At 37.0% G+C, this 57,500-nt stretch overlaps 1 protein-coding gene across 3 annotated transcripts; it reads right to left on the bottom strand.

Moving 5' to 3' along the window:
* Window positions 1-7,116: 7,116 nt before the first annotated feature.
* On the bottom strand, window positions 7,117-54,140 carry LNPK (lunapark, ER junction formation factor). Of its 3 annotated transcripts, XR_001862412.1 has the most exons (13): window positions 54,041-54,140; window positions 52,762-52,806; window positions 51,440-51,627; window positions 48,083-48,141; window positions 44,819-44,859; window positions 38,581-38,661; window positions 38,443-38,494; window positions 31,241-31,459; window positions 24,913-25,018; window positions 24,140-24,210; window positions 22,697-22,867; window positions 14,260-14,516; window positions 7,117-7,856 (listed from the first exon to the last, which is right to left on the bottom strand). XR_001862412.1 is itself a non-coding variant. In XM_017735762.1 (12 exons), exons 1-12 carry the CDS (start codon window positions 54,065-54,067, stop codon window positions 14,323-14,325), a joined length of 1,254 nt encoding a protein of 417 aa, XP_017591251.1. In that variant the 5' UTR covers window positions 54,068-54,140; the 3' UTR covers window positions 13,121-14,322. The 3 variants fall into 3 exon arrangements, 2 of the variants coding, with proteins under 2 accessions (XP_017591251.1, XP_008632961.1); XM_017735762.1 differs by lacking the exon at window positions 7,117-7,856 and having other exon boundaries at window positions 13,121-14,516; XM_008634739.2 differs by lacking the exon at window positions 7,117-7,856 and having other exon boundaries at window positions 13,121-14,516; window positions 52,762-52,803.
* Window positions 54,141-57,500: the final 3,360 nt, after the last annotated feature.

Genomic DNA, 57,500 nt, shown 5'->3' with positions numbered 1-57,500 from the left:
AGCTGATTTCACTCCCAATACATTTGCTACTCAGGGTTGAGGTGAGCAGAAGGGACATGTCAATTTGTTTAGGCACTTTCATTGTTTAAGCCCAAACCAAGAGAAACCTAAGGGAACAAGCCTTTGGAGTTAACAGAAAGGGCACTACCCAGCACCAAGCTTAGCCACTTGCTCCTGAAAAGCAGAGGATTCCCAGATGGTAGGGGTGGGGGCTCGCTCTGCTGCAAACAGAGCACACATACTGTGTGTGACAGGAAGGTCTGTGTGTGTCCTGATAGCTCCCAGCTGTCCACTCTTAAGAGCTAAAGACAGCTCCTGCCATTTCAAGGCACTATTTATAAGCATCCCTGCAAAGTACCAGAAGGAGCAGAGACATCATAGCCAGGAACTGGGCACTGGCTGCCATCAGGAGTCAAAACTGGCACAACTTTCTCCTGGGGGTCTTCCATTTCATGCTACTGAGGTGACACTGCCACCAGTAACTGCTGTTTACCCCTGTCCTCCTCAGTCCTGTCCCACCTTGTGGAGATCGGCATTGGAGGTCTCCACGTGCAGAGAAGCCCAAGCCTGGCACAGCACTGGCTTTGCTGTTAAGTCTTCAGAGATTTTCTTGCTCATTTGTTTTTGTTTAAATGTTCTCAACAAAAGAATTTAGTTTGTGGAGGGCAAAACAAGAGCCAAGGCCTGCATTTTCCCACTGCAAGATAAGTAAGAAACTTACACATTCTCATACCAGAATAGCCACCACAAATACCATATAATTGTTGATATGAGAGCTTCTTTCTCCAGTAACTGCATTTCCCAGAGCTTCCAGTGATTTCTTGGCTAAGAATACTTTCTCATTCAGTGAAAACAGACTCTTTCTCTAGAGACATGCCTTAGAACTCCAGTAAATAATAATTTTAAAATAATTTACTTGCAGTCCTAGCATACTTTCAGCATAAAAGACAGTAAGCTAACATCTGAACAGTTCCTTTTCTCTCTAACATCTCCTGGCCTCTCACCTCACATGGAAAATGACACACATTGCACACAACTAAGGAATTTTCAACTAAGCATTACAGAAACCATCAACTCTCTATCAAAAATACCAAACTAATATTTCAATTCATAATTACTTGGACAAACACCACATTAGAATAAGATTTCTGAGGAAATCATTGATGCAACAAAGTCAGGTTCAATAAAAACATGGTGATTCCCTTTAGACCTATACACACTGTCCTTGTCATTAAAAATGAAAGATACGGATAGACAAATCATGCCGTATGATCTGAGGCACTTGAGCTTTTTGCTAAAGAAAAACCTGAAATGAATCTTGGGTGGATCAGAAGTGCTTGAATTTAGAACTTAGTATTACCATTCCTTCTTATACCTGCTGTACAGAAGCAAAATATTCAGTTTATTTCAGTGTGTCAGTTATCACCACTATAATTATATACAATAGTGAACACATACAAATAGAACACAAAAATTAACTTTTCTAGAATTCTAGCCCTGATCCTTAAAAAAACTCCCTACCTAAGCCTTTCTTTCATTCAATGAAGGGAGAATCACTCCATTAAATGTTATTAGTCTGGTAAACCCCATCTTTTGTTCAGGTATTAGAATACCAGATAATATTACAGCCTTATATAAGCTCAGAGAGAAGAGTTTATTAAATCATTATTTTTTAAAGACTGGAAAATAAAAAAAAAAAAGGGGGGGGGAGGTCACTATTAAACACATATATATTTTAAAAATACAGGCATCTTGTATCTGTAGATGTATCACAGAATTTAGATGGAGTCCATTGACTGAGAATCCTTGCAAAAACAAAATTAAAGCTGGTTTTAACCAACTCTTCAGAGCACAGAAGTCCAAAGCATAACAACAGTCTTGAAGACATAATTCCTCAAATGTGGCTGAAAATGCACTCCCCCAGTGAGCCATGTTTTGGAAGATGTAGAGACACACCTGGATGTAGAGCCAGTCCCGGGTAACCAGGCATTGTAGAGCTCTGACATCATGTTTCTCAGTCCTGCTGCCCAAGGAATGTTTTTTCCATCTCAGCTATTATGTCAGTGACGGAAATTAAGAGTGGCAGTGATGCCTTAGGTTTTAACTTTTATATTTTTCAAATCCTGTACTGCCTAGTGTAACTCTGAAGTTCCTTGTAGCCTGTTAATTTCTGCTCTCTCGTGCTAGGTAGACATAACAAAGCCTCTCCAGGCCTGCTCTTCAAGGACACCCAGACCATCCTAGGCCCCAAAAGTATAAACCAAAAGTCTTTGAGAGGGGGGCAAGCTGAGGGGAATTACATAATTAAACTGAAGCTTTAATTGGAGAATTAACCCTGCTATGCAAATGAACCAAACCTATAAAAGAGTGAAGAACTCATGACCTGTTGTCCATCTTGGGGTCCATCCTGGCAGTAGCCTCTGGCTCCCCAGGGGGGACCTTTGGAGGCCTTTCAAAGAAACACCTGCCCTATTCCCTTACTCCTGTCTAGTCTCTGTTTCTCGGAGGCCACTCAAGGCATCAGCAGCAGCATCCTTAAACTGAAGAGTGCATTTCTGAAAGCCACAATATTTGAAGGAACTTCCCTTCAGACTCAGTGTGGCAGCCTATGGCACAACCTGAAGAAAGCAACAGCCAGACAAGACATGTCTGTCCTTTACACACCCTGACCAGAGGTCCAGCACCAGTGGAAGGATCTTACAACCACAAAGCCAAGTTTTCAGTGCAGCAGTACTGGCTCAGGGGGAAACCTCAGAGCTTTAACCAAACAAAATACACTATTCCAAATAAGTAGCTGGATGCTCCACTATAAACATGAACTCGCAGCCATTTAACGCTTTATAAACGTGTGTTTAGCCACTGAGCTTTTTGATATTTTGTATCTTTAACAAGCTACCTTCTGAGCCCAAAAGCAAAGATAATGGAGAATCAGCATTAGTTTCTCTGAGGGAAGGCAAAAGGAGAACGAGATATATCCTTGTACATTTGGTATGCATATTTTTGGGAGTTATACAACTTCAGTTTTGCAAAGCAATTTTCTAAACTTTCACTGACAAACAAATCTGATCTGAAAAATCTTACATCAGCAGGGTTGGTTTGCAGATGTTATTTGTGCCATTTATTTATCAAAAATAACTAGAAAATGTTTTTAAAACATCATTCCAGACTGTACAAATAGGAATGTGACATGGGCTGTCTATTTTACTTATACTGTTTTACTGCTTCATATTCTGAGCAAACAGAGAGGCTATTTTCCCCAGGGGTTCAGGAGGGCATACTATTTCATTTCTTCAGAAAATTGTTTCTCTGGATTTCAATCTTTTTAGCTAGATATGACAAAATATAATATCAAGAACACTTATGCTTTTTATCAGCTCTATTTTCAAAGCATAAATAATAGATCAGTATATATTTAAGTCAGGTGACCAAGTCTTATTTCTGAAATCAAATAAGCATTTTGCAATTTTTAAACGATGCTGTACATTTTCACTACAGTATCATTATATCTTTAAAATGCTTTCAAAAGACTAATTTATAAGCACAAAGTGATTTTGAAGATATTTCACTAGTGTTAATAATACCTCACTCAGGTAGCATTCAATTTTCTGAATCCTTGGGTTAATGAGGCAAATAAATCAAAATTGAATAGGCCTAGGCAAAAAAAAAAAATCAAACAAAACTCGAAACTACATCTATTACATTATACATCCTGAGACTCCTTCACTACTGTTGACAATGGCAAACAATATTCTAGCTCTCAGAATCATTACACTTACTCAGAAACTGAGATTAATCTCACAATCTGAGATTTTAAAATCAAATAGATCAGACTTCATGACTACACAAACATAACACCTTATTATGATATATCAGGAGTATTCACAGGATGTTGTGCACAGTCTTAGTCAAGTAATTTCCATTAAGTGTCCATAATTTCAGCTGCCTACCGTTTCTTTAATAATCCAACAAAGTCCTTCCAGGATTTTACCATTGCAAACTGCTAAGTCTTTTCTTTTAAGATAAGCCTTTAAAAGAAAATACCTTCTGTATCCAGGCTGTTATTCACCATTTTTTAAAAAGCTCCAAAATCACACAGATGTAGGCAAATAGCTGAAACAAACAAAAATCCTAGCATTTCTGAAAAATAAATACTTCTAGTCATACTGCTACAGTAGGAATCGTGGAAAAAATATTACCTTCATCCCTTTCTCTAAAATATGAGAGAAAGGAAATATTTTATAGATACTATAAAAAGGATCCTACTGTTGGGGCATATCAGTGTTGTCAGCTCTTTTTAAAAAATGGTTACTAATATACAATACAGAGAACTAAAGAGGCCTAAGTTGTTACCAGAAGTAATAAACTCAGCATGAGCAAATAATCAACAAATACTGACAGGCAATGAGCAGTTGCCATTGCATTCCTCTTATTATTGTAGTCAAGTAACAAATGCACTTCCCTACCCAGAGTCACCTACCTGCACAAGGGCAGCCTTTCAGCCTAAGGAACTTTACTATGGCCATAGAGCCCCAGTTGAAAAACAAACTTCCTCGCTGAGCTGTCGTAACCATCATCCCCTGCTAAGTCAGCAGCACAGACTTAAGATTTCCATACACACAATATGTACATTTTCTAATGGAAAACTGCAGAAAAGTAGGTTGGGTGTTTTTTTCCAAAGTAAGTTACTACTGGCTATTACCATCTAAAAATTAATGACAGTAAAACAACCCAACACCTCTACTTTTTTGTGTATTGTAAAGGAGTTAAGGGCCCAAATGCTCTCAAGTGGCACAGGCCAAAAGCAACAAGAAACAACACATGAAACAGAAATGTTTGCACCTTGTCCCCAGGTAGCACCTTCCTTGTGGCTTTGCAAAACAATTTGTATGGTCAAGAGCTTGCTTAGGAGCAATTTCTATGATGATCTAATATATTTGTTTTGTATTTCCCCCCTGAGGACAAACACCACCACAATAATTAAGAATTTTCTCTTGCTAGAAAATAATGAGCAAATCTGTTAAAGACACCTTTCCATTGCATTAGAAAAGTTTTTAGTTTTATCAAGCTGTAACAAGTGCATATGTACAACAAGAGAGCAACCTCCACAGGCAGGAATTCAATGACAAACCCAGCCTAGCAAAAGCACCCTTCTGCTCATGGTAGGTTTGCAAGGGACTGGCTCAATTCAGTCCCTATTCCACATCAGCCACTGGGGTCAGCTGCCTCCTGTGCCCCAGAATGGCCAAATGGTACTGGGGACTAGGAGTTTAGATTTTTGACAGTTTAAAAAAAGACATTGCAAAAGGTGCTGATTTCGTCTCAATACAGAACAAAATAAACATTTCCACAGCTCCTGAATTAAAGTTCAGTGCCTAACTCCAGCACACCAACACTGCTCAGCGCTTGGCTACTGAGGAGGCAGGCATTTCAGAAGAACATGAACTTCTACTTCAAATTATTCCTTTGAGTCCAGGTTGTGGTAGACAACAGTGACAGAAAGTCACCATTCAATGGTTACTCAATTGCTTGCTCAGAATGACACAGTAATTTTATTCTGACTCTTAGTCCACAGAACAGAAACCACAACTGCTATCAGTCCTCTCAAGGCCTTATGCTCTTTGGCAAGGAGTATTGATTTGTGTTTTTATAGCACTACCAGGTAGTAGTTGTGCACTATCATTGTACAAATAGTTTATAACAAGCGAGAAAGAACATCTGGAAATAAACCAAATGTATCTTGATCTGCTCAATGAAACATTGCTGGGGTACCTAAAAACAGCCTCTTAAATCAGTATGTGATGCACATCTGAGATGCTCTGATGTTCTGAAAGGCACTTAAAAGCATGTAAACTTGCATTATTACCATGCACATAACCAACTCACGAGTATTATCATGGGAGCAACATGAACACAGTGACATGCCAACTGCCTGCAGGATCAGGCTTTAGCCATAAATTAGAATATGAAACTTAGATTACATTAGAACACAACAAAAATCGTTAAAGAAACTCTCCCAGAAAAAAAGTACGGTAAAAGCCAATGGCACCAGACTCCTTTCTACCACTAAAACAATGTTAATTTGAAAGCCAAGATTCATTTGAAAACGTTCACCTGTAAATCAGAAAGTCCCCAGAGATTAATTTCTGCACTTATGCTATTTGCAAAAAATATTTAACTTAAAGGCATCCCTCTTTTCCTGAAATAATTGCTTGCAAGATGAGAACTAAAACACAATCTGAAGTGTAGTAAAGGTAATTGCTGCACTTACTGTTCATGTCATGTTGATGTATTACTACGTATCAAAGGTCACAGTTCTGTACTCATACATTATCAAATTTGAAAGAGCAATATTCGAATCCGACCAACCTTTAAACTGCCCAGAATATGTGCAAAAATGGATGTGGGCTAACGTGGGTTTAGAAAAAAAAAGAACCCATGTTTTGGAAGCTGAGGGGTCAATCAAGCCAGACTGACAGGGTTACGTGTCACTTCTGTGCATCTAATACCCTCTTAGATTATCAATGAGGTGCAGTACACTGATCTCAAGCTAAAGCAGCTGTGCTAATGAAAATGAAACAGTCTGAAAAAATTAGGTGATACCGGCCTGTGACACAGGGCAGTACTTTGTGGACAATAATGGAGGAATAAGGACATAAATCACCATTTAGATACAATAAAACCTGTAACACCCACCCTGAAAAGTCTATGGAATCGTGGGTCAAAGTCAGCATCTTTGCAACTCCACAATTCCCTCTGAAGCTGCCACATACTTTCAATCCTGAGTCAAGGCAGGTTTTCCTTGCCTCTACTTCAGCGCACACAACATTTTGCAGTCCTGTGCCAGCCTGACCTCTGAGGGTGGAGAGCTGGCTGCTCATGCCATGAGCCAGGAGTTCTCCCAATTGGTTGTAGCACAGATAAATGGGTCTTATCAGAAACTACTCAGCCTTGAACAACTTTCTTCTCCTACATATGCCAGTCCAACTGGGGGGCAGGGACTGCACTAAAGAGGCAGGGGCACCCTCATTCTTTTTTTGTAACATGCAGTCCTTAAAAAAAGCCAAATAACTACGAAATTCAAGTTGATTGAGTACAGCCAGCACAGACAGAACTGTTAAACAGAATTATCACTTTAAATCATAAATTAAGCTCAGGTAAATAAATAGCTTTTTCATAATCAATTTTTTTCTTGAGAAGTTACATACACAGCAAAGACAGCATATATTCAAATAAGCTATGCAATTTAATTTCATATGCTTTAAAATCTGCTTCATTTGGTAAAATAGTAAATTTCAAAAGGGGAGAGCACAAGCTCAAATGTTTTCTCAGTTACAAGCAGAAAAGCTAAGACAGACATTTCATGAAGTCTACTAGAGCCTAAGAACTCACACTAATGAATGTTTTTGCCATTGATTTTAATGGAATTTGAACTGCAGGTGATGTATTAGTGAAGGCCACAGCTAGGATTAAAATGATACTTCTGATTAAAGATACTATTTATAGTACAAAAACACACATACCCTTTACTAATGCAACAAGGCTATTACAACAATAGCATCTATAAATATACAGGATCTCCTGTTTAAATAAAAGCTCAACATACAAAAAATACAAGTACAAACATTCCTAAAGAAATAACAACTTTCACATTTCCTTTAAAACATCATTCAAAACAGTTTGCTTAAAATGAATTTTCCTGGTGGTTTTGTAAAATGTTTTTGAGTGCTGAACAAGTCAAAACTAAGTTTCGTCAACTGAGCAGAAGTCCTTGAAGTGATGCAAGGAATTAGAGGGCAGACCACTTGAGAAGAGCTGGAAGGTCTTTGTTGCTTGAGTTTTCTACAAATTCAGCTTCTCTATTTTCATTGAGGCAGGAAAATGGAGAAAGAAAGAGAGAAAGAATTATTATTTCAACATAAGTTACAAATTTAGAGATGACTTTGAATTTACAAATTGAATACCCAAAATTGTCAGCTCTCCAGTATCTGCACCCCTTGTTTTCTCCTATATCTGATTATCTCAGGATTTTGCTGCATGTATTCCTCCCTGGCAGTTGCAATCTCCCTTTTGCAAATTATTTTTGTCACACAACAAAAGGAGAATACATGATTTCACAGTGGCAGAGGCTTATGAAGCCCTCCTGAAAAACATTAGTAATTGTTCACTGAAAATACTAGCAGTACAATGTGAGGCATATACAGTGGCAGTCTTGAAATAGGTTTATTCCCACGGTGACTACTATGAAAAATAACCAGTATTATGAGACTTGGTCAGGACACCCCCTTCTAACCAAAAATTTAAGTCAGGATCAAATTGATTTTATGCAACCTTGAAAGTTATATTATGATACAGTGCTTTAGATTTTTCACTGTTCCAAAGTTAAATAATCTATCGAGAATCTTTGAAGTGTTTGCTTTAATCTCAAAACCCTATGGTTTGGGAACAAATTATTGTATAATCAATACATTTCATTTTAAAGCCCTTCTCACTATCCTGCCTATCATATACCTCTCTCGGTCTTATTCTTCATAGAATCACAGAATCGTTATTCTTTCAGAGAAAAGATTGAATGTGACCTGACAAGACCCCAGAAAGTTCCACAAATCAAAAGCAATGGTGAAGTCAAATTCCTTGAGAATCGTGATCTTAAGGGACAACTCAATTTCTTTTTTTTTTTTAATGCTTGAGGGTAGCAGCTCCTATTGCTAAACACTATTAGAGCTTATTCTATTTGTTGTGTAAACAAACCTCTAGTAAAAACCTAGTGCTAAGAAATTCCCACCTACTCAGGATGCCATCCTTTTCCTCCAAACACCCAGAATCCAAAGCATGAAGTACACTGAAGTTCAGACTATCAGACAAACTCAACTAGGACACGTTTCTGATGGAAGTTTACAGTTTGACAGACACTTTGGTGCATTACCACACACCAGGGCCTGGAGCCAACCACTCTATGCCAGTCAACCCAATCAGCTGTAATTCCTTGCCTTCATCACCCTCCACAAACCTGAGATATATAAATTCCACCTAAAGGCCACACCATGGAAGAGAGGAGCACTGCCAAAGACCAGTAAGCATTTCACGCACGTTTTCCTATCAGTGAATCAAAACTTTCTGACAACCGCCAAAAATCTCTGCCATCCACATATTGCCATTAAATACACTCTTAATAATAAGAAAGCACATGTCATCAATCAAACACAATCCACTGGTCATGGAGCAATCTTTTATTGCCCTCTCATTCTCCAATGTCATTTTAAATCTAATGCCTTCTGCAAGGCTATTTGTCCAAATTATTAGGAATTTTCAAACTTCCAGTTTTAATTCCTAAAAAACTTACTCTCCACCAATGTTTATGCACTTGATGTACTGCAGCCTTTTTTTAAATTAGCCTGTATTAGGCATACATGTTTTCTGTACAGTCTCCTTCAGAGCCTTACTACACCAGAAATCTGGACAGGGTTGCATTTACCAATTCTAGAAGGGAACTGAAACATGAGATGCTGACATCTGAGGCATTAACTTTTAACCATGTGATTGGACAGGAAAGAACCTCTTAGAGAGATTAGGGGAAAAAAAACAACAAACCAAAACAAAAAACAGTCTGTAAGACATGGAAGGAAATGAAGGCCTAAAGATTTTGCATGAGACACTCAGTGAACTGGTCAAATGATTATTTGCCAAAGACACAAAATGGATCTTCAAGGTTACTGTTCTAGTGCAACATTCCCATACAGGACATTCCTTACTCCCTGAACAGCCTTCCTCATTGTAGAAGACCTAACAAAACCTCATTCCAGAAGCAGAATAAATAAGGAGAAGCAGCTTACTCTAAACTTTCTTTACATCCACTACTCTTGTACTGAATGTGTTCAGACTTTATAGAGATTAAGACTTTTAAAATTTTTAATAGCAGACTTAGCTATTGAATAATGGAAGTTTCCTCTAGCCTACTCACTCCTCCAAGCACCACAAATCCACAAGTGCACAAACGTTGCTAAGTTCAGAACCATGTACCAACAGAAATGTTTCTCCTAGCCTTTGAAGGTTAAAAAGGTTATAAATCTCTCATAATAGCGAGACAGCTTCTTTCTACCAAGTGATTGTCATACGCTTATTCTGGAATTAATTCTAAAAAGCAAACAAACCTCTCCAATATGATTCCTTGTCAATTGCATCCCTATTATTTCTGACATAAGAACATGATATTAACCTGAGTTATGTACTGCCATGTGGTAACAGCCAAACCCTACTATGTTTTCTGAAAAAAATCTCTTCAAGCACGTATTTTTTATTTCTTGATTAAGACTTTGTTCTAAAATAAAAAAAACATTATATCTTCCCTCCCCCCTATATGTTTCCCTCATGAATGACTCTGTCATTCTTTTAAGTCTTCCACTGCCTTGGGGTTCAATCTTCTTGACTTCAAGGCAACCATACCCAACTCTAGTTACTTGCTTTTGATAATCTCTAACCATTCCTAAACCATCAGCTTCTACATTTGCCATTCCTTGGGAGCTTCTTTTTCCTGCATGGAGGCTAAACAGATGTTTTGAGAAATCGTCATTTAGATTCCACTAAAAGTTTTAATTATGTCAGAATGTCGAAGGGCAATCAATTGTGTTCTCCTTTAGAAGAAGTACTAGAATTTAAAATACTATTGCCTTTTTTAACCCTGTTCTGCTCACTTCTAAGTAAAATTTAAATTTGACTGCCCCATTTCAATTTATTTTGAACTAGAATACTCATTTGTCTTTTGTGCCAGAGTTTTTAAGCAGCCGAGATAGCTCCTCCCTAATTTATAAACTATATTTAAATGCAAGGAGATCTCTGCAGTTATTCACAATATTCCACAGTCAATAAAAACACTGCACCAACAAGCTTGCTAAGTATTACTTCACTACCCAACTTAATTTTGCTTTTCATCCCAGCCACAGAAAGAAATGGGGCTCCTATGACATCTTAGAAGTCTGGTCCTGTGAGAAGTCTCAGTACTTTTGAAAAAATTGAGATTCAAGTACATGCCAAGAAGTCAGAAGACAACAAAACATGGAACCACAGTATTTATTTTTTTCCCTCTACTTTCTTCCATCCTTAAGAGTGAAACTGCAACTGGATTAAACATGACTGACAATTACTGTACTTTTTTTGCCTACATACTCCTACTTCCAAGGTTTTTCTGGAGTTACAAAGACATGACTAAGTGTGGCTACAGCAGTTCATTTACAGGTATTTTTGGATTTCGATTCAACTCCTGTTGGACAGGTACCTTTTACTATTGCCACACTTAGAGTACACAGAAGCCAAGAAGCAATTGCTGCAGAAGCAGAATCCTCTTCTCATATTCGTATCAGGACTGGGGCACCCACACTTGGCAGGAGTAACATGCAAATGCTTACTGTAAATTGAGAAAAGCTCAGTCTACAACAGTCATATGTATCATCATGAGCCTGAATTCACCCACAGATTAACCCTGTGCCCGCATTTACTAGAGCTACTTTAACACCCTGAAAACCTAGAAAGTTAAAAATAGATCTTTCTCTACCAAAATTCTAGGGCATCCTTAACATAATCTTCAAGCCTTCTGAAGCAGTTAATGGAAATGACTGCTCAGACACCTTTTTAAAGTATGAAAGTCTTTCAGAAAATTCTATCATGCACTTAAAACAGACTTCATCTTCCTGTGCTCAAAAGTTTTAGGCATTTTTAGGTCACAAAGCAGGTTTTCACATTCTAAAAAGTATTTGTTTTCACATCAGTTGACTGTCTCTACTTGATCCTTCAGTGATATATTAAACAAAAAGTGCCAATCCCTTCTGTGGGAAGTTGCTCATGTCTCATTTAAGAATCTTGGGAGAAATAACACCCCACCCCACTCAAAATACTGAGTCTCCTTTTTCAAAAAAAAAGTTCATATTCCCAAAATCCTAAGAAGCATCAGTTTCTTTGGCAAATGCAGGACATGTGAAAATATACATGTCTCAGGCTAATTAAAACATTGTTAATATATAGATCCAATATCAACAGTTTTCTCAGTCAATTCTATAGATATTACATGCATAACAGCTCAGCCACTGTTTGTCATGGAAGGGACCTAAAATTCCTCTACAAAAGACCAGACACTTCAAATGTACATTTTTAAAAGGAAGTAATATCTGTGCCTAGAGTAACCTTAAGTTCTGAACTGACAGTAATTCATGCCTTCATATCCCCTTTGATGGATTAGGATATCAAATTTTACTTGTTTTTAGAGCTTATAATGTAAGCACATCCAACAGTTAACTGTACTGATTTACTCACATGGTCTGTGATTTTTTTCTCTCCAAAGAAATAAGCCTTTAAACAGATAAATCAGTGAGGTACAAAGTGCAGTGTAGAGATTACCAACTTACAAAACAATAAATAAGCTTCGCCACCTTTCAGGCAAAATTATTTCCATTTTAAATAAATTCTGTAATCTAAAATATATTCTCTAGAAGTATTAAAAGATTAATTCCCCTATCACTTTGTACCCTGTTACTTTTCTCATACTGTCCAACATGTTTGGAAAAGAGACTGTTTTCTTTGTATTCCCAACTAAGACAGTCACACACAAAATGCTTATTTGCTAATTGTTTATGTAAGTATGGACAAGCACCTATAAGTACTCCCTTAATCATATGCCTACATTCTGTCTATTAAGAATAATTAAAATTCAGTAATTAAAATATTAATTGCAATTTACATAGGGAAGCAGAAAAAAAATTCCTCTGTAATCTAAATACAGACCAAACTTGATTCTGACTGATGCAAGGCTGAGCTTCTAAACTATCCCCAAAGAATCAGAAAATTAGGCATGTATTTGAAAAACAAAATTAAGCATTGTTGTTCATGTAACAATTATGTCTTGCATAAAGACATGGATATTAAGGTCACATTTAGAAACATGCTTTTCTTGTAGAAGACTCTTAAGATAGTAAGATTTATGGCGTTTGTTGTCTTCACAGTGTAAAAACCATTTCCATTTGGAACCAAGACAACAGATTAAAACTGGTTTTGAAATTTCCCCTCTTTCTGTAGTAAGATACACAACACTGCACAAAATAATACTTTTATCAGAAGTATTACTAAATCAACCAAGTTACATATGGTCAGTTTTTATTTCTAAAAAAAATATCTGTTTGACTTAGGTACCTCACAGACAGAAAACTTCTAATCCAGGATCCCAGCTGTTACATTTAACAGGAAATGTGTAACAAATGTCCTTATCTTAAAAAGCAATGCAATAAAAAAAAAACAAAAAAAAACCATTTTCAGTACTCCAGCAGCAAATATTCATTGCAATTGTAACATTAAATAGTAACAAGTTTTAGGTACAGTTAGAGAAGCCTTTTGACAAATGCACATGCGCTTTCCCTTTCCATCAGGGATCTATTTCTATTCTATCAGAGCCACCTTAGCTACATACAGACATGCTCCTTTTAAGGTGGCACACTCCTTCTGAACTTGCACAAAGTAATGGCAGAATAGCTGCACACAGCAGAACGAATTCTCTTCAGTTTTAGGAATCACAAAGCAAGTAATGCTGCTAGATGTCTTTATTTTCCTTTAACAAAATACACAAAGGCACAAAATTCACTTATATCTTGTAATTATTGTACAGGTATAAATAGTGCTTTGTATTCAAGTACAATCGAGTGCAGAGACTTTCTATATTTTATGTAAACACAAAATAGTTTTGCATGAAGGTGCCTCTGGTTCATCTGCAACACAAACACCAAAGGAGATGCCATTTATCCAAGTGCCATTTAACTGAATTCTGTCAAAAAGTTAGACAATGAATAATATTAACACCACTGCAATGACACTTCCATATGCTTAAGTCAAATGTCGGATGACCCTTTAGCTTGTAAACATCTGTGTATTAAACATGTACTCAATCCATTTTAACAAGGCAGCATTAAAAAGTATCTTAAGTTACTAGACCAAACTTACTAGGTCAGATGCCATCAGTAATTGCTCTATGTGTGACAGTTAAAGAGATGTCAAACTGTAAGTCACCCTTAGCAAAGCTTGTACTTCGATGTTTTTCAAGACGCAAACTAAACAAGGGCTACAACTGTTAGGCTTCAACCAACTACATGGTCTATGTGTTAACTTAAAGAGACATGCTTAGTTTACAATACCCACTTTTACACATAGCTTTGACACACTGTGGCAGTTGAGGCAGTTTAAGCCCAAGCAAGATTATTAAGTTGTACCATTAAAAAAAAAGCTCACCTGAATAGTAACAACAGGCATGAACAAAGCTAAAAACTAGCTACAGAAGGCACTTGAAGTACTTTATTCTGCTTTTATTAAAGATTCTTCACTTTGTTCAGCTGAAGCAGACTCTGAAATAGTCTCTTCAGTTGCTGAAACGTTTTCTGCTTCTTTTTCTACTTCTTCAGCTAGCTTATCATTTAGATGCTCAGAACTTGGTGCTTTATCATCTGTGTCATTTGTCTCAACGATCTGGGCCACATCATCTTCAGATTCTGTGAAAAGAAAAATTACAAAATAGCAAAATTACATTTCTAGAAATTAAGAGGCAACTAATATTCTTAAAAAGCAAATGAAACATTCTGCAATCACATACAGGTTTTGACTAGTAACTGCACGATGTTCTCAACTCGTAAAAACTTTGATTTTTCTAAGACAGTCACAGGTAAAACAATTAAAATTTAAGGAAAAAAAGAAAATACTATGGAAAAGAGCTTAGCTCCCACTAGAAAAATACTTTATTATTTGCATACATTCACCCTCAACAGAAGCTTTCTAAGCTTGTTCACTAATGTGAGATGTTAGACACATGTTAATTCAGTTTCTTTGTGCTTGGTAATGTCAGTTTCATCAACTGTTTTATTTTTTTAATAAGGGTTCAATCTGTACACAAATTAAAACATTCTACTTGATGGAAACTATTTTAAACATAAGGAGTCTGATACCCAGAAAAAAATTAAAACACCAAAAAACCCAAAAAATCCCAACCAAAAAACCCATAAAACCAACCCTAACAAACATATCAAACCAGCCAATGACAATTACTACATATTCTGTCTTCCATGGAGTAGTGCAGGAAGGTTGAACAGGAATATACTTATTCTTCATCTGGGATGGGACTTTCTTCGATAACACATTTATTTTTAAGATCAAAAACATTTATTTTAAGTACTGCCTCTAAAGTAAATTCCAGCTTCACAACAGGACTTCAGTAGCATATGAAAAGTCATATTTTGAAGTAAGCAAAAGCACGGAAAAACTGAATGTGGTTGCACTAAATGACACAAAGGTACTGTAGAATGGCATTGCTGATGGCAGTTGATTTATTGACTAGTATTAGTCAATACTATACAGTACTAATGCATACTGTGAATGCAAAAAGTTTGCAAAACTGATGCAAAGTTACAGCTCAAAAATGTTAGCCTTATCAAATGTTTCTAACTGCATAGAATCATAGAATGGTTTGGGTTAGAAGCAACCTTAAAGATCAGTCTAGTTCCAACCTTCCCCTAGACCAAGTTGCTCAAAGCCCCATCCAACTGCACCTTGAAAACTTCCAGGGATGGGGCACCCACAGCTTCTGTTGGCAGTCTGTTACAGTGTCTCATCCCTCTCCACAGTGAAAAATTTCTTCCCAATATCTAACCTAAACCTACCCTTTCAGCTCATATCCATTCTGCCTCATCCTATCACTATATGCCCTTGTATAAAGTCCCTCTCCAGCTTTCTTGAGACCCCTTTAGATCCTGGGAGGCTGCTCTATGGTCTCCCCAAAGCCTTCTCTTCTCCAGGCTGCACAGCTCCAACCCTCTCAGCCTGTCATCACAGGACAGGTGCTCCAGCCCTCTGACCAGGCTTGTGGCCCTCCTCCAAATTTGCTCCAAAAGGAGAATGTCTTTCTTATGCCAGGGGCCTGTTGTTTAACCCAGCCTGCAACTGGGTTGCAGCCCAGACACCTGCCTACTCCCCACCCACCCTCCTGCTACCCTGGTGGGATGGGGAGGAGAATCACAAAAAAAGTTAAACCCCAGGGTTAAAATTAGAACAGTTTAATAATTCAACAAATTAAGATAGTAACAACTACAACAAAAATAACTGTATCTAAGCAGGGGGGCAGGGGGAAGAGAAAGGAAAAAAAATTAAACACATGTGATGCCAAATACAATGGCTCCCTGCCTGCTGACTGAGGCCCAGCCCATGCCCCAGCAGTGTTCAGCCCCTCACATCCAAGTCCCCCAGTTTACACACTGTCCATGACATTCTGTGGTATGGAATAACTCTGGAATAACCCGTCCTGGCTATGCCCCCCAAAGCTCCTTGGGCACCTCATGCTGGTAAAGCATGAAATACCAAGAAGTCGTTGACTTAAAATAAGCACTACTTAGCAATAACCAAAACATCCATGTGTTATCAGTGTTATTCTTGTACTAAATTCAAAACCAAGTACTGTACCAGCTACTAAGAAAAAAATCAACTCTATCACAGCTGAAACCAGGTCAGTCCCCCAAAGCTGGACACAGCTCTCCAGGTGGGGTCTCACAAGAGCAGAGCAGAGGGAGAGAATCATCTCCCTCACCCTGCTGGCCACAATGCTTTTGATGCAATCCAGGACATGGCTGGCTTTCTGGGTTACAATCACACATTGCCAGGTCATGTTGAGATTCCTGCCAACCAACATCCCCACATCCTTCTCCTCATGGCTGCTCTCAATTCCTTCTCTGCTCAGCCTGTATTTGTGCTTGGGATTGCCCTGATCCAGACACAGGACCTCGGACTTGGCCTTAATGAACTTCATAAGGTTCACAGTCCCACCTCTCAAGACTCTCAAGGTCCCTCTGGATGGAATCCCTTCCCTGCACCACACAGCTCAGTGCCATCAGCAAATCTGCTGAAGGTGTGCTCAATCCCACTGTCCATGCCCTGACAAAGATATCATGCAGTGCTGGTCCCAATACCAACGTCTGAGGAAAACAGTGTCAGTCAAGTGCCACGTGTTCGTGTTCATCTAAATGTGTTGGGTGTCTGAAAGTAATCAGACTGCTTCAGGCTGATACAGAATTCAAGCAGAGACAAAAGCTTTAGAAGCACTGCTCTGGCTTCTTGGCCCATGACTGAGTGGAGGAGCTGCTGGCACACCCATGTCAAGCAGACCTTGTACAAATGCCATCTGTCACCAAGAACTTAAGACCCCTCTTCCCACACAAAGCTCCACCTAGCTAGTTCCAGGCTTCATTTCAGACTGCTCAGAGCAGCCCAGCTTCTCCATTCTTTTCTCAGACTCGATCTTTCATTTTAGCAAGTTTGCAGCTGACTCACCTCCTGGTTCCTTCCCTGCTCTCTCAACCACAAGCTGCTCAACACCTGCCCTGGCTTCTTGTTCCAAAATTTTTCAACCCTACTTCTGCCCAAGCAAAATAATGTCCCCAGTTACTTTCCAGCCCATCCCACTCTCTCTTCCTGCTCTTCAATTTCCATCTTGATCCCATCTCTGTCTGTGCTCAATCTTTATCTCCCAACTGTCAGTTTTCTGTCTCATCTCTGCATTTTTTCTTCAGCCTCAAATTCTATGAATAAGTTTGTGCATTTTCCTGCTCCAACCGTCCACACTTGAGTTACATTCCTTTATTGCTACTCTTCAGGCTAGAGTCAAAGAAAGTATGGGATGCAAGGAAGAGGCAGCTCCATGCCCTCTCAACTCATTTGTAGCATAGCCCAACCATTACCTATTTACAGAGTTTCAGTCCTGCAGTCTTCAACTGACTAATGCTTAGCACTCTGCAGCAGTGACTTGTTCTTACTCTGACAAAGGTAAAGAGACTGTTTGCTCAGTCTGATCAAAAGGATGCCAAGCATCTACAACATTTTTGATGTAAGACCTAGGGACAACCACAGCCACCAGCTTCTAATGGAAAGGAGAAAACCTGATGAAATGCATATTCTAACTATATTTAAAGGAAGAGGATGGTGCTTTCATTTTTATATTTCACTAAAAGGTATGGAGACACTGCTTATTTAAGCAAAAATTGACAGGTTTTTTATTAATTTTCCCTTCACTCTGTTCTTGATTAAACTTCTTGAAACTCTCCAGAATATACAGTAATACAAATTTACATGGAAAAATTTGGTCTTATAATTAAGTCTGAGAAAGTTACAAGAAACTAAAGAGTAGGTCCTTTAAATGAGTAGTCAGGGCATTCAGAGTAAGTGATGCTAACTCCAACCATAAACATGATCAGTCTTCATTAAAAATACATAGAGATTCCATTTTAAACACAGCAATTAATGGAAAGCTTGCCCAAAGTCAACCTGATTTAAATACTACACGATTAAAGTCATTGTGAGAGCAGTAGCCAACAAGTGAAAGCTCTGACTATAAACTTAAAAGGATGACAAAAGAAAATGTAAGTGTCCTTGAAGAGTAATACTTAATCCATGATTTTATCAAAGAATGTAGCTTCACTCACATGATCTTAACAACAAACACAGCCCTATGCTTGCTGCATATTTAAGAGCTGCAGCAATGCAACCTTAAAAAACCTGCTCCTGGCTACAGCAGTTTTCCCCCCCAACACTCCTGCTTAATGCTTAGTACTTAGAAAGCCTATGGACTTCACATTCTAAGTAGTCAGCCACCCTTCCTCTTGTTGTAGAGAGCATCTCACTGTGTAACCAGTGAAATCACAATACTGCATCACTATTAAATTAAGTAGAAAATCTCTGTTAAGTGGGAATTCATAAAAATGTTGAAATTGCTCTAAAATATAGCTGCTTGTGCTTTCAAGCAGCTTTGGGACAAGTTTTCTTTGCTACTAGAGCTCCCCTTTAAGACAGATTTCCACATAGTGCCACATGTCTGAAGTATCTTTAAAGGATGTGTGTCCCACAGTAATCTGTTATTGGCTTTGATATCAGAGAAAGCTATTTGTGAAACCTTTGAAACAATTCAGATAATAGCACAGCATTCCCTCTACCCTTTATGTCCTACCAAAAAGGCAACTTACGCTACTCAGCAAAACTGAACTGTGGTTCACTAGAAACATAATAGACTTTTAAATCAAAAAAACTTGTTTACAAGTCATTAAACTCAAGGTGAGTTGATCTGTGTCTGCTTGAGAAATCATTGAGTTCAAGCCTTATTAGTCCTTTGTCTTCCATCAGTTTTATTCCCAGAAAAAGTTTGTTTCATCTGTAACACTTGCCCAAAGCCAAGCTCCACTTGTAGAACTCACAGTGAGCAAACACTTGAAATGGCATTATTTCTGGTAGAGCATTACTGTGAACCCTTCAGTTGAACAACGAGCCAAGTTTCTGCACTTGCCTTTATAATGGAAACCCTTTCAAACATACTAGCAGCTGCTGTATTCCAAGAATCCTTACAAGTGACAGAGTATTAAATCATCATAAAAATATTTGAGCAAGATGGTCAAGGAATTGCATGCAAATCTACAGATATGACATAAAGCAGTCCATGAAGTGCTGACCACTGTGGTGAAGTCTGAAGTTCAAAGACATCTAATGAAAACCTCTGAATATCAGCACCGGATATTCAACACAGAACACTGACAGAGCAAATTTTTTTTTTCAATTTTGTTTCAAAATACTGCAAAATGCTAAACCTGAATCAAGAATACAGCATAACAGTACTAAATAAAGGTAAGGCAAAATTAATCAAGATGCTAAAAGTGGTTCCCCGTTGGCTCTGTCAATACGATCCAAACCTCAGTACATTTAAGAAAAGTACATGCGAAAACCAACTAGCCTTTGACTGGGGGGGGGATGGGGGAGAAGGGGGTGTCAAAATTGAGCCATATATGGAAAGGTATTTCATTCTTCACTCTGGTACCAAAATTTCCTACGTTAATCTGCTGAATAAGGAAGCATGATGTTTGTGCCAGTAATCTGCACCAGATTGACAGCTGATGACTCCGTATTTCCAGAGGTTTAAAAAAAAATTCCAAAGTTCAGTGCCAACAGCATGCCCCATAAGCATTCTTCAGATCTCTTATCTACAGGAGTTGCATGTAGCATGCTTGTCACTACATGAGCACACAACTGAAAAAAAGACTTAGCTTCATGCTCTACTCATTAGTCAAAGTAGCTGACTGGTAAAAAATATTTATAGCATTTCTGTATCACATCATACTGCTGTTAGCTATGGTTTAAATGAATTACAGACAAGAGTTGTACTCCCCTGCGTTGTCAACATTGTGGTGAAGTTGGTTTCCTGACGTTAATGTTTGTCTACATCAGTAAGTGAAAATATTCTCTATTCTGGCTATGACAGCAGCTATTTTACTGAGGTGAACAAAAGCCTTCCCCAGAGCTCTACCTCAATGATAGCTTTGTACCTTAAACTTACAATCAAGGGATATGTTCATTTGCTAATAAAACCCAATAGCATGTAAGCAGTTATGTTTCATATTACAGTTCTGATGGAAAAAGTGACGTACGGAAAATATTTTCTCATTCAGAAGAGATTCCTTTGTGGCAAGTCACAGCAGGCACTGGCCTCCTCTACATCAACAAGACATTTCTCAGATAACAGTTATGTAAAATACTAAGACATACTCTATGTCTGGCTGCTTAGCAATTACCAAAATAGAATGGTTTGTATCATCTTGGAGAATAAATATTCAGAAAAGATCAGCTACTTAACCCAGAAAACCAAAAGTCTGTATATCCCTTACTTATTTCTTATGCCTCTGCTGCAAAATTTCACCATATACTTCTTATCAGGAAAAGAGAACTCTGCAATGAAGCTCACAGTCGTTTCTTTTCCTGCTGTTTTTAAGTAAAACAGCACATTAATACAAGACAACATCAGAATAAAACAAGTAATTTTCATTATTAAAGGTAAATTGGTAAAATCAAATTTACCGCAATAAATCCATCCTATTTTTTCTGCTGAAATGCTTGATAAAATTCTGCTTCCAAAAAAAAGCAAGTTCTCGCAGTTTTCATTCCTACATCTGAAGTGCTTAAACAGCAATCTCACACTAATTCTCCAGATTTTACATTTTTTACAACATCTATAGACTGACTCAGCATCTCAGACCTATTATAGGCACAGTTTGATAATAATTTCTTTCAACGATAATACCAGATGAATTAGCAAGCACCTCTCCTTAACTCTCTAAAAACCTGCAATAATGGATAATACTCAGAAGCCCTTGAGGCACACAAGAGTTGAGCAGCCTTTTTTAAGGATCTCTATTTGAGTCAGAAAAAGGAAAACAAGCACACTTTTAAAGATCCCAGTAACAAAGTATGTCTTTTTCTGTAAGAATCTTCTAAATTCAAAAGTAGCCAAGAAGCTACTAACCTACCCTCCCCTCGCTTAATCATGATTCTATGATTTAAGACAAAATGAGATATTTTCATTCTCTTCATTTCATCCATTCGATTTCAGTCTTACTTTCATGTCAGTAACAGCACTTGGACTGAGGTAAGAGTGCAGTATGGCACAGGAAAAGAAACCAACCAGGTTTTCACTACAATGCACCCTCATGAGGCCATGCCCAAGGACATCCACCATTAGGTATGACTCCCCTACTGTTCTTTTGCAGCTTTCTCATGCCAGAAAGTAAAGCCCAATGTTATTTTGTACTCCCTGTTAAAAATAATCAAGCAGAAGCACTCTATTACCCTGTGAGAGTTTCCCACAGTTGCTGTGTGGTTCAGTAGCCTGAACCTCAGCGCTGCACACTATCTGATAGTTTTCCCTCAGGACCCCTGCTTAAAATAATGTGAAGTCCCATCAAGCACTCAACAGCACATCTAACTGGAGATCCTCTGGTTTGAAATCATGATTTCTGGAGTCTTTTAAAACACTGCATCTTCCTGTTGGCTGTACACCAGATGTCTACTGTATCTGCAGACTATAAAATGTCTCAAAAGGAACTATGTTAAATTAAAATGACAATTTGTCTTTGAACTACCTGAAATTAAACACGGCAGTTTTACTAGATTTTCCTGCCCTGAGGAAAAGAGCAAAAGGAACAAAGGCAGAAATTCCAACACACCTCAACCAAACGACCTGCCAAACACAGTGAAAGTTAACTACTTTGGGACATACTCCCTCCTTAACTATTTCTGTAATTTACAGTGCTATTTTCTATCTGTTTGTGAGTAACATTAGAGTGAAAAAAATTGTTATGCCATCATTTGCACAAGATAATGACCAATATGAAGAAATTTTAGGGTACAGGAAAGAAGACTCTACTATCAACGACCTAAGCTAGGAGCAGAGACAAGAACTGAAAAAATATATAAACTGCACTTACTATGAAGTCAGAATAAATGGTACTATTTCAGTTGGAATGGACCAACAACAACCATCTAGACCAACTGCCCAACATATAAACTGCACTTACTATGAAGTCAGAATAAACGGTACTATTTCAGTTGGAATGGACCAACAACAATCATCTAGACCAACTGCCCAAGCAACTGGGGGTTGATCAAAAGCTAAAGCATGTTAAGGGCATTGTCCAAATGCCTCAAACACTGACAGACTTCAGTCATCTATCATCTCACCAGGAACCCTGTTTGAGCAGTGTTTTGAGTATTTCAGCTGTTGTCATTCTTACAAGAAAACTTAGCTCAACAGAGAGAGACAATGGGGAATTTCATTAAACTTTTAAAAAAGAGCAGACTTCACGAGATTAGTACATACCTTTTGTCTGCTGAGTCTCCTGGGGCTTTCTCTCTCTAGGTTCTAGAGGCTCAGTTTCAGATCGCAATTCTGTAGATTGCTTTCTTTCAAAACTGAAGTCTGGAAGTCGTGGAGCTTGAGGTCTAGTTTTTCTTGCAGGATTCAGGAAGAAGCAGTAGGCACACCTAAATGCTACACAGAGACACCCAGTAAGCAGCCTCACTAATTAACTTCACATTTCACCTTTATTCCTACACTATCTTCTGATGGTCAAAAATACTAAAAACAGAGAGTTAACTAAGTGACTATCAGTACCAGAGAGTACCTTCATCAAATTTACATATGCTGTTCTATACAGGTCCTTCTCTAAATTGAGCAGGCATTTGCTTTTTGCAAACCTGCTTACTTTCAGCTCTGCTGCACTGTGTACTGCCCAACACTGTGAAAGATTTGACCACAATGAACAAAATAATGCAATTCAGTAGCACCAGATGTTGCCACATGGTGCTCTGTTCTTTCCTACAAAAGAATTACGTTGGCAGATGAATTTTTTTCCCTCCCCTTAAGATGCCACTTTCACCACAACCTGAGTAAGGAGATGTTAGGAATTCCACAAGGTATGTCTCGTTCTGCCTTTTGAGGAGCATTCTGCTCAAGTGACGCTTAATTAAGAAAAAGCAGTTTTGTTTTGTAGAAGTACTGGATACCATTTAATACTTAAATAACTATTTTTGTCCTCCCCACTCTCACCAAGACAAGTAGGGAAGTGGCAATTTCTGGTACAGTGGAGTTGTGAACTAAAATGACATATAGACTACATATCTTTGGTTTCATAGGAAACATTTAGCTTATTCTTACAGTGCAGTATATTTACTCACAAAATTAAACAAAACAAAATTAAATAGAAGATTTAGCTAAGAATCCATAGTTTCTTAAGCATCAGGCTTACACTTGTGGTAGAAAGCAGGCAAAATACAACATCTGTGTTCAATAAAGAGCTGCGTCTGTCTTAAGTTATTGTCAGCCATAAATTCACGTATAGGCCCCTAGGGCTTGTTCCCACTTTTTCCAATACGTCCCCAAGATCTTCTTGCCAAAGGAAAATTTAGTTTAAGTTCTGCTAAAAGAGGCACACTTTAATGTCAGATAGTTTCTCAACATGAAACTCTTCTGAGAACCATTCATAGCCAGTAGCAATGTTCAGGGATGTATTGGAGGAAGCTTATTTCTACTGAATAGTTTTCTACACATAAAATCCATGACCTGGAGGTTGCAATAAAGTACTTCTCTAAGTCTTGAAGGAAATCTTAAGATACAGAGTAATAAGTTAGCAAAAAATATCCCACATGAAGTGATACGTCACAATGTCAGTTAAGTACTTAGCTGCAACCAAAATGAAGTATGATTCATGTTTGTTATGAAACATAAGCCAAGTAATAGAGTCTAAAAAAGATTAGCTCTTACCTATATACTCAAACTCCTCCTTCAAAGCCATACCATTGTGAGAAAAACATTGCTGACATATAAGAGCATACCTAGAAAACATGAATAATACATAATTACATACCTTTAAGTAAAAACACATTGAAGGAAGATGTATTTTACCTTACATATTGACTAATACCTTAGATCTTTTCTTCTAAAAGGTGATGTCCACAATGAAATTATTACCCTTGAAAGCAAACTACATCTGTAGATTAAATAATACTTTTTGAAGTTGGTTTAACCACTGTGAAATACTCGCAGCTACACTTTAAATCACAGTTCAACATATTTTTAATATCATCAGTGTCAGAAAACAACACACAAATTAAGCTTTTGTTTCATTAGAATACAGTTAATATGAAAAGTAACCACAGTTAATGTGTTATGTTCTGATATGTCTGGATAGTTCTGAAGGCAATCTGAAAGGCATTTATAGCAGATATAAAGAAAGTGCTGAGGCAATTGATATTTTTTTATTTCAAAATAAGTCATTCACCCACTTGAGTACAGATTTTTCTTTGTATCACACGGCTAATACCACTCAGAACAGAGGTTAGTTTTGCCCAAATATTAGCAGTTTCCCTGCAAAGAGATTTCAACTGAATCATTGAGAAAGAACCATTTCTTCATTACGAAAATTTTGAACAAGTTCATTTGCAATTCTTTTAACCTTGATGTGTCTGGCTTAAACGAAAAGGTTAAGAAGCTTCCTTTCCCCAAAGTGCTTAGGTATTTCTTAAAGAACATTTTACCTGTTCTGAGGACCATCACCAACCAAATATTCAATAACTCTATCCACAACTCCTCTTTCTCGAGGAAGAACAGGTCTTGCCAATGGAGGGCCTGGAGGATGAAGACCTAGAAGACATGAATTATATCAAAATTATTTTCCACTATATTATTACAAATCGTATTTTACTGTGTGCGCTACTGTAACAAAATAATTGCATCAACTTAATATACATGGGCATATTTCTTAGTCCACTAGGAAAGCTGTAAGATTCTTCGACCCACAATAGTTGAAAATTCCTCTTCTGCTCCTTTAGCTTACAATTTTATTAAATCACTCCATTTTTACACCTTGGGCATGTAATTAAATTTCTAATTTCTCAAGAACTTAATGTATCAATAGTATTCAATGATTATTAACATATTTCTTTTTAAGAAAGAACAACTTAACTAAGTTCTCTTCATACACTCTCAACTCCGCAAATTTATACTTCTAGTTTATACCAATAAGTCTGGCAAAATCAATGACAACAGCAGAACTAGAGATGAGGGCAACCTGGTCTCCTGGAAGGTGTCCTGTCCATGGCATGAGGCTTTCAAATAGATTATCTTTAAGATCCCTTAAAATCCAAACCATTCTATGACTTTATGAAGTTGTCACCACTGAAACACCCCCTGGTTTCCGTGTAATTACTATACCACATGAGCATGCCCTCAGTGTGCATTCAGTCTTTACATTAAATCTGTCCAGCTGTTTGTCACTTCGGCAATCCCTCATTTAATGGCAAGTTGGATACTTTCAGATTTATGCTTAGTCAGAGAAGCCAGAAGGCCACTATAAAGATACTATTTCCCCCATGCATTTAACAAACTACTATCAAAACAAAACTCCTTAAAGAAAAGGTAAGAGCAATGGTTGGTACTTTTTCACCTCTACACACAGCAGTTAAATTAGAACACTGGCACAAGTTTCTCTTTCCACAAAGTTTTAAAACATCTGGTCCATTGTATAAGACCAATGCAAACTACCAATTTCCATTTATATAGCTGAGTTCTTATGTCTACTTTCTCTTGCAGCCTTAAAACAGAGTAAGCTAGGCCTAACGTAAGCAACTCAGGTCTGAATCATTCCAATGCAAGTGTAGGAACCCAGAGTGCCGAGAATATTTCTCTGCCTGTTTTTAAGGGTTCTTACCCCCCTGAACAACACTGTTTTAGCTTCAAACCTTGGAAAAAATTACCAACAGTTAGACAAGAACTAGAATACACAGTGGTGTGAATTAGGTGATAGACTACTATGTAAGATTGTCACAGGGTGAAAAATTTAGAGGTTTTGGGCTTCTCTCTGTAGTAAATAGATAAGAATAAAAAACATCAAAATGGAGGATTGTTGTTGTTCTCTAAAACTTCTCCTTCTACTACTCCATGTTCTGCAGTAAAAGTAGTTTGGAATGATTGGATAGAAAATGCCGCAGTTCCTGGCCGTGTTACTGAATAATTGTAGGGAAGTGAAAATGATGTACGTTTTTAGTAACTATTGGTTAAAATATCTTTAAAAGGCTGTGTAAATCTTGATAGAGAGCCCTCACTCCTGCTTTTGTGTGCTCTATGCTGTACCGGGGTCACGCTAGTGGCTCTGTTCCTCTGATAAGACTTAATAAACAACTATCTGGAAGCATTGAAACTCAAGGAAAAGTCTCGGTTTATCTTTGAAACTCCTTGCAAGGACTTTCAGCAAATTCTCTCCCATTCAGAAGGACTTGATTTACGGCACGGTTCAGTGTCATGCAACCATTCAAATAACTAAGTATGGAGAGGAAACATTTTACATTTAAGCACCAGAAGCATTATGTTACAGTACTTTCAACAAACAGTTCTGAGTGTAAGATAATGCAGCATTTGGGGAAAGAGAAGGGAAGACTTAAAATCTATTCCCATAAGAGCTTTATGAATTACATTCAAAGTCCACAAAACAAACAAGCAAAATAAACAGTGTTTGAGTAGAACAACGAACCAGTCTTTCAGAACTCTCAAACTGGGACAAAATGGTCAGCTTCAGCCACTTCAAGACAAAACTGTGACTCCTTGCAAATAAGACTTGGTTTAAACCAATGACAAAATTACTAGTAAAAATGCAGAAGTCCTATACAAGCTCAGGACAGCTAAGAAGGTGAGACAGGAAAAAAAACCAGCTAGTATTAGCAGGTTTTGTACTGAGATGAGCATATGGCAACCTGAAGCCCTGCAAGAACTAAGTATATGTAATTCATAGAAATTAAATAATGGAGGTGCAAAAAGTTCTGGCTTGTAGCTATTCTCACTACATCCAGTAAAAACAAATATAGAAACAGCAGGGCTTAAAAGAAAGGCCTTTAGTAACTACAGAAGTCAGCCTGCAATTCTCTTTTCAATTTGCTGTATGCTTCCAGTGTTTTTCTTGAGATATGTTTCACAGAATCCCCTGTAATGACCAATAAACAAAGAGGAAGTTAAAGGGTAAAACAAACTAAAATCACTGTCTCAATATGCAACAGAGTAAAACAGATTAAACGCACTGTCTAAAAATGCAAAATAGGATTTTTTAAAAATCCAAACAAAGGACAACTAAGAGAGCATAGTTTGTTAGTATGTTGAACTACTTCAGAAGGACATTTGATTGAAAGATACTGTGTTAAAAACAGTTGACTTCAAGCTTTTCAGGATTGTTCAGATTTAGTTTTCTTATAGCAACTCAGCCAGGGACAGCATCAGGACACGCACAATCATAGCTTCCAGCACTTTGATAAACATACAAATAGAAGTAACATGTACCTCTTAAGGAGAGTATTCATAGAATATGATGAGTTGGAAGGGACCCATCAGGATCATCGAGTCCAACTCCTGGCCCTGCAAAGGACACCCCAAAAATCACACCATGTGCCTGAGAGCGCTGTCCAAACGCTTCTTGAACTCTGTCAGGCTTGGTGCTGTGACCACTTCCCTGGGGAGCCCATGCCAGTGCTCTGGGTGAAAAACTTTACCCTGATACCCAACCTACACCTCCCCGACTCAGCTTCATGCCATTTCCTTGGGCCCTGTCACTGGTCATCAGAGTGAAGAGATCAGTGCCTGCCCCTCTCCTTCCCCCATGAGGATGTTGAAGACCACAGTGAGGTCTCCCCTCAGTCTCCTCTTCTTCAGGCTGAAAGAATCAAGTATCTCAGGCACTCCTCATAAATCTTCACCTCCAGACCAGGAGGCAGAGAAAACAGCAAGTCTTACTATTCAATAATCTGATCCAAGATGGGCTTCATGTTTAAACACAGCATTAAAAATAACTGCGAGCAAATTACCATTTCAAGCCTCCTACCTTTCAATCTTCACAGACAGAAGCAACAAAGGAAAAAGTAACTAAGGGCAGAATGTACTACATTGTGGTAAACCTCATGCTCAATGCCACATACAGATAACCTCCATCCTCTACGGCAAATGTCAAACATTGTAGGAATCAAGTACTTTCAGCAGTGCCCTCTTGCAGTGCTACACATAAAACAAGACTAATCTTGACATTAAGGCTGCATTATTTCTAACAGTCTTTCAAGATACATCTTGTCAATATTGGATATTTGACCTAAATGGACTGTCCTAATCTTTAGGAGCACAAGAAAATTTGTTCAGAAAATACTGCAATTTACAACCCATCTGTTAAGTAAAAAGATTCCATACTCAACACAAATGTTTTTAAAATTTTTTAAATTTTCACAAACAAGAGAAATGAATTCAAGAGATAACAATCAGTGAATGCATTTCCAAGTTACCCCTGTATTCTGTCCTCAAGCAGGAACCTAGACCCTCACAGCAACAAAACCCTCACAGCAGCAAAACAGAACAAATTCAGTGCAGTATAAGCTAGATTCTGCTAAAGCTGTCCAAAGTAGAGGTCAGGCAAAATTCATTTCCTAGAGCCTCATAAAAACCTAAAAGATCCAATACTTCCATCAAAAAAAGGCACTGATACAATCTGCACTAGAATTAAAGCTCTAGAACAACTTTGTGAATACCTCGTTTACACTCAAATGTTTACTTAGGAATTTATTCAAAAGACCAAGTTTTCATATGACTTGTAAATCACCAATATATGAAGTTTCTAAAAGTCAATAACCAAGGTAAAAATTGAATAAAGTTACCTAGAGTGAAACATCACAACACACTCCAACAACAACTTCAATTACCTGCCTACTAATAACTCAAACCAACCATCCCGGTTCTCATGCTGTTATGGACACCAGTAATTAATATAAACATCAAAAGCAATCATTGTAGAAAGACTGGTCATTTTTGCAAAGCTTGGCAAACTCTCAACTACCTGCTGGTTATTAATTTTCAAACATATGGAAGCTCTGTGGTAATACATGTTAAATTGATTCTCCCCTACAAAATATAGTATAATGAAAATGAATTATTAATCTTCTGTAAAATAGAGATAATTAAGGCTATTCATATTTGTTGCAGGCCATGCATAAACTTAGATGCAATATTGCTCTTATAGATACTGAATTTATGTACTTTTCACTACAGCTACAGCTACACGACAAATTTCATACACCTGCAAGGTTTGGGGAAATTCAAGAAAAAAAGAGGACTTCCATATTAACTGACAATTGCAGTGGCTCCCATTGTTATTCATGGTAAAGTAACATGTTTGGTCAAAATACCAGTTACTAGTGGGGGGAAAAAGTGCCTGTAAGGCATTATCACAAAAACTACATTAAAATTTTTAAATCACAAGCTTGTCCTTTCAAACAAGTCAGTTACTTTATTTTCCGTCCTCCTCTAAAACATTTATGCAGTACAGGCTGAATTTCATCCAGCTTATTCAATGTGCCTGAATCTTCCCCAAAGAACAAAGCTATTATACAGCTGATACCTTATTATACAGTCAGCTTCCTTAAAAAGAAGCATGCAATTTTAAACTCATTATGGAATTTTTGGTAATCAGATATCAGTGAATGTGGTTTGCAACCAAATGACCAATTTCCTGGTGCAAGGAGCTAATTTCTGGTACTTCAAGATAATCAAGACTTACTAACAATTTGCCTTTACAGTTCACTTCAGGGATAAAAACAAATTTAGCAGTTTCATAACACAGGTAAAGAATTACTAACAACAGATAAGATTTAATGGACTCTACAGAGAAGGGAGATCACAACTTTCCATGACAAGTTTATTCCACTCCACTAAGCAACAGGAAAAGGCATTTTAACATTCAGCTTCCCAAGATCTTAGAGAGCAGGTGTCAATATATTATCTACAGGTCTACTTTTAGATTGTATCTTGGAAATTAGTAAGGAAGGACATACAGCTGGTAAGACTTAAGTAGCTTCAAGTAAAAATCAGGAACACAGGGCAGAGAAAAATACTCTTGATCTCTGTATACATAGAGCAAAGAACTACTCCACATTACACTGGTGCTCACGAGATTCTTGGCAAGTTGTACCCCTTCTATTTTCAAGACAGCATTTCATATCTTTTCTTGCCTTGTGATCCAATTTGTCAAACATCCCATGAAGAATGGAAGGCCTGGCACAAACCATCCTTTACACACAGCTTTACCATCCATGAGGAAAATGAGAACTGTGCTTCCCACCCAAAACTCTCAAATTTTGCAATTCCTCCAATTCCATTTAGTTCATATTCTATTTATTGAAAGTCCATCCCATCTGAATACCAAATAAGAAATCAAGTGAAAAACATTTTCAGGCTACAAAACCAAATTTTAAGGACTACTCATTCCTACCAGATTTCAACCTGTTGCTAGACTTTGTACTCTTGTACCAAAATAACAATGCCTTTTTAGCATTCAGCTACAACACAGACAACTTTTCTGTTGTATTTGGTATTCCACACTTTAATCTATGAGTAGAGGCTGCATGACTATACCTTCTAGAGTAAAAATTTAAATAAATGTCAAAATGCATGTTAAAAAAAATATGTGCAGGGTTTAGTGAGAAGCATGAATGTATTCTGAAAGTGTTCTCCTCTGTACCTGATTTATACAAGCATAGAGCTCTTCTAAACTAAGAACATAAAAAGGTATGCTATATTGTTGACTACAGAATACTGCAAAGTTTTATTGCCATTTAAACAAAGAAGCCATAACAGTTAAATGAGCTCAGGCAATAGGTTTCAGCATCAAAAGGTGCCAGCTGTAAAGAGTTATGGCTAATTGAATATGGAACTCCTGCTTAATCAGATAACTGCTCTGCTATCTCCAAATGAAATGCCATTTCCATACTGTCTGAAAATGGCCTATTTTATTGGTAACCAGAGAAAACAGTATAAACTGTAAATAACATTAAGTGCTGTGTTTACCCATTCCAGGCACTGAAGTAGCAGGGGATCCAGGGCGTCTTGGTAAAACGTTTGATTGCAAGGATACCACAGCAGCTCTTTCCAGGAGCCCGCTCGCAGCTGGTGTCTCTCTCTGCAGATTCGGAGATGCTGGAAGCAGGGACTTTGGAGAGCCTTGTTTAGGAGTTGCAGGTTGAGGTGTAGAAACATTTCTTTGAGCTGCAGTCCTCTGACGAATTTCTGACAAGAACATGTACATACTGAATTTAGTATCTAGCATTATAGGCAAGATATTAGTAAAGGTACATTAATATTGTTATACCAATTAGCAAATTACAGAATCAAACAAAACCAGGAAGGTCTTAATATCATCAGCTGAGCATGTCACAGAAGTAAATACCATGCAGAAGTAAATACCACATAGAATACTGTATTTCAATAGCAATTATCATAACTGTTAAACACTTTGGGCAAAATTCTTCTAGAAGGCAATTAGAGAACAGAACCATAAAGTATCTGCTAAGGCAGAATGCTGGACATATGAATAGTTAGACTCAAACCACAATGCACAGAACTGACCACTTTTTACTCCATGGCTTAAGAATGCTTCCAAGTATTCAGCTTTTCATGGGACCAAAATTACTCAGTCAGTACCTAAAATGCCCAGGCTAAGTGCCCAGAGTTATTTTAAAATATCAGATTGGATAAATGAAACAACTCTAAAAACAGAAGAAAAGGTAATGCTTCTTTCAAGTAATGTAGTTTCACTCACTTGTTTCAGTAACCCTGTTATCAAACCACGTGCATGGATTCTCACAAAGCAAGAACGGGCTCTGCTGGAACACATCCCTACTTTTACCTCTTCTCACACCACTATCAGTTAGTATTGAATCACTATCACGAAAACCTTAACATACTTCCTCAGTTGTTCTTACCTGAAGCCAAGTATCACCAGAGTAACATACTATGGTTTCAATGCTGTAATAGTCACTATTGCAACAAATTGAACTGAAATGTAACCATTGCTTTAGGTCTGCAGATATTCACATGGTTAAAAAGTACCAGCTTAGTCTCTAAAAGGGACACCCCAGTAACACCCACACCTAAGGCTGTAATACCCTACACAGTTAGCATATAGCACCCAAGTCACTTTGAACAAGCTTGCATGTCTTCCTTCACAGCAAATGGAATTTAACACTACATTTGGACTCTAAAATCATTTCCATGAGTGTCAAGATTAGAGGGATTTTATCTGCTGACTTTGTGTCAGGCTGGAAGAGTTTAAATGCTTCACAGGCAGTTTATAGGTCCACTGGCAACCAGCCACTGGAAAATGGGTGTGCTGAGCCTGAAGGAACGATCCCTGCCCCCAAAAGTACAATACTACCACGCCAAGCTCCTGCTTTGGGTGGAGGAGGGGAGCATGCTACATCGGCTTGCACTAGCTAAGAAAAAGCTGCTATCACTGAAGTACTAGGTCAAACATAACAATTCTGTGGGAAAACAGCCAATCTAGTGCCATGAAAATTGCAACATACATAGGTTATGGTCTTGCCTACTTATCTGTACATATAAATAGGATTAATATACAACAGAAGAAAGAATTAAAATTTTGTTGGTATCACCACTTTAAAAACTACAAGTTAAAAAACTACAGTCTTACTAAAAATCCATCTAGTTCAGTTTCCTACAAAGCAGAACAAATTACTACTTTTCCCCCGCCACACCTTCATGTGCATAGCTGCATTACTTCACACAACTTCATCATCCAAATTACATCACCCCATAAGTCTGAAGGTTCTGTATTTTAACTTGATTTTAACAAGTTAGAAGTTAATGCTTGCCCCCTCACTATTTAAGATGTTCAGAATCTGGAAACCAGGATTAATTGGTGAGGTAGTTGCAGAAATCCCATCAGCTTTTCCTTGGTGACTTGTTTCTAGTTTGAAAACTGCTCCTGGTGTTGAGAGTTTTATCTGAAGTAAGAATTCATTTATGATGAACCTCCCCATTAACATGTCTTCAAGAGCTTTTTGTGAGAGACATTAGCAGCAACCTTTCAAGTTTTACTACACTAGGACAACTGCATTCTCTCTATGCCATCTGACCAACAGGCATGACCCACCTCCAAATACAAAATACTGATTAAAATCCATGATTTATTTAACCATTATTGTCAAGTTTGGTTTACAGTTTCCAGTCGTGTGTTAGTTTCCAAAATTAGGCTACAAGGTATGTAATTTCTCAAGTCTTCTCTGGTCCACATATGTACAAAAAATGAGTGATAAAGCCCAATTCCACTTGTTCCAAGATAATTTTCAACATGTATAAAAAGAGATCTTAATCCATTCTTTTTTCATTACAAAACCAAACAAAATCCAAAAATGCATGTTAGTTTTACATTTTGAAGGCTGTCTTACTAGATCACATGGTTTAAGCATATTAATTTTAATTGCTTAAGAGTTCTGAGTCTGTTTCAATAGGTCATGGCTATACTCACATTTATTCTGAGTCCATAATACACTATTTCTAAGCAATTTCCATGCCACCAGCAAGAGCTTTGCCCCTTATGCCTGTTCTTTCTGAAGGGTCATTTTTGGCAATATTTTTGTTCCTATAAAGATGCTGAACCAGTACTTTACAGTCAGTATTAGAGAGATGTGCTTCAGTAGTTTTAGTCTCATTACAGAGTTAAGAATGCAAGACTCATTGCTAGTTTCCACAAAATATTAGGTTATGCACAATGCCTTTATTTTTTGCCTTCACTTAGAAGTTCACTTGGCTTTCACTCTATTCTATGAATCATACTTAAGAGAACTTGCCAACACTCTGCTGCTCCCCAAGTAAGAGAAGTCACCAGAACTTGCATTATGAGAAAGTGAGAAACACTCTCCTTGGCAAGACCAACAGCCCATCCATTCCAGTGTTTCCTTTCATAGAGTGGCTGCAGATGTTATTCAGTGACAACACACAAACTTGAATTTCTGATGCTTACATTTCTGATAGCATCCCCAGGATCCATAAATGCATTGTCATGGGCATAGCAAGTAGAGCCCTGTCTCATCATCTTAGTATCACATGTGGACCCTTTACCCATGAACTCCCCTAATTCCTTTTAAATCTGCTGTGCACTTCCACAACAGCAGCCCTAATATTCTTCTGATGTAACTGAATATGATCTATATACTTCTCAAATTGCCTTAAGATACAATGTGTTAGAAATGAGCCTCTTGCAAAGTTCCAGATTTCCGTAATTCCAAGTTACACAGCTTAGCTAAGAAACATGTCCGTTGACCTCAACACTAACACAATATACAGGTACTGCTGATGTAGTTTTAACGATGTTTTGCCATTTTCCAAGGACTCTCTTCAGTAACAGTATTTGTGTATCCAAAAGTCAACTGCATGAAGACAGACAAATAGCTTAAAAATAGAACACAGTTCAAATTCTGCAGTTACAGGCACTGGACAATTCACACATATAAGCAGACACATTACTTAAGAGGTATCTACTCAACTGATGATTCAGTACGAGCTCTTAAAGACTATTACAATGTTGCAGTGGTGAGGCAGTGATATGTTTCATGTTTACAAGCATAACTATTTTATTTTTCCCTCACTTTGAAACACCTTGACTTTTGTAGAGAAGAATATATTATTTTTATAGAGCTACAGTACACTGCAGGTCAGTAGATAGTTTACATAACTCGTTGGCTTTAGTATCAAAGCCCAACCAATAATTTTCTTTCTTCCTCCTCATGCCTATATCCATCCGACAGCCTGCAACCATCTTTTATTGCATTACTTTTAATTCAGGTCACAGAGTGGTCTCATTTACAATACACCCCTGCTAACAGTGGTGTTAACAAAACGAGAAGAACAGGTAACAACAGGATATTGTTGATAAATATTTCACTGCAAATATATACTTACACTATTTTTCTCTATGGCCAAAGTACTGAATAAGCATATATTCACTAACTGTACCCCTCAAAACATTTCTGAACAGATAAAATAGCACTTAAATTTTCAAATTCCTTTCCTTCTGGATTTCCTCATGGTTTTTTTTATGCCAAACACAAGATTGACCTAAATCATCTGTTAAAACTACCATTACTTATTCAAGCAGTACATGTCAAAATCATGAGAACTGCAAAAAGAGCTAAATACACAGGAAAATTGGGGCACTACCAGTTGTTTTTCTGAGAACCAACTATTACGCAATACTGATTAAACCTTTGTACCAATTAGTATGATGTGCAAGCTTTCATTTCAACCAGTAAGTCAAAAACATACCAACTAACTAACCTTTCATCAGCTGACTCACACACAACATTGTCCAACTTGATTATACATCAGTCATTATTTACCCTCTTTTCAAAAAGACTCCATTAAAGAGCTCAAGAAAATGAGTTCTGTTGCTTAGCTATCTTGTGTCCAAAGTGAGCAAAGACAAGATCAGGGAAGATTTAATGTTAACTTGCTAACAGATACTTTATTATTCCTAACCACTCTAATTCTACCACATACTACATGCACCAAATTATACCACAACCACATAGAATGCAGGTGTCATCTAGTTACAGTAAGTTATATACTGCACAGAACAAAAGCTAATACTCATTTTGGGCAGACATTTAGTGTGAACAGCAGTAAGCTAGCAGGTTTTTTGATAGCGAAAAATTGAAATAATTACTGCATATAACAAGAACAAGTTATTTGGAAATTAAGTCTCCATAATTTCACAAGCCAAAGCCAAACACAGCATGTCCCTTTGAACTATAACACACCTCCAAATAGAATAGACTGACTAACCACTTACATGGAGATAAAAGCTGCACCGATTCCAAATTCAATGCGTTAGAGAACAGATCAGAAAAAATAAAATAAAATTGTGCTGTATATGAACAAAGTTACATTGACTCCTAGAATAATTTAGGTTGGAAAAGATCCTTAAGATCATAAAATCAAACTATAAGCCATGACAACCTAGAAAATTTATTTTCCAAAATCCTTCCCAAAGCTAAACTGCACTTTTATTCAGGTTCAAGCAAGAATGTCCATGCACCCCAAAAAGTTGAATCTCTTTGAAAGAGAACTGTACATTTTCTCAGTTGTGTCCCCACTTAGAGGCTATTGGTTCACAACATGACAGTCTCAGAGAGCATTCTTTGCAAATGAAACTGTACTAAAAGATTCCTTCCAACAAGCCCATGAGACCTGTTTCCAGCTGGCTCTAAATAAAAAGTTCTAAAGCACAGTGTGAGCAAACTCCTCAGCAAAAACTGGTTCACAAATCGACTCATACCACACTTATTAATGTAGACCACAGCCTATAGTCACTGGCTCTCAGAAATAATTCTATCTCAGAACTTCTCCCTCCCAGCCCTTCTATTAACAGTCAAGACACAATCAACACAACACAGCATATGCTGGACCCAACTGATCTGCTTTTGGCAGACTCTGGATCAAAAGCAGGGGCACTATGCTTTGAAAACCCAAACACACACAAGACTAATTAATAGAGACTCACCAACTCACTTCTCAGCACTGCTCCTTACACTTACTTGCTCCTTACTGCCTGGGTAGGGGGGAAGAGATCAGTCATGTACCTCCAAAGGAGTTCCAAAACTGCTGCTGCTCTCTTCTTAATAAAGCCAGAGTGACTAAAGACTTATCACCATCTAATTTATAGCTAATTATCTGTAGATTTCTATACAGAAACACATTTCCAGGCAGTTTCATACCCTGGTCAGTGTTACTTGCATTCTATAAACAGATCTGTCACCCTACTACCAGACTATTGGAGTAATTTCTAACATAGCTTAAGGAGGATGAATTTTATAAAGAGTTAAAAAAAGCCAACAGACTACCTACACATTACAGGTATAACAGAAAATTCTTGGCAACCACACATGAGCTGTATTAAGGCAGAGAACAGAACAGGGTGTCAGAATGGCCCTTCAGCCTGAATAAAACTATGAATGCTGAAGAAATGGAATGATGGGAGAGCAGGTAAGGAGCAAACTTGAAAAAAGCTGTTGTGCCTAAGACACCAGAAGAGATTAAAGCTTCACTATTGAGGTACTGCACAGCAACTATTCACTGTCAATGTCAACAAGTAAGGATAGTTTTAAAACATTTTCATGGCAATTTGAAGCTAAGCAAGAACAATAAACCAGCAAATTTGATGGTGCAGCTTATAAATACCCTTGTCAGTAAATCCAGGTGCTCTGCACCCAACAAAATGACTACTAAGACTGAGAAATGGGAAAAATGGAAGTTTGGTTACTCACAAGAATTTAACACAAAGTTGACAATTCTAATAATAAATTCTAAAGCAATCTGTCTATTTTATGAAAAATTATGCATATCAGATTCTGCAGTTTATTTTGAGCATCAGCCCTTTCAGGTTATAACAGCAAGTTAACAGCAAAGATCTGTCTTAAAGTGCGAGTACAATCCCCAGTAGTATAATACGAGGCAGCCTTCATACTGTGTTCATACAAGTATATTCAGTTTAACTACAGCACAGCATATTACACTCAACCTTAACAAAAATTAACAGTAGTTTGGTCACATAAATATTTGCATAAATACCACCTTTTTAATGTAAGCATTCTACTGTGTGTGATATCTTTAGAGTTTTGAAACTTGTGTGGATAATCTAGAAACAAGGCTTCCTTGAAACACATTCAAGTTTTTTTTCTATTTTTTTATTCAATAGCACCTTTAAATGGAACATCATAAACCGGTAAAGAAGTGTCCACTCTTTGCAACTAGAAAGTAGTTGAATTACGCACCAGCTTCTTTTTCCTCTCTGGGCACTAAACAGAAGTAGTTTAAGCACTGCATTAGGAAAGGTCTAACTAGCCATGAATAGAAACACAATTGAAAAGCTAAGTCAATGAATATTACACTAGATTTGAAAACACCTTAGTATTCTAGAAAAGTTGCAAGTATGCCACAAGGAGTTAATTTTCTCTCAGCTTTAACATCAAGCAGCATTAAATATTCTGCTGTCTAGAACATCAGGCTTTAGTAATAGATCCCTTATCTGAAAAATACAGAACAGTAATGGGCACAGCCTAATGAACAGTCTATTAACCCTAAATAAAGGTCAATTGATCTACAAATTTTATCATAGACAGACTTCTAGAGTGGAAATTGCTGTGAAAGATGAGTATCTATGCTAAAGAGCACCTGTTTTACAGGGCTATTACCTTGTCCAGGTCTTGGGGTTGCAGATGTTCCAGCAGATGGTAGTTCAGTCTCCTGCCAATTAATTATAAATAACATTATCTGAATGCTCAGCTCCATAGTACCTTTCATATAACATCAGTATCAATAACAAGACTCACCTTTCCACTTGATTCTGGATCAAACCTTTCAAGGATTAGTTTAGCAGTCTTGTATGTTTCCTTTTCCATTACTTCCTCAAGCTGGAAACAAAAAGGTTCCACACATCAGTAGAGAATTTTTCAAAGTATTTCTCCCCCACCATAGCACCACAGCCTCCCATTTACAAGCATCTCATCAATGTTACCAAAAGGTGAGGCTCATCCAATGAACCAGTAGCATTTTCAGATACCTGCAGATTTGCTGTATTCAATGGAAAATAAATTTTGCTTCCAAAAAGAGTTTCTGAACTCTAATGGACTACTTGTACTTAACAGCTTTATTGCAAGGAAACACCAAATATTGCTAATTGTTTACATATAATGAGGAGAATAATTACAAGCACCAACTTCAATAATGGAATGTGCAAAAATCTATCAGCCATCATTATTGGAAGTTATTAGACATGACAAGCAAATGACAGGCAATTCCTTAGATTTATTTCCTCATAGCACTTAATGCTATTAATTTAAGGAAGGTCATTAGCCAAGTGCTTTACAGAATAAAGTCCCTGTGCCAATTAACTGCTGTCAGCATCGATTTTAGATTATTTATTAGCAGAAGCAATTAGCTTGCTACAAATGCTGTGAAAACTCACTAACTAGAGAACAGCCATGGAATTTGCTCAAATGACTTTAAAGGCTAGATCTACATCTTTACAGCAATTCAAACTGCTTTTCAGAAAAAGGAACACGTTAAGAATTTAAATAAAAAAATTTACTGAGAACTATGCATACTTTAGGGAGTGTAATTAAAGCACTTCATTATTACAGCATTTTATTTACAATGCACTCAAGTGGCTTTATTGCTAATACACAGGCTTAATTAAAAAAAGTAATCACTAGTAAAGTATCATTTTAGTGGTTAACAGCCAACATCAGAAGCATCTTAACTTTAAAAGTGAGATAGTTGAAGTTATGACAAATACCTAATATGTATAGAAATTATAATACATTTTACAGTATCTTAAGCAGACCTTTCTAGATATGCTGACTAATGGCCATGTTCAGCTAAAAGTGGGGGCTTTGTTTGTTCTGAAGTTTGCTGTTGGCATAAACTGCAAAACTGAAAAGGTCAGTGGTCAAAAAATTAAATTCTCTCAAACTCATTTATCACTGCTAAAATAACAAATGGTGCAGGTTAACATGAATTTTATGCCATTATTTAGCTAGTGAGAAACTAAAGTTTCAGCCATTCTGCATATACAGACTGTGAAGGAGTTTTACATTTTGACAGACCTCAGGATTACAAATAGACCTCAGAAGCTAAATAAAAATTCACTCCATTTAATGGCTACTGTGTATTCATTTAACACTCACTCCTCCACACATTTCTTGAAGTTTGAGGCAAGGAATACTTTCCAGGCTGTTAATTAAGGACTGTTGAAACAAAAGGGAGTGAAGAAGGAAGTAAAAATCAATTTCCTAAATTTGTATTTCAGCATCACTTTGGAGTTAACCCACTAACTTCATAAAACAAATGCCACACAGTGCAATAAGAGCAGAATTAATGGCCTAATAGGAAAAATAAAGTACTTATTGCTTATAAAAGTAAAAATCGTAAGACAGATTTTTATATAAAGGGGTAAGGCTAGTGAGGTGAAGCTGCAAAGCAGGGAAGCATTAACAGTCAGTGCTAATATCTGGCCAGCAAATCAAAATTTAAAAAACCCAATTCACTTCACATCAATGAACATAAAATGCATGCAGTTGTCTGTATAGCCAAAAAGAGAAATAACCTTCTGCAGGACAAAGTGACCTTTAGGGGAGAGAAAAACCAGAATGCTCCACCATCACTCGACACTTTCTTTATCTAAAGCACTTCCTGCCACAGCAGTATTAGACAGTATCATAGCTATTTGTGGATACATAAGTTTTGCAAATATAGTAACATTATTTTGAAACATAATTCAACTCTCACCACAAGATTCAGATGTCGAAGTTATCCTTCACATTACACAGTTATTGGATAATTCAACGAGTTACTCTTCATATTTTGAAATTCATATATAGCTTTAAAATTCTAGTAAAGCTGAATCTGAACAAGAATTCAATATCACAACTGACTCTTTACAAATTTCTTGAAAATATATAGAAATTGTCAGGATTTCTGTAAGCATAGCCACATTTCTCATGCTTTCACTTATAGAATATACTCTTCTAAAGTAAATTGCATCTTGGCTGACAATACCAAATAAAGAACCAAAAAAGTCCAAGTTTACTTACTGTGAGCAAATTAGTGTAATTACTAGAAGAAAGTAAGAGCCTGTGTAAAATTTAAATACTACTTCTATGTTTGCATAGCAGAGGAAAACTGCTTGCGTGCCAACGCAGGAAGCTCATTGATGAATGTAAACCAACACACTGACTTCTGGAACATTCACCATCCTGAAGCATAATCTGGGAAGGGTTAACTTAACACTGAGCACTGGCTCACTAACATAGCAAATTGCTCAACACCTCTTCCTCTTTTTCTGTAAATAGTCTTCTCTGAGACCCAAAACTTTTCCTATAAAACCATTTTCTGCTTTCTGCCAAGGGCTAACTTGTAGTCTATCCTTATCAATAAAATTATAATACTGAGCAACCAGAATTAGAAGTGAACTCTCTAAGAAAGTTAATACCAGCCTAATCATGAATTTCTCATGGAATTAATCAAATATTAAAAAAGAAGTATGGAATCACATTCTCTTCATATGAGCAACTGTATCAATGAACTCCTTCCCAACAGGCAACCAAACAGAATTCCTTTGGGAACAACATCAGTTGCCTAAATTGAAAAGTAATACAAGTAATGTATTTTAAGCTTCTTGTAAATGCAATTTAGCAACCACAGACTTAAGTATTGGTGTGGTGCAAACCACTCATTATTCACCATACTACTACGTGAGTTCATGAACTGAGAATTACTTGGTATTTCAAACCCAACTACGAAGAGGTCTTTCTTTATGTTCACACAAAGCCATGACACTCATTCCAGTCCACCATTTAAGATATACCAGTACACATAACAGAAGTTCCATTAAAATCCAAAATAAATCATTTAAGTCACAGTAATCAAGTGTACTCTGAACAGATCCATGCCAACATTAAAACCACCAAAGTAACTGCTTTGCGTGAATGCTACATGAAAGAAATAATTCATTTGACCCATCGTCAGTAAATATGATTTTTAACTGTATTTTGAGTTTCCAACCGCATGTTTGCAGTACTCTAGCATATACCAGGTAGACAAAATGGAGCTTATACAACAACCAACTCCTCGCAGTGTTTTTATCACATACGAAAGTTATCAAAATATCAAAGGTTGCCTACACCTAGAATGCTGAAGACAAAGTTGATTAAAGAGTAATTATTTTAAGTAGCAGAACTCATATGCTGAATTTTTTTTCCCATTACTAACATAACTCCAAGACAGCCTTGAAATCAGACTAGTTGGGGGCTTTTTCCTAGATTAACAAATGCAACTTTCTAAACTCTTACCTGAAATGGCTGGGAAGTCTGTCAAAGTCTAATATTACACTTAGCCTACTATTCAGAGTAGCTGAGCAAGCTTCAGCAAAGTTTAATTCTAAAATTAGCAAGGTAATTACTACACTAGCTTCACGACTTTGTCCTCAGGCTAAGAATTATCCTATCTTTAAGACTGCTGTTCCAGGTAAACTCTCCACTAATTCCCCATGGTATCAGCTTGATACATGTCCTACGCCCTTGCTTTAATATGCTTAACCCTCTGAACTTGCTCATCTACCCATGTTCAGGCTTAAGGGCTGACATCCTCATTAACTGAGAAACTCTGAGGCCAAAAATCACAGCTAAAGAGTCACAAACACAACCACAGTATCCCTTATGATCAAGGAGGGAAACAAAGTTGTATCTTGAAGTAGTGCCTTAATTACAGCTAATTAACTTAATCCCTACCCCTAATTCATAACTCAACAAGCTTTAAAGTATTCACTAGGAAAAAAATATAAGACAGTCAGTTCTGTGAGAAATAAGTATTACACAAACTTTAAGTCAAAGTACAGGATAGACAATACTAATGGTAATTTCCAGATGAAGCATCTGTATTTGTCAAGTATTTTACCCACATGAGTATCCACATGACTATCACCAAAGCCAGAACAGAAATTAAACAGAAATTAATTTCTATTGAGCAGTCACTGCAAACCCACAAGGACATTTTATCTAGCCAATGAGGAGCTTACACCATTTATAGGTAAGCCCTGTAACAGCCTTATATCCCTTCAGCATGCAAGTAATGTCTGTAGGGAATAGGTGGGCCACATCACAGTAAAACACAAGTACTGTAACATTTTTCAAAAGGACAATTGTCTTCAGTATAAGATTGATCCAGCAATTAGGTAGCTGAGCTCCAACAAAGTGAAAAAGCACAGCTGTTTCGACAGGATCTGTGCCTAGGCAACAATTTGCATTACAAATAAACAGGAAACACATAATTTACTTATCCTAGATACTTTGAGGACCACAATGTAAATTTCTTAGTAACTAATCCTATTTGCAAACCTAGCAGCAAATCAGAATTCAACAGGGGAAAAAAAAAACCTCTCCCTCCCCATTATTTCACTTGATTTTTGTTTTGTTTTACTCAAAAGTAGGTTATTCATAGCCAAAGGCACTCCTTAGGAAGTTAATAAAACAAAACAAAATCAAGTCTGAGTATTATCAAAACAAAATTTTAAAGAATGCAATTTTATCAGTGTTTTTATCTAAAACATGAATTATATTCTGTCTTGTTACCTGCATCCCCTTCCAGCTCATTTCAACATATTCTGTATCGTGTATAATTATCTAATTTTAATGCTTAATTGAATATCTTAAATTATGATGAACCTCCTGAGTCCATCTTCTGAGTAAAAAATACCAACACTGCACTGATTCAAGAAGTTGCAGTAAGTCCTCTGTTTCTGGCTCCTTGCGAGGAACCAGGCACCCACAAGACCACGTGATAATCACAGACTGTGAAAAATATCTGAGTTATATGTTACTGGACTTCCCAGAACTCAGTTTCACTAATCCTATTTAGAAGTTTGTCTTTAATGATTAAAGCTTGACTTGCATATATACTAATGGCAATTTATACTTCCAGATTTAAATTCCCCATAGTTACACTATAATTTCATTATTGTTTACAAAGTATTTGTGCAGTTGCTTCATTTTTAACTACTCCTGGTTCTTCTACAGTATGCTGGTTTGATGTTTTGCATATGCAAAATACACATTTAGGTTTTTCCTGACTAATCTTTTATTCAATGCCTTTATTCTTAATTGCTTCTCACATACAAAAATTCAGCATTACTAGTTCTTCTACAATAAAGATTTTCATGATTACAGAAAACTAAACTTAAACTGAAATGAAGACTTTACATTTAAGATTCCAAAAACTCTTTTGTTCTCCACTGCGCTTTTTCGGCTTCAAGAACTTTTCCTTGAACGCTACCAAATGACAATGTTAATTGGAAACATTAACTAATTTCAGTTAAGCAGTTTTCATAAAATAAACGTAACAATGCAGTTGTCATGCTCATTTGTTTCTTTCCCAGAAAATGTAAGCCTCTCAAACCCCTTTGTATCACCACTACAACCAAAGGACACATCCATTTAAATACTAGCAAATCCTCTACACCAAAGGACAATGACATCAGTAGGTTACAGGTTATCTTTTTTACATCTACATTTTAGAAGTGGTAAAACACAGATCATGACATAATACCAGACTCTTATGCAACTCATTTTTGGTACCTTTGTTGTGGGTTTTCTATTAATTTAGCTACCATGGCAAAATCCAGAAGGTATGAGGTGAACACTTTGGGCAACTCATTAATAACAAAGCCTCATAATACAATTTTTGGAGTTTTGGAGGGAGGAGGAGTTGCTTTGGTGGGGTAGGGTTGGGGGGCTGAGAGTGTTAGGGTTGTGGTGGCTTTTAAGTTTTGCCTTACAAGGCAGCTGAAGCCAACCATGTGAGAAAACAGCAAGCTTCCTTATGGAATTATTAAACAGAGAGGAAACAGCTTTCAGTGTTACAAACTTTGCAAAGAGGGCAAGTTATCCAAGACTTGGAACCTTTTCCATCCTAAATTTGTCTAAGATTAAATGTTGATCAAGTTTGGTGCAAATATGTGGCATACACCAGTTTTAGTGGACCATAGCAACCATTTTTTCTTGACATTTTACTTACTATTTTTTTCTTTTGAGATTTTAAATCTTCCAGCGCATCATCTAAAAGAAGAATATTATACATTAGTTTTCAAATATAAATTAAGATAATTTTAGCACACTCTAAACATTGACTTCGCCTTGTGAAATGAGGAAAAATTATGCACTGACCACTACCAACTCTACACATCAGTAAAGTTTGTATAAAATAACTAGAGATTTTATGGGAAAATAAATCACTTAAAATGCTGAAATCACTTATAAATTATAGCCCACTGTTATCACTTTACAGTTATAACTATTAAAAAATTTTATGTACCATTTCTTCATTAAGCAAACCAATTCTAGCCAGTGCCCTGCTTTGACCTACATTAAAACTGGTACAACAATGGACCAAATACATTTAATCTCATGAGTCAAAATACAGAAAAAAGCTTGAGGTCTAAGCATTAATATATCTGAGCACCAGATTTACTGGGTTCAGTATTTCCACATAAACCTCTTAACACATACTAGTTTCAAATGCCAGGTCAATTCCAAGCTTCAAAGCTCAATCTATTTCCCCCTTTCTATACATTCAGACTACAGCAAAACCCCCCAGTTTTGTAAGAACAGATACCAGAAGGTCATTCTACTACTAAATGTTAAGAAACTGTTACAACAAGTAGGCACAGCACCTAACCTCTCTAAGAGGAAGAAGAAAGACCAAATGCATGTGGGATTTTCCTGGAAGTCAGTGTTTGGAGCTTGACACTCAAGGAAAACTCACTGTAATAAACCATCACCTAATGCAGAAGATACTCTCTCAACAAATTAGCTTTCTACTACCATCATTCACAGCAAGAAGATTGTAACAATAAACTGTACAACTTTTTACCCCTTCTCAGCTCTACTGAACACTGGCAGTTTACCTATTTTTACCCATTTTTTCAGATTTCAAAGAAAGGAAAAGCTTCATAGAACTATAAGACAAAACCAAAACCAACCAAACTAAATACACTTTTTTTTGTACCTTTATTTATTTGTAAGTAAGTATCCTATACCATTTAAATTTACTTCAGGAAAACTGTTTCTTAAAATTAAGGGGACAAATAATTACTAGCAGAATGCAGAAAATCCATTTTGATCAGATAAACCTCTTATTAAATGTCCACAATACTGAAACTGGCATGCACATATCCAAAAGGTTATTTTTTATGCAATAAAAGGGTAACTACAACTATCCGTATTTGTTAATAGGACACGAAAACAAGACCGTATTTAATACTAGGCTGGAGCACAGAAGCTGGACAATTCCAGAAAGTGTGCATCTTCAAATTAGTAAGGTTCCTTTCAATAAATTTTACATTTATATTAGAACACAATCTCACATGTTGCTCCACACAGATTAACATCTTGAAATGTACTGCAATGCAGTGTGGTATCACAAAGCCAAATAAACAGCAGACTACAGCCAACTGTTAATGGCTGGTTACTCAAGAAACTGAAATTGCTTTTGCTACAGAAATGCCTAGAACATCTTCAGGCATAGCCTTCCATGAAGCAATGCAATCATTTTAAAGTGTGGGTGTTTCTTTCTGATCACTGTACCTCCTGTATTCAACAAGAACCTCATGAAACACCTGCCCCTTCTAATGTGGCCAAATGGCAATTACTGCAAAGTACTCTCAAGAAACCAATATATCTCATCTTAATTAAACCTACAGAAAAAAAAAAGAATTCATACTAGAGAAGTCAATACCTGCAATATACCTCATTTCTTTTCTCCACGCTTTGGGACAGATCAGCCTAAATCTCCCTTAACAGTTGTTTGCCTGACCAGTCCTAAAAACTGAAATTCTATCATTTCTCTGCATCGCCTTTCCTGGAGTCTAGCTATAAATTTTCTTCATTCACAGCATCATTCCCAAATCTGGTGTATACTGGTCATCCAGCACAGGGCTTTGTTGTATTAAATAACCACCTCCAGTGTCTCAGTATGTTATACTAACTTATCCCAGAATAAAAACTTAGCTTTGAGCAACTCGGTTGACAGTTTGCTCTCTCAGCGACACTTTCTCCTGCTTTACTGCTTCAACTCTACAGCCGATTTTTCTTTTTCAAACATAGGACTTTTATCTCTGAGCTAAAACACTTCATTTTTATCCAGTCTCTGGAACCACACAAAAATAATCCCTTTTGACATGTTCTATCATCTACTAAACCCTTTAAACACAGGTTCAACAAAAGCACTAGACTTACCTCTATGCTCAAAACAGCAATAAAGACATTTAAGCAAAATAGAAAAACATACTTTTTTTTCCTATTCAGCCACAAAATGCAAATCATTCATTTCACCTTAGAAATGAATCACACAGCACCACGGAATATATGGACAATTTTATTTCTACATAAAAATGTATGTTCTGCACTTGCATATCAAATACAAACATTAAGTTTAAGAAAAATTCTAAAAGTGATGTTTAACTTGTAAGCTGTCACAAATTAAATACATCATGCTGTTCTGCAAGTCATAAAACACAGTGCAACATTGAGGTTTTCCTGTATTATTGCTCACATCACCATGAGATATTGTTACAGGCTGGACTGCTTTCAAGGAAAGTCTCAAATGAATTCTAACTACTGCAGACAAGTGCCACAGATGCTGTTTTTAAATAGCATGCAGATTCATTCTAATGCAAAATTTAACAACTTTTTATATATATTTGAACACCTCCATTACTTTTTGGTTTTGTTACACGACTTCCAATTTTCCTTAGCTCTTAAAAAAAGCAGAAAAACACCTGCTTACACCTTTCCCACTCAGGAAAACGTAAGCATGCTTTGGAGAACTTGAGAGAGAAAAGCTATCTTGACAAATAAATTAGACACATCAGCTACAAATCTCTTCCCTTTTGTATAAGGATAACAGATTAAGACTGCTGGAATACTTGCGAGATGCAAGTATCAAGGGAACTACTACTATTGTTTATATTTCCTTTCCCTGTGCTCCCACTTCTACACCATATTTTATTCCATTACACTTTTGACACATGCAAAGACAGGAGAAAGTTAGCACAATTTTATAAATTAAGTGGAAGGTTAAGCAGTTTCCTTCCTGTTCTTTCATGAATTATGGGGTAGAAAAAAGTTCAGCTCATACTACCCAGCATCAACTAAAAGGCTACTCTTGTCCTCCTGGAAGCCAAATGATCAAAGCATTTCCATTATCATAGCAAGCATCATTCTCAACTAGCTACATATTAAAAAAGCAAACAAACAAACACCACAAGGAGAAAGTACTTACTATTCCTTTCTGTCCGTTTGGAAAAGAAAAAAATGAGCAGTGTTCTTATACACCAGATTCTTTAGAAGACAAAGAAGAATTATATTAATTAAAATATATTACAGCAACCATTTCTGAAATCATTTAGCAAACAGAATACTTACCAGATGAGATTTTATTTTGCAAATACAAAGGACAGAAAACTTCAAACAGTATTTATATAAAAACTAAAAATTAAATCAGCATCTTGTCAACAAGACATCAACATTGCTCTAAATAAAATCGTATTTTCTACTAAAATTGTTACTTAAGGCAGAAATACTAAGGCAGCAGCAGCAACATCATCACTTGCTAAAAAATGTTCAGCTGAAAATTACTTAGTCATCACTTCTTATTTGATACTTTCATAATGTATTTTTTCCAAAAAAAGAAACTTACCAGTTAAGGCCCAAAATTAAGGCCCCAGAGATTTGTGGGAAGAATTCTAATACCAACGAAAACCATGAGATACAGCTATTGTATAAATGTTCTCCCAAGCAGAATTAACTGACCTGAGTCCTAGTGATTTTAGAGCTCTAGGTCTACTCAGTTTCTGTAGGGTTTCAGCTGACTTAGCTGGAGCAGTTTATGTCAAGATAAACTGATCTATGACCATTTTACATTTGAAAGGTCTCTCTGCAATCATCAGGACTTCATTTGTTTTAAAGCTTAGAATTGCTTATAAGTATTAAGCCAATACATTTCCTGGTAAGTTATTCAGTCTAAGTCAAGGGGCAAACCTCATACATCAAGCTATTCCAAGCATCTTATTTAAAGCGCTCCTAACGTTAATTAAATAATAGAGCCTAAATTAGCAATGTTTCATTTAAGAAAAAAAACAGTCATAAAGGCTAGAAAGGTTATCTGACTAACAACATGCATAAGAAAGCACGCAAAAGGCTTTAAGATTTCAAATAGTTTTGACTTAATTCATAAGAACATTGTCTGTATTTATATAATGGTTGCCCAATTAAAAATGTCTTCACATATTAACAACACAACCCAAATTAAGCAAGTTAGATGATGCAACTGGAATCTGAGAGCAACCTATCCAAGGTAGGAAAAACAAAGAAGTTTAACTATTTCATGTTCAAAGGTGTGCTAAAATAACTGATCTAAGAATACAGGTTGATTTATCTGCTTACACAACACAAAACGTGTCTTCATAAACTACCAGAAGAAATAAGTGTTTACGGGGTTTAAATTGCCTTAAATATCTTGTTACACAGGCAAAAGCATTACTTCTTTTTTAATGTATGCCTTAGAGTCTTCTGCCTAAAGCTGTATTCTAAATATGGTAGGACACCATGAAATAAAAAAGCATTTCCACTTTAAGAAATCCAAGATGAAAATTTAATAGCAGACCATTTCAGACCAATTTTACCAAAAAAAAAAAAAACCAAAAAAACAAAAAAACCAAAAAAACCAAAAAACACCATATTTCAGTGAAAATCAGAACACTCAAATTAAAACTAATTCAAATAAAAATCAGTTCAAGAAGAGCACCCTTCTAAAATGCTAACATATTTTTTCAACTGTTCCGGTATCTCAGTATACATTTAAAATTAATGAAGTTATATTCCTAAAACTTAACTTGCTCCACCAACATCAGTAACTTGCTGAGACCCTGAGGGACTGACCTAAGGCAGAAATAAGTTGGTGAGTGACTGCAAGCTGGAAAAGGCAGACATACTCCAGTTTGATTAGGGCTGAAAAATCTCTAGAGTTATTACTGGGTGGCACCAGGCATTCAGCATGGAATCACCTCTTGACCGAGAACAAAGACAAGCTGGCAGCTGCTTGCCACTCATATCTGCCAAAAAAAAGCTGAAGAGGAATAGCTTAAAGGAAAAAAAATCTGATAAACAGTTGCAAGTCATAAGAGAACAACAATCTAAGTCCTAGTAAGCTGATATCTAAGTCAGAGTTTTACAGAGAGCCATCCTGAGAAAAACAAGCAGAACTGGAAGACAAACTAGAGAATTGAAGTCCAACATGTAAATTCAAACCACAGCACTAGAAGCCATCACCTTCAATAATAAAATTTCTACACTAATTCTAACACATCTATGCAAAAGGAGGCAGGTAATACTTCCTCTTTTACAAGCTTCTCTATCAGCATGAGCAAGCCTCACACACTAACAACAAAGACTTCAAAATGCTTGTCCTTAAGAACAAAATTAATTCATATTACTGCCAAAGATTAATTTGAGCTCTAATTTCTATATTAATCCTTTCCAGTCAAGATACTGCTGCCCATGTATCTTCTCCACAGGAACCCACAACAGCAGAATATCAGTATATTATGCATAACAAAGTACGACATACAAAAAGCATCTTCAGGCTGGGGGTTTTCTGCACGTTATGCTGACCCACACTCATCAAACTTGCAAGGCCTTAAATATTTACTTTTGACTTTGCCTTTCAAGTCTAAAGCTAAGGCACCTATAAGCCATGCTTTCACACAAAGGTGCTGTACAAATACAGAAGTACTCATGATCATTTCAGCAAATTAGCAAATGCACTGTGTTCCCCGTCGGTAGGAAAGATGCTCAGCAGGCTGCTTTCACCTCCCTGATGGTCTGGAACAGCAAAGCAGCTGTTCAGTGAGGTGGAAGCCCATTTTCTTACTTTTAGAAAAGTAGATTTCTTAGAAAACAAAAGCCACTCATCAGGATAAGCAGCCAATCAGCTCAGTGGAACAAAAATGTAGGCAATTACTTCCTCCAGTTCACATACGATGAAGTCTGCATACCTTCTTGCTGAACAAAACAGTCAATGATTTTCCAGAAAAACAGCTAATTGTGTAAAACTGGTCTTCAATACACTTAGGGTGACGACCTTTCAAGTCAATTCTGTGTTAATAGCCACCTAACACATGAAAGTAAGTTTTTCCATTCATTTTTGTATTTTTTCCCAGGCTTTATACACTACATTTTACGTGCAGGTGACATGCCTTTGGTTGCTTCCATATAGTAATGTTACTTTTCAAATTGCAGTAAAAATAAAACCCAAGATAATGCTCTTGTGCTTATACATTACAGCTGTTCAGATACAGCTCTCTAGCCCCAGTACAATTTGGACAAACCAAGTAACTTTAGATGCTATTATCTTTTGATGACAAGACTTAGTTCTATACTAAACCCAGACCCATGAGAGACATTCCCCTCAAAGAAAGTGTCTGCCTAACTACTTGAATTTATTTTAGAAGAAAAAATTCAGCAAGTTATGACATCTCAAGGATTGTCAAAGAAAACCCAAACCCCTGCTGAGATGTATTTTCCATCTCCTTTTATCAAAGAGACAGCAGTTACAAAATAAAAAGGCATATTTACTTACATCAATGGAAATGCAAAAAATGGAAGTGTCATTGTCAGCCTTGCTGTCCATTCGTCAGGAAGACACCACAAATATACAATTAAGCAAGTAATAAGGTAAAGAAGTGAGGAGTAGAGAAGAAGCCTTCCAACCCATAGTTTCTGTAGCCTCTGATTTTTTTCTCTAAATTCTTCTAATGTCTGTATTTCCTGCAAATAAACAGGGTTCAGCCTTTTTAGTGAAATTAGTAGGTAGTTTTACTAAGCTGCCTTGAACTGTTTCCTAAAATCAGCCCTATCACTTTGGTACTTGATTAGAAAAGTCAAGCACCTTTTTGATAAATGACACTACTAAGGTTATGATATGGGCCACTTGCACCTTATTAGCAATTAGTAAGAAAAGTCAAAAATCAGCACTTTTCCACATTTGTAATGCATTAGTATATTTGGGACAAGTGAAAAATACCAGTATCTTATGAATGGCAGTCTTCACAATCACATAAGTCACTACTAACCATACTCAGCATTCTAAAACTTTCATCAGGTACCTGTGGAATTTTAAATGCCTCTAACACTTTCTACTAACATGGGGAATTGCTGAAACCTCTCCATCACCTCACTTGTTTTCCTTTCAGTGCTTTCCTCACATTAAAAGTGAAATCCTGAACATCTGTATGATGCTTCCAGCATATTAGTAAGTGATGGAGCAATGCTCTGCTATGTGAACCATTTTGACTGGATTTTAAGTGACAACAGAAGTACTCGCACTTTCATTAAAAGGAAAACAAAAATATCAGCAGCATATTTCAAAACAGTTAATTTCCCCACAGAGTACAGACATCTGTCACAAATGCTGGTGAAAAATCACAATGGATTACTGAACAATCTATCCAGTTATTCTGCCCCTGACTTTACTTACCACCACTACAGTTACAACTTCTACACACAAAAGCATACATTGAAGCTTCTCTAATCAACCTGATGAATGGAACTTTGCATTAGTGACATTTTCCATTACATGGGACTTTAACCATTAGTTATAACTGAATTGTGCAATCAAGGCAGCTTAATATTCATTCCCATTTCAGGCTCTCTAAATAAATACTTGCCCTGTAGTTTCTCACTATCTATTATACAGTATTGGTATTTTATAAATGACTAAACAATAAGGGGAAAAAAGATAATTCCTCTGAAATGCAGAATCTCTACTACTGGAATAATTACCAAAATAATTTAAAATTTCATTAGAGTATTTTACCTAATATGAGAGAAATACATGGACAGCAAAAATGAGGCATATTTCTAAACAAAAATCAAACAAAGCACCAAAAAGCAAACACATACCTTATCAATTTTTTCTAACACTTCTACAGTGGAAGGTTTTGCCTGCTTACAAGGGAAAGAACAAAGATATTAATCTCACTTTTAAAAACTCAGTATTTGGAGGATTACTGTACATTAACAGTTTCCTAACAAAAAGACATATTCATAATAGATTAATAAATTATCTATTTTACATAAAGGTAAGAAGTTTTCCTACTTTAATGGTGACAAATAGAAGGGACCATAATGAATCACTATTTTACAGCTGGCATTATTCTTAACAGAAGGCTCCTCTCCTACATCACAAAAAATGAAAACCTATAATGCATCTACAGCACTAATGAATGCATGGGTGGAAAGTAAAACAAGAACAGAGTTGATGAGTGGAAGAAATAGGCAAAACACAGAGAATATAGAGAGGAAGCCCTAACCTGAGTACTCCAGCTTTTTCTTACTATTCTTTCCATATAAGGACACATAGTATAAATAAATCATAAGCAACTGCAAGTAAGTGTTGCCATCTCCAATAAAATTCCTCATAGGAGCAACTGGAAATCCACCTTCTAGGAATCTTTCCTAATTTCTGAGAATTATCAAGCCACAATCTTTCCCCACCCTTCACACCACAAATTCAAAAAGCATAGCTCACAGTGAATCACCCTTGAAAGTGAGTTTCTACTATACAAAACTGACATTCCACCTAAGTTTCACCTGTAAAGGAGTTTTGTATGGAAGGCTCTGAAGCCAACTGCTAATAAGCAAAGGCAATTCTAGACTCAAACAACTCACACCTGCCAGGAGAGTAGTCAAAAACCTCATGCCCCTTCTTCCTCATAAACTCAGTACACCACTCAAGAACATACAAAGCAGTAAAAGCAGGTAAGAAGACACACTTGTACAGGACTAAGAAGCTACCAAACTTTGTTAAAACAGACAGAAATGTATTCTGCACATATTCATTTTTACCTAGGTCACCAACTTCTCAAGTCACAGATGCTGCAGTCTCTATCCTAATGATGCACCACAAAAGTATTTAGATTTACAGAAAGAGTTAAAACGGTATTTTTCTAAGTTAACCAAGCCAGTGACAGACTGGTACTACAGAGGAAATAAAGGACAACAGCAGAGTTTCACAGCTTACTGATTTAGCAAAAAATGCTTTTAGTCATGATACCTCACTACTGGACTTTTAAGGGACATACAGGAAAAGTTTAGCACTAACATTCAGCCAGCATTAACAGCCAACATGTCCTAGTCTTCTAGAGTAAAGATTACTACATTGTTACACAATGTTACTTACCCTCCACCTTGAAATTAATCCACCCATCTTCTGTTCTGGACGAATGTTGGCAGAGCTATCAATCTTCTACAAGAATTCACAGCTAGAAATAAAGTATTAAGCACTTAGGAGCAATCTAATGACATAATCAAAGACTCTCAAATTCATTCCAACATCTTAAGAAATCAAAATATTGCATAAAGCCATAGTCTTGCTATCTACCTACGTGTTATTTTTAAATCCAGTTTTCTGATTCATAGGCCATCTTGTAAGTCAGTTGATCAGCTCAGATGCGGCCAAAGTCATTTTTATTTTGGAAATACTTAACCAGAGGGGAGTCCCAAAAACACAGGCACAAAGTAACTGCGAAAAGAGACACCAAAATGCTCCAGCAGAAAAACAATTATAAAAACTTAGTACTGGGCAGGATTATTCAAGATACTGATTTCCAGTTGTTTCCTCTGCTTCCCATAAGCATAACTCAGTGTTCCTTTTCAGCTGTCACTCTAGGCATTCAGCACTAACATCCTTCTGTTCATGAGAAAGCTTCTCAAATAAATCTACTTCCTTTTTATGCTCTCATCAGTAAGAATACACATGATAGCACTATTTTCTTTTGTATGCTCAGTTTTAAGTTCAAATAACCAGTTTCAAAGATTTCATCTGCTATACAAAAGCACTACATTGGCAGGTCTTCTCTGCACATCAAATTACACTAAAACAGTTCCAAAGCCGCAAAAGCAGCTCACCTCACCCTACAAACCTGGAACCCATGAACAACACTAATTTGATGATCTGGGTCTAAGCTCCTGAACTAAAATTGTAGCAACTTTCCATCAGAAGGTAGTTGAATCAAGGGACTTTGAACTTTAGGATGGCAGAATTTCTCTCCAGTCATTTAATTTACAAGTTTTTTATCTGTTGAACGAAAAAATAATCAGTTCAAAACAACCCTGACAGTAAACTAATACTCAATCCCAACCAGGGCTCAAACCTTTTTCATTCTGGAATGAAACACTAACACTTATTAAAACAAAGCACTGATCTAGCTAGACAGAATAATAATACATAAGTGATTATCATCTCATTTATTAAGTTTCCTTTGGCCAAAAATGGAAAGGTATATTTCAATCCAAGTTTGTTTTCAAATTGTCTGAGGCTGTTAGAACAAGTTAATATGTATAGGATATGCACTGCTCACTAGCACAAACACTACTGTAGTCTGGTAACCTCATCATCTTTTAAGAAAGCCAAGGACTTCAGAACTATAGGCCCTATTGGTTTCAGAAGTCAATCCTTAAAGATAAGGAAATCCGTACTGGAAATGCCATGAAAATTAAGCTGGAACAGATGGGCAAATTAGCTCTGCTGCTGCCAAATTAGTACCACAAAGGGGTGAGATATGGAAAAAGCAATTACCCCTTGGACTCGAACAAATTCTCAAAATAATCACTACTGCAGCAACTCACCTCAGTAAAACAGCAGCCTTTTTTTTTTTTTTTCCAAACCCAATCCAACACCAAGAATTTTACACAACTGTGACTTTGCAGATACAGGTAAGTTTTTGCATGGCAGGTATTGCAGTAGATCCGTGCATACACTTTCTTCCCAGATATTTCTACAGAGATAGATGGCTTTCATAGTGTTTTGCAATCAAGATACTATGTCAAATAGCCAATTGAGAAGTCTGTAAAGCTAGCACAAAGCTCGCAAATCTAGCTTGCTTTCCTAGCACTGTCACTGCTGTTAGGGGTGGACATAGAGAGACACAGAGATGCTCACACAGCCTTTGTGTGTGCCATTTTCCTTCAAACCATAGTTTGAGAACCTCTCCACTAGAAGTGTTAAAGGATCTTTTGGGAATAGGTCATCCATGAGCTATTGGTGACACTGACTTATATCAATAACACATTCACAGAGCTATTGCTACGCAAGTTTTTTTAAATATCTGGCAAATGCTCAGAAGAGAAACAGGTCTGGCAAGTGTCACTTACACATGTGATTTTACAGGAGCTATGATGACGACAGGCTTTACAGATGCTGCTCTGCAAGTCTATAATACTACCAAAACCCTTCCCCAAAGAGGTATTAAAGGATTAGGGCCACTAGATTCACATTTGCAGTTTAGTCACTGAATCCTCAGTGAGGAGATGGAGAATTTTCTCTGATTTCCTTTTTCCCCTCTCTTCTTTTTGACATGACAACACAACTTGTCTTCAACTGTTTCAAACTCTCCTCCTTCCTCCTTACTTGCCACTCCACATACCCACCACTAATATCCTGCTATTCATGGCAAGAGATCTTCCACATGTTCTGCCTTCCCATTCCCTAACCAACAAATTATTGCATAGCACTTTTCCCTTCTGAAGGCTGCATTCTAGCACAGAGCTGTGCATGCCACTGACTAAGCAGTAGTGCAGTTGGACTTATTTCCACGTCCATTATCACAGATTCAATACACAAGTAAGACAGCTGCAACATGTCCTAGGCTTAAAACAGACAACAGAATCGTTAAAAACACTGAGAAGAAAATCTTAAGAAAACACTACTACCAATTTTGTTACCTGACTCACTCAAGAAAAAAATAGATAGCAGCTCTTCTACTTCCAAAACATGTATATTATTTATTTAAAAGCAGAAGTGCCAGACTAAGAGACCAGAGCAGAAAAAGCTTCTCTTTTGAAAGAGGCATAAATCCACAAAGTCATCCACGCCCATCCACCCAGGTGGAGAAAATAGCTTCATGATCTCATTACACTTTTATCAACTCAGTCTCAAATTTCTTCAGGCTTGTTAATGTTTTAAAGGTTAGAAGTTCTCCAAAAACTCAGTCTCCTAAATAAATTTCAATAACTGACATGCTGAAATTCAAGACTGAGAAACATCAAGGGAAGACATATTAAAAGAAAAAAAAAGAAGTTAGCAACTCATAATCAAGGCCTTGCATACAGACATACAGAGCTCTCCCTTAAAGGAATGGGCAATGCTTTTTAAATGGGTGCTTCTTGCAAACTTAGTGACTTCACTTTATGTCAATATTTTTTAGATATTTACCATTACAAAGAACACAAGTTCTACCTTTCAAGTTGAATCTCCAGTTCTGCTCAGAGTTCTCTCACAATTTACTGACCTCAGAAACTTCCACTGGGACCATAAAAAGTTTCTCCAGATGAGTGCCACAGACAAGGAAATAAGCAAAACGAAACCAGGAGCATCACCCACCACCTACTGCTGGCCTGTCCCAGGACGCCCCAGCTACAACAAAATACTGAACTTTTTTCCATTTAAATTTCGTTTTCAGCTGTTTCTGTCTGGAAGCATCCCACAGAGGTCCTATGCTTTGTAGAGCCTTAATTAAAAAGGCAAATTAGCTCCCACACGGACCGCAAAGCGAAGGAGCGAGAAGTGGGCGGGTCAGGCGCTCTTTTTTGAAACCCACCCCCTGGCAGCCTGCGCGAGGGGCCGCCAGCGGCCGGGGCCC

Source organism: Corvus brachyrhynchos, unplaced genomic scaffold (assembly GCF_000691975.1).
Source record: "Corvus brachyrhynchos isolate BGI_N302 unplaced genomic scaffold, ASM69197v1 scaffold255, whole genome shotgun sequence".
Classification (NCBI taxonomy): domain Eukaryota; kingdom Metazoa; phylum Chordata; class Aves; order Passeriformes; family Corvidae; genus Corvus; species Corvus brachyrhynchos.
Note: the sequence above shows the minus strand (reverse complement) of the source record. Positions and strands in the feature narration are given on the sequence as shown.

Bases quoted from the DNA above. Each gene is read 5' to 3' on its own strand.
- LNPK (XM_017735762.1), bottom strand. From the start codon at position 54,067: ATGGGTGGATTAATTTCAAGGTGGAGG. The intron at 52,807-54,040 runs GTAAGTAACATT...TTCCCTTGTAAG, and splicing joins GATTAATTTCAAGGTGGAGG to CAGGCAAAACCTTCCACTGT. The intron at 22,868-24,139 runs GTAAGAGCTAAT...GTCTCTGTGTAG, and splicing joins GGAGGAGTTTGAGTATATAG to CATTTAGGTGTGCCTACTGC.